Source organism: Stomoxys calcitrans, chromosome 3, assembly GCF_963082655.1.
Source record: "Stomoxys calcitrans chromosome 3, idStoCalc2.1, whole genome shotgun sequence".
NCBI lineage: Eukaryota > Metazoa > Arthropoda > Insecta > Diptera > Muscidae > Stomoxys > Stomoxys calcitrans.
In genome coordinates, this window is record NC_081554.1 from 173,802,472 (window position 1) to 173,874,560 (window position 72,089).

The following is a 72,089-nucleotide window of genomic DNA, read 5'->3' on the forward strand; positions in this document are numbered from 1 at the left end:
TGAGCCAAATTAACGAAGGATGTCGATGGGCCTTACACAATTCACTGCCCCGAATTTCATTCAAATCGGATAATAAATGTGGCTTTTATGGGCCTAAGACCCTAAACCGGAGAATCGGTCTATATGGCAGCTATATCCAAATCTGAACCAATCTGGACCAAATTAAAGAAACATGTCAAAGGGCCTAAGACAACTCACTATCCCAAATTTCAGCGAAATCGGACCATAAATGTGGCTTTTATGGGCTTTAGACCCTAAATCGGAGGATCGGTCTATATGGCAGGTATATCCAAATCTAGACCAATCTGAGCCAAATTGACAAAGGATGTCGAAGGGCCTAACACAACTCACTGTCCCAAATTTCAACAAAATCGGATAATAAATGTGGCTTTTATGGGCCTAAGACCCTAAATCGGCGGATCGGTCTATATGGGAGCTATATGAAGATATAGTCCGATATAGCCCATCTTCGAACTTAACCTGCTTATGGACAAAAAAAGAATCTGTGCAAAATTTCAGCTCAATATCTCTATTTTTAAAGACTGTAGCGTGATTTCAACAGACAGACGGACAGACGGACGGACATGTCTAGATCGTCTTAGATTTTTACGCTGATCAAGATTATATATACTTTATAGGGTCGGAAATGGATATTTCGATGTGTTGCAAACGGAATGACAAAATGAATATACCCCCATCCTTCGGTGGTGGGTATAAAAATACTGGTATTTTTAGTAGTTATATCTAAATATAAACCGATCTGAACCATATACGATGCAGATGTCGAAAAGCCTAACATAAATCATAAAGAAGTCAAACCGGGAGATCGGTTTATATGGGAGCTTTATCAGGTTATTGATCGATTTATACGGTACTAAACACAGTTGTTGGACGACATTACGCTTAAGAAGTCAAACCGGGAGATCAGCTTATATGGGAGCTATATACAAATGTGCAAAATTTCAAGCAGCTAGCTTTACCCGTTCGACCGGTATCGTGATTTCGACAGACGGGCGGACGGACATGGCAAGATCGACTATGTTGAGACGATCGAGGATGTTGAGACGATCAAGAAAATATAAGTACTTTATGGGGTCCTAGAACAATATTTGGAGGTGTTACAAACGGAACGGGACGGAACGACTAAATTAGTATACCCCCGTCCTATGGTAGTGGGTATAAAAAGATTCTCGCTTTTTAGTACCCTGGGAAGATCAGTAAGCCCTTTCTCAATGGAGACTCCTCCTATGGAGGGAGCGAGTCAAATTCGGAACTGGTACGAAAGAATCGTGAGTCGGAGAGCGGCTTCCAAAAGGCATCTTGCAGCTCACAAAGGTGACGATCTTCATCAAAGGATGGTTCAGGAAATTGGAGACAGAAAACATGCTGAAAGTCTTAAGTAAGCATAACAAAGGTTTGGTCGGGGAGACATGGGTGATCTTCCACAGTAGGGAGAAGGAGGAAGGACACTCCTTGTGGTGGGGCTTTACCAAGTCTCCATGACCAGTTTGGTTAAGACTAAAGGGAAGAATAGGATATGCAATGATCTTAATATTATGAGATCAGGCAGTGCAGTGACAGGAGTTTCAATACAGCCTAACAAACAGGGGACCGAGAACGAGACCGTCACCGACTTTCTCAATATTGGCAAGATTAGGATAGGTAAAGATCCTTATATTAAAACATTAGGCAATGCAGGGACCGGAGACTCAATACAGCCTTACGAACAGAGAGCTGACCATGAAACCATGACCGACTTTCTCAAGATTCGAAAGGTCTATCTGGTCCGATTCTCATTGGTCCACCTTTGTTGCCATCTCTCGAATCATCATCATTAGTCTCCTCTCGTACGGCCCGCGTATGATCCCTTTGAATCTCACCCTGTCCTCTCTGGGTTTCGCACTTCGTGGCGCAGATCCTGGCACGCGCCCTGGCCTGTAGGTCTATCAGAACAATCTCAAAGGCTGTGGGCTACGCCACTATCCTGTAGTATGGTATGACCCGCCGCCGTCTCTGTACCGATAGCCCTTCTATCGGTGCGCTCGTCATTCTGTCTGTATTGATTGGCTCCATCTTTCGCTCCCATAGAGGAAGATGGTACTATATGACTTCATTAAAAATCTGCATCTGCTCGGGTGGTAATCCCCTCCTGATGGATGGTATGACCCTAAGAGCCGCCGTCCTCTGTACCGATAGCAGGGATTGCGCTCGTCATGCTGTCTGTAGTGTTTGGCCCCATCTTTCGCTCCCATAGGGGAAGATGGTACTGTATGACTTCATTAAAAATCTGCATCTACTCGGGTGGTAATCCCCTCCTAATGCTGGCGACATTTGTGAGGTACTGTACCATTAGACAGCCATGTAAAAACTTTTCCACAAAGAGGTGTGGCACTGTATCACACTCGGACTCGGTTTTAAAAAAGAGGTCCCTTATCATTGAGCTTAAACTTGAATCGGACAGCACTCCTTGATATGTGAGAAGTTTGCCCCGGTTCCTAAATGGAATGTTCATGGGCAAATTTGCATTTTGCCCGATCGGAAGAGGCCCAGCTATTTTTGCCATCAGTCAACTGAGTTGCACAGTTATGCTCGCGGCCTTTGTTGTCGAGTGCCGGATTTGCTCTGCATAGGTCAGCTTGTTATCCAGTCGTATCCCGCGGCCTTTGCTCCCGAGTTCTGGATTTCCTCTGCATAGGTCAGCTTGGAATCTAGTAGTATCCCGGGGCCTTTACTCTCGAGTGCCGGATTTGCTTTGCATAGGTCAACTTGATACCCAGTCGTATCCCTAGATATTTGACCATACTCTTGGTCTGCACCAATATGCCGTTTCCGCGCATATCCACTTCCACTGGAATATAATTTCTTGTTAGGAGTAGCCACTCCGTCTTCTGCATCGCAAGTTGCAAGCTGTGGGGGTTCAGCCAGTACTTCGCCCTAAGCATCACCTGCGGTAGTATGCGCTCTGCACGTTTCGTGTTTCTTGTCGTGATGATTGCAGTAATGTCGTCAACATATCCTACTAGAAAAGTTCCGTCTGGCATTTCTGTGAGCAGTATTCCACATAACTGGCATTCCAAAGATCCGGTGCAAGTATGGAGCCCCGCTACTGATATGGCCTCATATTCACTCGTTCCATCCTGAGAGTTATATTTTTCCCATAGATTGGCCTTCTACTGTTGTCAGCATATCCTACTGGATAGGTTCCGTCTGGCATTTCCGTGAGCAGTATTCCACATAACTGGCATTCCCAAGATCCGGTCCAAGTATGAAGCATTGCGCCGCTACCCATGGCAGCCGGTTGTACGTACCGGATTGACCCGATGGAGTTATCCATCGGCAAGGGCTGCCGCCTCAGTGTACAACACACTGCTACAACAACAACTGATATGACCTCATATTCACTCGTTCCATCCCGAGAGTTATAGATCTCCCATTGGTCTTCTACAGCGCCTAGAAGCTTAAATTTTCGGCTGACTTGGCCGAAATTTGGTATGTGGGTAAAATAATGCCTTTGAACTAAATTTATTTTGTGTGCATTTTTAACAGAATCCATGGTGGTGGGTTCTCAAGATTCGGTCTGGCCGAACCTAGCACGTTTTTACTTTTTTTTAGTTTCTCCCTTTAAAGTGAAGCTGTGAAAAGAACTTCATAAACGTGGTCCATGGTGAAGGGTATATAAGTTTCGACCAGGTCGGACTTAGCAAGATTTTACTTATTCCATTTCATTTTTCGAGTTTCTATTTATTTTTTTTTCTGTATTCATAAGCGATTATTTTATTAATCCGGTGTCCCTCTCAATCACAAAATTCCTTCTCTTTTATATATCACCACTAACGCCCTATCTTTCATTTTCTCTCTTTCAGATAAAATTGTGGTAGAACTTAAAATCCGTTTCATCAGACGTCAAGAAAAAGACAATCTATTCTTGGATGTGGAACGTCTGCGTCTGGATATACATGAACTATCTGGTCTTAATTTAAAATTCGATAATCTCTTCAATGGCAATTCAGCTCAATCGACTGCTGCGCATAAAGTTTTAAATGAAAATTCCTCCACCATCTTTAAGGTCTTTAGACCCAGTCTCAATGGTGCCATGGGAAGACTGATGAAAGAGTATTGGTCCAAAATATTTGCCTACATTCCGGCTACATATGCCTTTTCAGATTTGCCAAGTGTTAATGCGAGAAGAGGGTAATCAAATACCGATTAGAAGATTGTGATTTTATATTAGAAATTTAGAATATATATATGTATATGGTATTATTTATGTATTTTTTTAGAATTTATATGTTGTTATATGATTTTTATTGAAATAAAAAAAAACAAATAATGTATATAAAATAAAGATTTTTGTATAAATTTGTTGGATGATTTACTGACAAAACAATTAACTTTTTGCCACTTGACTCACTGGTAAATTCTTCAAAATCAGCTGTTTTCCTTTATAACATCAGCTGATTTCGATGCATTGTCAACCGAATCAATGACAGACTTAACATCCAATTGTCTGAAGTTGGAAATGATTTTTATACCCACCACCGAAGGATGGAGGCATATTCATTTTGTCATTCCGTTTGCAGCACATCGAAATATCCATTTCCGACCCTATAAAGTATATATATTTTTAATCAGCATAAAAATCTACCGATCTAGACATGTCCGTCCGTCTGTCTGTTGAAATCACGCTACATTCTTTAAAAATAGAGATATTGAGCTGAAACTTTGCACAGATTCTTTTCTTTGTCCACAAGCAGGTTAAGTTCGAAGATGGGCTATACCGGACTAAATCTTCATATAGCCCCCATATATTGGGTTACCCAAAAAGTAATTGCGGATTTTTCATATAGTCGGCGTTGCCAAATTTTTTCACAGCTTGTGACTCTGTAATTGCATTCTTTCTTCTGTCAGTTATCAGCTGTTACTTTTAGCTTGCTTTAGAAAAAAAGTGTAAAAAAACTATATTTGATTAAAGTTCATTCAAGCTTTATTAAAAATACATTTACTTTTTCAAAAATCCGCAATTACTTTTTGGGCAACCCAATAGACCGATCCTCCGATTTAGGGTCTTAGGCCAATAAAAGCCACATTTTTTATCCGATTTTGCTGAAATTTGGGACAGTGAGTTGTGTTAGGCCCTTCGACAGCCTCCGCGAATTCGGCTCAGATCGGTTCAGATTTGGACATAGCTGCCATATAGACCGATCCTACGATTTAGGGTCTTAGGCCCATAAAAGCCACATTTATTATCCGATTTTGCTGAAATTTGAGACGGTGAGTTGTGTTAGGCCCTTCAACATCCTTCGTCAATTTTGCCCAGATCGGTTCAGATTTGGTTATAGCTGCCATATAGACCGATCCTCCGATTTAGGGTCTTAGGCCAATAAAAGCCACATTTATTATCCGATTTTGCTGAAATTTGGAACAGTGAGTTGTCTTAGGCCCTTCGCCATCTCTCTTAATTTGGCCCAGATCGGTTCAGATTTGGATATAGCTGCCATATAGACCGATCCTCCGATTTGGGGTGTTAGACCCATAAAAGCCACATTTATTATCCAATTTTGCTGAAATTTGGGACAGTGAGTTGTCTTAGGCCCTTCGCCATCTCTCTTCAAGTTGGCCATGATCGGTTCAGATTTGGATATAGCTGCCATTTAGACCGATTCTCCGTTTTAGGGTCTTAGGCCCATAAAAGCCACATTTATTATCCGATTTTGATGAAATTTGAAACAGCGAGTTGTGTTAGACCCTTCGCCATCTCTCTTCAAGTTGGCCATGATCGGTTCAGATTTGGATATAGCTGCCATATAGACCGATTTCGCGATTTAAGGTTTTGGGTCCATAAAAGGCTCATTTATTATCCGATGTCGCCGAAATTTGGGACAGTGGGTTAAGTTAAGCTCCTTGACATACTTGTGCAACATGGCACAGATCGGTCCAGATTTGGATATAGCTGCCATATAGACCGATCCTCCGTTTTGGGGTCTTAGACCCATAAAAGCCACATTTATTATCCAATTTTGCTGATATTTGGGACAGTGAGTTGTCTTATGCCCTTCGCCATCTCTCTTCAAGTTGGCCATGATCGGTTTAGATTTGGATATAGCTGTCATATAGACCGATTTCGCGATTTAAAGTTTTGGGTCCATAAAAGGCGCATTTATTATCCGATGTCGCCGAAATTTGGGAGAGTGAGTTAAGTTAAGCCCCTTGAGATACTTCTGCTACATAGCACAGATCGGTACAGATTTGGATATAGCTGCCATATAGACTGATCTCTCGGTTTAAGGTTTTGGAGCCATAAAATGCGCATTCATTGTCCGATGTCGCTAAAATTTGAGACAGTGAGTTAGGTTAGGCTTTTCGATGTCCTTCTTTAATCTGGCCCAGATCGGTTCAGATTTGAATAGCTGTCATATAGACCGATCTCTCGATTTAAGGTTTTGGGCCCATAAAAAGCGCATTTATTGTGCGATTTCGCCGAAATTTGGACCAGTGCTTTGTATTAGGCTCTTCGACATTTTCCTGCAACTTGACCTAAATCGGTCCAGATTTGGATATAGCTGCCATGTAGACCGATATCTCGATTTAAAGTCTTGGCCCAATAAAATGCGCATTTATAATCCGATTTCACTGAAATTTGACACAATGGCTTATGTTAGGCTTTTCGACATCCATGTCGTATATGGTTCAGATCGGTTTATTTTTAGATATAGCTGATATACTTATTAGTAGCTGGTCCAAATAGGAACATATTTCGATAAAACTGCTATGGGACATAAGGTATGCAATTTTCAACGGATTTTTTTTTAGCTCAATGGTAAGGGACCTACTTTTGGCAGCCTAGCTCTAACATGGTGCCTCACAAATCTTACCAGTTATGGAAAAATTTTCGATGAAATTCCCTAAATGAGCCAGCCTACGCGATTTTATTTCATTAACCTGCTAAAATTCAATTTAAAATAAATGCGATTCAGCCTGATCATTCGAATGCTGCAAATGGTTTACATTGAATGGCTTATGTAAGCATTCCAAAGGCCTATGGTTTTGGGTCAAACTTTTTTTCTCTCCAAATACAATATACTACATATGTAACTGCATTCATAGGTTAAATAATTTATGCATTGTATTTTCTGCATAATGAAATATTGTGCGAATTTCATTATTTTAAAATGGTGCCTGCGTTTTGCTTGCATTGAGCCGGATGCCATCGAGTATTTGTTTCATTTAATATGTATTGCGGTAGCTTGCAACATTCATATTCATGAAATTATGCTATAAACTTATTATAATTACATTTACATAGCAATTGGTGGGAGGGTTGGACTGATGCACTTTGCAGGTGAAGGTATAGTTGTAATCTGCCATCAGTCTCACTTGGGCATTTAAGATACCACAGGAGCGAGAACCGACTCCTACATGTACTAATTTTTTTTTAAATTAACTTAAAATGCTTGGACCTCCTTTGTAAGGTTTCTACTCACCAGTTTCATGGAAAGATTACAAAATATCTTTGAAATCTAAAAGATGTAGGTCCACACGTTGCAACGTTATCCAAAGCTTTAACTATCACTGAGGTATTGATGTGTATGAAGGCAATGCGACTGGGGTGTATTGCTTATGTTCCATGGATCTATCGATAGCCCTCACAACTTCGTGTCTTTAGAGTGTGCCTTTTGTTTGGAATGTTCGTTAGTATAAGTGTCCATGTCCTGTCGAGGATAGTTAGACATGTTACATGTTCATCATTACGGTATCTATTTCAAAATTAACTTAAAACGCTTGCTTTATTCTGTTGAATAACCAGATCTAGGAACTCCGTGATCAAGGTGGAATGTGTCCAGAGGGATCTGGGTTTGAGTCGAGTGGGTCTGGCTAAACAGTTAAACAGGTGACATGTGTCGTATGGTCCCAGGTCACAATCGGGACACATATCCTGCACGTTGGTATCAATTCTAGCTCTGTAGGAGTTGAGGCGACTGAATTCCCCGGATCGTAATTGAGCAAGAGCAACAGTGGTTTACCGGAGGAGGTCAAGTTGCAATGGGAGGAGGTTGTTCTCCAAGGATCACATATACCCTATTGCTATTCACGGCATCTGTTCTGTGTCTGCATGAATGTTGTCTAGATCCTTTGGATATGCCGCTTGATTTAGTGATTCCACAGGATAATGATTTGGATGGTTCCTGCGTTAACAGCCCAGAAGATATTGCTTAATTAGCATGTAGTTATGTCCACATGAACACTGAGGAGACAGCCCGTCGCAATTGAACGAGCGGCATTCTGACAGATCTGAATATTATTCCACTGCGTGTCACATAGCTTATGAGATCACACTGGCGCTGCGTAACTTACCACAGAACGGCCAATTGCTTTGTACGTGTTCAACAAGGTATCTTTGTCAGCATCTCAAAGGCTGCCAGCAAGTGACATGACGACCTTGTTTCTACTTTTGACTTTATCCCAAACTGCTGTTGCATGTGGGGGGAGCGTGTAAGAGCTGTTAAATGTGGCAGCAAGTATTTTGGGACACTTGATGGTCGGCATCGTTGCTCCATCGACTATCACATTCAGCGCATTATTCACCTCACGCATATTTGTAGTGAAGAATGTGGCTAAAGATTTGGTGGCAGATATCCTTAAATCTCTTGTCCCGAAATAAGCGGCAATTTCGTTGTGGTAGACGTTTAACCTGCCGCAGATGTCATCAATGGGTGGGGGGCCTAATGCCACAATCGTACAATCGTCCGCATATGATACTATCTCTATGCCGTCTGGGGGCGGTGGAAAGGTGGATAGGTAGAGGTTAAATAGTGACGGAGATATCAACCCGCCTTGGAGAACTGTTTCACTCTATGGTGTTTCGATTTCTTGTCCATAAATTCCACAAATGACTGGCGCCCACATAGATAATTCGCGACCCAACGTTTCAGGCCTGGCTGGAGGGACGTGTTGGCGATGTCCTCAAATACTTTGGCATGGCTGACTGTGTCGATTGGTCCAATGCCACGAGGACCGTCCTATCACATGGCATGTGTTGATTGAAGATGTTGTTGTGCTCTGCAGTCATCGGTGAATAAAAATTTTCCAACAATGTTCGGGAGGGGTAGTCCCTCAAGCGTCTTGACTACTGGTGAGAGAAAGGAAATCGGTCTGTACGACTCCCCCTTACCAGGATATTTTGCAGGCTTCAGGAGCGGGATCACTCTGCCCATTCTCCAGTTATTGGGTACTATAAGAGTGTTCGAAGATAGGTGGAGAACAGTTGTAAGGTACTCGACTCCAGATAGATCCTGCACGGAAAGGTGTATCACGAAGGCCAAGCCCCTACCTTCATTCCATAAGCAATCTTTACATAGCACAGTGTATTCGTGGCAACTGAGAATGCTGCAAGTGTTGATCAGCTTTGTCACCTGGATTGGTGCAACCAATATTTTCTTTCGACTCATTAAATTAACTATCTCGTTCATCTGGCCTCGGAGTCCTTTGCATATCAAATGCAAGAATGATACACTTCCCGGAACTGGCTCGTCAATTTTGGGGCTGGGGTGTAGCTGTCGCATATATTGCCGCACGACGAGGACGCCGAATTTTAGTGGATTTTTATGGCCGAATCTCTTTTAAAATTAACTTAAAATACTTGCACCTCCTTGGCGAGGTTTCTGTCTATTTATCAAGCATGGATTTCCAGAGATTTCAAATTATCTTCAAATCTCCAACCGCAAAGTTAACTAAAACATTAACTATCTCCGAGGTATTGTGACCAGTAGCGGTCATCCCTCGAGTGACCGTTTGCCTCTTGGCTTTAGATGTTGCTTCAATAACTTTCTTGCTCTGTGGACCTAAAAAGATGTGTTAGCATAGGAACACCTCATGGAGGTGTCCTATCTCCTCTAATTTGGAATGTAGCTATGAACAATATATTAATGTCTCTGGATGAAAAAGGTGTAAAAGTGGTCACGTATGCTGATGAGGTGGCTGTTACGGTTAGGGGAAAGTTTCCCAGCTCTCTTAGAGATGTACTTCAGGATGCTCTAAGTGCGACGTCTAAGTGGGCTACCGAAAGTGGCCGAAAGTGTAAATCCGTATAATTTATCCACAGTGACGTCTGTCTCTGTGGGAGGGGAGAATGTTCCATTTACAGAAAACGCAAAATACCTGGGTATTTTGCTAGACAGAAAATTGAACTTCAAATCCAACATTTCGGAGAGGACACGAAAGGCAACTCTTGCCCTATACACCGGCAAGAGAGCCATTGACAAAAGTTAGGGGTTTAGATCGCCCATCACCAGTGCATGACGCATATATACTGCAGTTGTCAGACCTATAATGCTATATGGTGTTATGGTCTGGTGGACTGCGCTTCAAAAGACCACCTACTGTTCAATAGTCAGCCGGATCCAAAGGATGGCTTGTTTGTGTATCACAGCCACACCGAGGACGACACCGTTTGATGCACTCAATTTAATGCTACATCTAATGCCCCTGGACTTTATGGCTACGGACACTGTGTTATCTTTGATACAATGTCCCATGGTCCAGGCAGTGGGGAACATGCCTGAGCCGCTTTTGATAAAAAGTACTGAAAAACAAGTAAGAGCGTGCTAAGTTCGGTCGGGCCGAATCTTATATACCCTCCACCATGGTCGCATCTGCAGAGTTCTTTGCGCGGTATCTATTTTTAGGCAAACAAAGTATAATGAATAAGGACGGAGGAGCTGCTATATCAAGTTATAGTCCGAATCGGGGCTCAAGAAGCGAAATTGGGAGATCGGATTATATGGGAGCTGTATCAAGCTATATATCGATTCTGATCATATTGCACACGTATGTTGAAGGCCATGGGAGGAGCCGTTGTGCAAAATTTGTGCCAAATCGGTCGAGAATTGGGCCTTCTAGAGGCTCAAGAAGTCAAGACCCAAGATCGGTTTATATGGCAGCTATATCAGGTTATGGACCGATTTAAACCATTCTTAATACAGTTGTTAGAAGTCTAACAAAACACTATGTGCGATATTTCATTCAAATTGGATGAGAATTGCGTCCTCTAGAGGCTCTAGAAGTCAAGACCCCAGATCGGTTTGTATGGCATCAAAACATGGACCGATTTGGCCCATTTAAATCCCAACCGACCTATACTAATAAGAAGTATTTGTGCAAAATTTCAAGCGGCTAGCTTAACTCCTTCGACAGACAGACAGACGGACGGACGGACATGGCTAGTTCGACTTAAAATGCCACGACTATCAAGAATATATATATTGGGCTGCCCAAAAAGTAATTGCGGATTTTTTAAAAGAAAGTAAATGCATTTTTAATAAAACTTAGAATGAACTTTAATCAAATATATTTTTGTTACACTTTTTTTCTAAAGCAAGCTAAAAGTAACAGCTGATAACTGACAGAAGAAAGAAAGCAATTACAGAGTCACAAGCCGTTGAAAAAATTTGTCAACGCCGACTATATAAAAATCCGCAATTACTTTTTTGGCAACCCAATACTTTATGGGGTCTTAGACGCATATTTCGAGGTGTTACAAACAGAATGACGAAATTAGTATACCCCCCTGCTATGGTGGAGGGTATAATAATTTGATGACTGATCGGCATCTGGCTTTTTCATCCAGTGACTTCTTGGGATATTTTCGATGCGCATAAAACCCTTAGTGTTGATCAGCAGTTCTATGCTTGTCCAAGCCTTGATTCGTAATTAAGGAAATACAACCATTTTAAGTTCTGAAAATTTGATTTGATTTGATGACTTATATGCAACTGGGCTTTTCGTCCAGTAACTCCGTGACTCCTTGTTTTCGATGAGCATAAAACCCTTAGTGTGGACCAGCAGTTCTATGCCTGGCCAAGCCTTGACTCTTAATTAAGGAGTTACAACCATTTTAAGTTAAAAAAAATTTCGTCCAGTAACTTCTTAACATCTTGGGATGTTCTTGGGCTTGGAAATTTCTAGCATGAGTCTCACTCATTAATGTGGATTCTATTTAGTATTCGGTTTCCCAATGCTGAGATTCAGGATCACCTTGTAATTCTAGCTAGTAACAAGGGGTTAACTTTTACCTAAGGCATTGAATATTCCCTTTAAGTTCATAAAGTATTGACCCATTGCAGATTTCCTCAAATTGCCTACTTATAGTCACTTCCCTGGTTTTTGCGAATAAAAATTTCAAATCCCTGACTTAACATAAAATACCGATTTCAATTTTAGTAGCTTGATTTTCAATTATCATCACTTTTGTTATGCCTGCTCTTTTGTTTGTTTCTATTGACTGGCCAAAATCAAATCACCATCGAAATGCATTCGAAATGATAAACGGCGACACCCTCAATGACAATGACCCACGGATAGCTTGCTCAATGAAGTCGATGATGTTCCTATAAATAAATTCAAGCAAAGCAAATCAAGCTGAATCAAACTAGACTAGAGAATTGAACTTATTAGCTTAATTAGTGTGATATATTAAAAATGCAAAACAAAAAAAAAACATATAAAAATAAAAAAATTAACACGCCATAACTTAATAGCCAAATTATGATCTCTATTTGACAACAATGGCTTAAGATGAGGCAGCTATGGCCGCAGGCTTATTGGCAAGTCATCAGGCTACTGCGGTGCCTCATAAATCAATTTTTTAATGAGTCTAATGTCTAAGGCTGAGAAAAAATGTATCATTTCCTTATGTATGATTGTTTTTTTATTATTCTTATTTAAAAACAAAAGTAATAAACAAATATAAAAAATTGTTTGGGGAATTTGTGTTTACTTCCTATTGACAATAGAAGGTATGGAATTTGTTCAATTGGGTGAGACTGATTATATGATAGGTGGTAGTTAACATATTGACAGATAGTCAGTTGGGTAGGGGCAAGCAGGATTATGTATAAAACAATGATTGTTGTTCTAACAGTGTGTTGTACACTGAGGCGGCAGCATTTGTCGATGAAGCACTCCATTGGGTCACTCCTGTACGTACAACCGGCTGCCATGGGATTGATAAAGCAATGATCCAGTCAAGTTATAGGGAGATCTTTTTAAAATAGAACATTCATTAGCTCTTTTTAAAATAGAACATTCATTCACCCTTTTTTAAAACAGAACATTCACTGGCATTGGTCAAGTCAAGTTATAGTGAATGCCCCTTTTTGGAAAGAGCATATATGTCACCATATATCATATCCTATCCATACATTAATCCCCAAATAAGCTGAAAAATTTTTTGGTACCCCACGATGTAGAAAAATTTCAACTTGAACGAATGGTACTTATAAATAGAGATCTCTTGCTCCAATATTCACTGATGGCAATGATTTGATTATTATTTTTAATTTTTGCTCTCTAGATTAAATGCCTTAATTGCTTTATAACAACATGGCATACTATTAGGAGTCTAGCAAAATTAAATATCAAATTGGTTAATGGATTTAAAAATTCACTACCATTCACAGCCAAAACTATGGCTTGTTTGATTTCAGTTAGGTGTCCCATTTTACCTTAAAGTTTTCTAGTGAGACTTATCTCATTCTAAAGTAGTTCTCATAAGACGAAAATAACAGCCTTGCCAACGAAAATATTAGGAGCCAACGAAATGATCAAATATAACCAAACTACGCCCGTAAAAATGAGATACTAAGCCTCACCAAAACTTAACATCGAGAATAGTTAAAAATATTTAAAGAAAAACAAGTAAAAAGGCGTTAAATTCGGCCGGGCCGAACCTTGGATACCCACCACCTCGGGTATATATATTAACCACCTTTCGTCTAAATCCTGTGATAAATGCATACCTTATGCCCCATAGCAGCTATATTGAAATATGGTCCGATTTGGACCAAATTTTGCCGAAATCGAACAATAAATGCGCCTTGTATGGGCTCAAAACCTTAAATCGAGAGATCGGTCTATATGGCAGCTATATCCAAATCTGAACCGATCTGAGGTAAAGAAGGATGTCGTAGGGTCAAACACAACTCACTGTCCCAAATTTCGGCGAAATCGGACAATAAGTGCGCCTTAAATGGGCCCAAAACCTCATATCGAGAGATCGGTTTATATGGCAGCTATATTCAAATCTGGACCGATCTGGGCCAAACTGAAGAAGGATGTCGTAGGGCCTAACACAACGCACTGTCGCAAATTTCGGCGATATCGGACAATAAATGCCCTTTTTATGGACCCAAAACCTAAAACCGAGAGATCGGTCTATATGACAGCTATATCCAAATCTGGACCGATCTAAGCCACATTGACGAAGGATGTCGAAGGACCAAACATAACTCACTGTGCCAAATTTCGGCGAAATCGGACAATAAATGTGCCTTTTATGGGCCCAAAACCTTAAATCGATAGATTGGTCTATATGGCAGCTATATCCAAATCTTGACCGATCTGTGCCATAATGCAGAACTATGTCAAGGGGTTTAACCTAACTCAATGTCTCAAATTTCGGCGACATCGGACATTAAATGCGCCCTTTATGGGCCTAAGACTCTAAATTGGAGGATCGGTCTATATGACAGCTATATCCAAATCTGGACCGATCTGAGCCAAATTGACGAAGGGTGTCAAAGGACCCAATTTCAGCAAAATCGGATAATAAATGTGGCTTTTATGGGCCTAAAAGCCTAAATCGGAGGATCGGTCTATATGACAGCTATATCCAAATCTGGACCGATCTAAGCCACATTGACGAAGGATGTCGAAGGACCAAACATAACTCACTGTGCCAAATTTCGGCGAAATCGGACAATAAATGAGCCTTTTATGGGCCCAAAACCTTAAATCGATAGATCGGTCTATATGGCAGCTATATCCAAATCTTGACCGATCTGAGCCAAATTGCCAAAGGATGTCGAAGGACCAAACATAACTCACTGTCCCAAATTTCAGCAAAATCGGATAATAAATGTGGTTTTTATGGGGCAAAAAGTCTAAATTGGAGGATCGGTCTATATGGCAGCTATATCCAAATCTGGACCGATCTTGACAAAGGATGTCGATGGGCCTAATGCAACTCACTCTTCCAAATTTAAGCAAAATCGGATAATAAATGTGGCTTTTATGGGCCAAAGACCACAAATCGGCGAACCGGTCTATATGGGGGCTATATCAAGATATAGTCCGATATAGCCCATCTTCGAACTTGACTTGCTTAGGGACAAGAAAAGAATCTGTGCGAAGTTTCAGCTGAATATGTCTATTTTTGAAGACTGTAGCGTGATTTTAAGAGACAGACGGACAGATGGACGGACATGTCTAGATCGTCTTAGATTTTTACGCTGATCAAGAATATATATACATTATAGGGTCGGAAATGGATATTTCGATGTGTTGCAAACGGAATGACGAAATGAATGTATCCCCATCCTTCGGTGGTGGGTATAAAAACAAGTTTCATATAGTCATGATGGGATGGGAGTATATGGGCATATCATATAAGGCGTTTTTGGGGGCGGGGTAGGGTGACCCCCTGTACTTCGATCTGAATTTGTATACCAACAAGTAAAAGCGTGCTAAGTTCGGCCGGGCCGAATCTTATATACCCTCCACCATGGATCGCATTTGTCAAGTTCTTTTCCCGGCATCTCTTCTTAGGCAAAAAAAGGATAAACAAAAAGACTAGCTCTGCTATTAGAGCAATATCAAGATATGGTCCTGTGTAAAATGTCAGCCAATTCGAATAAGAATTGCGCCCTTTGGGGGCTCAAGAGTAAAACAGAGAGAGATCGATTTATATGAACTGTATCGGGCAAGAGACCGATTAAGACCATAATAAAAACGTATGTTGATATTCATGAGAGGATCCGTTGTACAAAATTTCAGGCAAATCGTATAATAATTGCGACCTCTAGAGGCTCAAGAAGTCAAGATCCCAGATCGGTTTATATGGCAGCTATATCTGGTTATGAACCGATTTGAACCATACTTGGCACAGTTATTGGATATTATAACAAAACACGTCGTGCAAAATTTCATTCCAACCGGATAAGAATTGCGCACTCTAGAGGCTCAAGAAGTCAAGACCCATGATCGGTTTATATGGCAGCTATACCAGGTTATCAACCGATTTGAACCATACTTACCACAGTTGTTGGATATCATAGCAAAACACGTCGTGCAAAATTTCATTCCAATCGGATAAGAATTGCGCACTCTAGAGGCTCAAGAAGTCAAGACCCAAGATCGGTTTATATGGCAGCTATATCAGGTTATGAACCGATTTGAACCATACTTGGCGCAGTTGTTGGATATCGTAACAAAACACGTCGTGCAAAATTTCATTCCAATCGGATAAGAATTGCGCACTCTAGAGGCTCAAGAAGTCAAGACCCATGATCGGTTTATATGGCAGCTATACCAGGTTATCAACCGATTTGAACCATACTTGGCACAGTTATTGGATATCATAGCAAAACGCGTCTTGCAAAATTTCATTCCAATCGGATAAGAATTGCGCACTCTAGAGGCTCAAGAAGTCAAGACCCAAGATCGGTTTATATGGCAGCTATATCAAAACATGGACCGATATGGCCCATTTACAATACCAGCCGACCTACACTAATAAGAAGTATTTGTGCAAAATTTCAAGCGGCTAGCTTTACTCCTTCGGAAGTTAGCGTGCTTTCGACAGACAGACGGACGGACGGACGGACGGACGGACGGACAGACGGACGGACATGGCTAGATCGACATAAAATGTCGCGACGATCAAGAATATATATACTTTATGGGGTCTCAGACGAATATTTCGAGTAGTTACAAACAGAATGACGAAATTAGTATACCCCCCATCTTATGGTGGAGGGTATAAAAACGTAATCTACTCCCGAATATCTTTCATTTGAGGCTCATATTGACATGAACGCCCAATAGGTCTGTTTGCGGGAATTTAAGGGTTAGGGCGGCCCGATGGGTACATAGACCCAAATTTTCAACACCATATTCATATTCTATTTTGCAATACCTTTCATTTGATACCCATATTGTCCCGATGGGCCCACTATTGATTTTGGGTGGTGTTTTTTGGGTAAAGGGGGAGGGTCTGCCCCACTCCGAAATCAACAAATTATAAAGCCTATTTCTTCTTCTTGCCCATATTCGCAATCTACTCCCGAATACTTTTCATTTGAGTCCCATATTTTCATGATCGTCCAAAGAACCTATTTTAGGGCGTTTTGATGTTGGGGCGGCCCCCCAGTTACTTGAACCCAATTTTTTAATTTCAAATTCGTGCTCTACTCCTGAATATCTTTCACTTGAGTCCCATATTGTCCCAATCGGTCCACTTTTATTTTTGGGTTGTACTTTTGGGGTAAGGGGGAGGGTCCGCCCCCCTTCCTATATCGACAAATTATATAGCCTATGTTCAGCCGTTTTTGAGTCTGTACGGAACTAACAAACACAAATTCAATTTTGTATATAAAAAGGTGGACTTTTGGTCCATGCATTTCATCCAATATGGAATTTTGTACCACTGTGCTGTCAGACTCGATACTTATCCACTTGGTTTTCTTAATTTTGACTCAAATATTTTATTTTCAATATAGATTTGTATTTTAATGTGGTTTTTATTTAAATTTTACTTTTGCTTTATCACTTTTTCCATTTATCAATTCCGGTTTGTCTCCTTTATTCAACCTCTCAAAGCTTTCTTTCACAAATTTCCTGTCCATGCAGCGGTGTAGCGCATAGGTATTACAACCATACCCCACTTCATTATTGTTATGGCATTTGTGTATTTTGTTCATCACATTAATGCGGTTTTTATTTTTGTACTTTGGTTTTGATTTTTGATGCTCCTCTCACAACAAACAATGAACGGAGACCATGACAGGTAAACCAGTTTTTGACTTTGGTTTCATAGGCATGCAATGGGAGGCATGAGCGCAACGCATTTATGCTGTTCAACAGCCCATTTAGTATTAAAATAATTTCCATTCGAACAGGTTGTGAGAGACGGTGTCATTCATTCATTATCATTAGCAAAACGCGAAAAGTGCCACAAAATAAATTGCCAACAAATGGCGAGATTATGCAGTTTAATGGTGATCCTAACAGGAATGGTCACCATGGGGGCCGGAAGGAAAATTCTTATGGAGAAACGTATGTAAAGTGTCAAAGAGAAATGAAATCGAAATAGAATTTTAAATTTAAAACAAGTTTTGGTTAATATTTTGAAGGTGACCGAAGTGCTGGAGATGACATATGAGGGACAGTTTAGGGGACATTTTCCCCTTAACGATTTAGTATTCATAAGGTGAATAGAATGGTGTTGGAAAGAAAAAACCATTGAGGAGAAAATTGAGTTGCAGTCTTTATCTGAGGAAAAAATCTGGTTTTTTTACTCAACTTTTAAAATATAAGGGACAGTTTAAGGGACAATTTCCCTTATAAAATCCCTTAAAAATTTTATATTTTTGTGGTAAACTAGCTGTCCCGGGCCCGCTCCGCTGCGCATTCTTTTACTTGATATGTAACATTAGTTTCCTTGGAATATTTATTTTCGACAATTAAAGAGCTTTTATTGAAATACGAAATTGGTACGAAAATAGCATATCGCTTTATTGGTACGAAAATAGCATATCGCTTGACTAATTGTTTAACAATATAAGTGCCTTTGTCCGAATCCCATATGATCTTTATTGGTCTACGAATTTAAGTTTGGATGTAAGGTGTACTCCATTCTTAAAATACTTTATTACAGCCCGCTACTCTCATGATATCTGATTTAGGGGTGTTTTCGGGGGTGAGGTGGTCCCCCAGGCACTTGGCCCTGAAAAAATATCAGCATCGTGCTCTTCTTTCAAAAACCATTTATTTAAACCCCACATTGCCATTGGTTTAGGGGTGTTTACACGATGAGGCGTCTCCCAAACACATGACCCAAAATAGGTTATCAAATTCGTTTTCTAATCGTAAATACCACATATTGGCATGGTCGAAAAATTTTTACCCTTTGCGGGGTGTTTTGGGGAAGGGGTGATTCCCTAAATACATGGTTATCAAATTCGTATTCTACTCCCAAATTCCCATTATTTGAGCACCATTTTGCGATGGTCACTAAAAAATTGCTGTTTATGGGGTATTTTGCGAAAGGGGTTGACCCCCAGAAAATTGGTCCCGAAAGTGGGTATCCATTCTTGCTCTACCCACCAATACTTTTCATTTAATCTCCACATTGATCTTGGTCGGTAAATATGGCCAATTTAGGGGTGTTTTGGGGATTGGGGTGGTCGCCCAAACACTAAGCCCGGAAAATATATCAGCAGCGTGCTCTATTCTCATATATCTATATATGATTCATTTGAACCCCATATTGCCATTGCCCTCAAAATTGAATATCAAATTAGTTTTCAAATCTCATTTAAACTCCTTATTGCAAAACAATAAGGAGTTTAAACCCCCCTATTTGTTATGGTGGTGGTGGACGTCCCCTAGACAGTTGGTTCCTAATGTTGATATCAGATACGTGGTCTATTCCCAAATACTATTAATTTGAGCCCCATATTTCCATAGCCGGCAAACATGACCAGCTTGGGGGGTGTTTTGGGGGATGGGCGGCCACTCAGTGAGTTGGTCTTGAAAATATATATTGGATTTGTGTTCCACTCTAAAAAGCCTCTTATTTGTGCCTCATATTGCAAAAGTCAGCAAATACTTACTATTTGGGTGGTGTTGTGGGGGTGGGGTGGCCCCATAGACACTTTTCCCAAATATTGATATCAGATTCGTGCTTTACTCCTAAAGACCTTTCATTTGAGCCCCGTATGGCTATGGTCGTAAATTTGTCCCCTTTGGGGGATGTTTTTGGTGAGTGGCGGCCCCCCAAACACTTGGTCCCATATTTGGATATCAGATTCTAATTCTACACTCAAATACCTTTTATTTAAGCCCCATGTTCCCATAGTCAGTAAATAAGTCCTGTTTGGGGGATGATTTGGGGAAGGGGTCCACCCCACCCCCCCCACCAGAGGCGTGGTCCCACATTTGGATATCAGATTCGTATTCTACTCGCAAACATCTATCATTTGAGTCCCATATTGCTATGGTCGGTAAATATGTCCGATTTAGGGGTGTTTTGGGGGTTGGGGTGGTCCCCCTAGCACTTCGTTCGACAAATGGATATCAGATATGTTTTCCTATCCTAAATACCTTTCATTTGAGTTCCATATTGTCGTGATTGGTCCAAATATATGTTTGGTAGGTTTTAGGGTGGGGCGACCCCCCTAGGTACCCCATCCGAAATTTGGATACCACAATTTTATTTTTAGGGTACTAAATGAGAGTACATAAAATTTCGCTTAAATCGCACCACCCATCTCCGAGATCTGGCGTTTCTGAAATTTAGGGTAGGGGGAAGGGTCCGCCCCCCCTTCAGATATCAAACAAGTAAAAAGGGCGTTAAGTTCGGCCGGGCCGAACGTTGGATACCCACCACCTCAGTTATATATGTGAACCACCTTTCCTCAAAATCCGGTCGAAAATTCATAATCGGTTTTTATGGCAGCTATATATAAATCTTGATCGATCTAGACCAAATTGCAGAAATATATTTATGTGGAGGGGCTTAACTTAACTCTTTGTCCCAAATTTCGACAACATCGGACAATAAATGCGCTTTTTATGGCCCCAAAACCTAAAACCGAGAGATCGGTCTATATGGCAGCTATATCCAAATCTGGACCGATCTGAGCCAAATTGACGTGGGATGTTGAAGGGCCTAATACAACTTACTGTCCCAAATTTTCGCAAAATCGGGTAATAAATGTGTCTATTATGGGCCTAAGACCCTGAATTGGAGAATCGGTCTATATGGCAGCTATATCTAAATCTGAACCGATCTAAGCCATATTGGCGGAGAATGTCGAAGGGCCTAACACAACTCACTGTCCCAAATTTCAGCGAAATCGGATAATAAATGTGGCTTTTATGGGCCCAAGACCCTAAATCGGAGGATCGCTCTATATGGCAGCTATATCCAAATTTGAACCGATCTGGGCCATATTGACGGAAGATGTCGAAGGGCCTAGGACAACTCACTTTCACGAATTTCAGCAAAATCGGGTAGTAAATGTAGCTTTTATGGGCCTATGACCCTAAATCGGAGGATCGGTGTATATGGCAGCTATATCCAAATCTGAAACGATCTGAGCCAAATTGACGGAGGAAGTCGAAGGGCCTAAGAAAACTCACTGTCCCGAATTTCAGCAAAATCGGATAATAAATGTGGTTTTTATGGGCCTACGACCCTAAATCGGAGGATCGGTCTATATGGCAGCTATATCCAAATCTGGACCGATCTGAGCCAAATTGACGGAGAATGTCGAAGGGCCTAACACAACTCACTGTCCCGAATTTCAGCAAAATCGGATAATAAATGTGTCTTTTATGGGTCTAAGACCCTAAATCGGAGGATCGGTCTATATGGCAGCTATATCCAAATCTGAAACGATCTGAGCCATATTGACGGAAGACGTCGAAGGGCCTAAGACAACTCAATGTCCCGAATTTCAGCAATATTGGATAATAAATGTTGCTTTTATGGGCCTAAGACCCTAAATCGGAGGATCGGTCTATATGGCAGCTATATCAAAATCTAAACCGATCTGGGCCAAATTGCCGAAGAATGTCGAAGGGTGTAACACAACTCACTGTCCCGAATTTCCGCAAAATCGGATAATAAATGTGACTTTTATGGGTCTAAGACCCTAAATCGGAAGATCGGTCTATATGGGGGCTATATCAAGATATAGTCCGATATAGCCCATCTTCGAACTTAACCTGCTTATGGACAATAAAAGAATCTGTGCAAAGTTTCAGCTCAATATCTCTATTTTTGAAGACTGTAGCGTGATTTCAACAGACAGACGGACGGACATGTCTAGATCGTCTTAGATATTTCGAAATGGATATTTCGATGTGTTGCAAACGGAATGACAAAATGAATATACCCCCATCCGTCGGTGGTGGGTATAAAAATGTAGTACCCTATTTTCACCACGGGATCATTATGCACCATCTGTGACAATTTCAAGAAAATCGGTTTAGCCGTTTCGAGATGTTACAAACGGAATGACTAGGTTTTGGGTATAAAAAAAAAAACAAGATCACTTTAGGAACTTAGTTACATAAACTTACCTTGCCCCTACGTACATTCAAATATTTCTATCTGGTCCAACATCTGGGCTATCATTAGGGACTTTGTCTTCCAATATTACATTAAAACTTATTTTTTTTTTAATTTTTTTCTAAAACTCCCTTTAGTTTTTATTTTTTAACCACTTGAAAGTGAAATTTCTCAATTTTTTTCCCCATTTTCATTGACACTGATTGTGCCGTTGGCTTGTGTAACCGGCTAAATATTACCAATTTAGCAATGGCTTGACTACTTTGCAGTACATCATACAAATGTGTGTATTACACACTGCCCAACAAATAGCCGCTTTGAATACTGACGAACCAAGCCTTCCTTAGTTTGAGTTTAGGTAAACAATTGCCGTAGTTTTTTTTTTTTTTTTTGCCAAGTCCGCTAATGAATTTCGTTGTCGTTTTCATTATTTTCGTTATGGTTGAGTAAGACTTTGTGGTCGAACATTAAACAGGGGATACGGTTAATGATTTTTTTTGTATTTTATTATGCTAACCCAAAGGTGGTTCAATGGAAAAAATGACGTTAGCAAATATATGGAGAAAACTGAAAGTCAAAACTAAACGCTACGTGCAAAATTTCAGCCAAATCGGATAAGAAATGGGACTTCTAGAAGCTCAAGAAGTCAAATCCGGGGATCGGTTAGATGACAGTTATATCAGGTTATGAACCGATTTAGACCATACTTGGCAGAGTTATTGGAAGTGATAACGAAATAATATGTAGAGGGTGATTTTTTTGAGGTTAGGATTTTCATGCATTAGTATTTGACAGATCACGTGGGATTTCAGACATGGTGTCAAAGAGAAAGATGCTCAGTATGCTTTGACATTTCATCATGAATAGACTTACTAACGAGCAACGCTTTGCAAATCATTGAATTTTATTACTAAAATCAGTGTTCGGTTCGAAATGTGTTCATTCACCGTTCAGCGATGAGGCTCATTTCTGGTTGAATGGCTACGTAAATAAGCAAAATTGCCGCATTTGGAGTGAAGAGCAACCAGAAGCCGTTCAAGAACTGCCCATGCATCCCGAAAAATGCACTGTTTGGTGTGGTTTGTACGCTGGTGGAATCATTGGACCGTATTTTTTCAAAGATACTGTTGGACGCAACGTTACGGTGAATGAACACATTTCGAACCGAACACTGATTTTGGTAATAAAATTCAATGATTTGCAAGCGTTGCTCGTTAGTAAGTCTATTCATGATGAAATGTCAAAGCATACTGAGCATCTTTCTCTTTGACACCATGTCTGAAATCCCACGTGATCTGTCAAATACTAATGCATGAAAATCCTAACCTCAAAAAAATCACCCTTTACAAAATCTCAGTCAAATGGGATAAGAAATGTGCTCTCTGGAAGCTCAAGAAGTCAAATCCGGAGATGGGTTTATATGGCAGCTTTAACAGGTTATGAACCGATTTTAACCATACTTGCCACAGTTGTTGTAAGTCATAACAAAGCGCATCGTGCAATATTTCAAGCAAATCGGGTAAGAATTGCGCCCTATTGAAACTCAAGAAGCCAAATCGGGAGTTCCCCTTTCTTATGAAGGAGAGTATAGAATGCCGCGATTGAGTAGAACCCGCGATTCAGGTTCTATTCCGATTGCCAGAAGCGCTTCCATCATTCGTCGGTGTCGGTTAGGTGTAACCGGTGCATGCCCCCACAAGGAATACGAAGATGCAGCAGCTCGTAAGACATGTCCATTGCATCCCCTGATCTCCTGAGTGACATAATCTAGCAAGACGTCATTTCTTTGATATCAGGCCACCTCTCCATAGTTCTCACGATCGACCGGCAATTCGACTTCATAACCTTTGAGAGCCGGACGTTTTTCAAGACTTTAATGCGCCTCACGTTTCATGGCATTCTCCCCTAGGTAACGAACTGCGGGGCATAACTTTGGCAGAGCAGATTGAAAGCTCCACGTTTTGCACGGTGTATGATGATGCCCCCACCAGGAATACGAAGATGCAGCAGCTCGTAAGACATGTTCATTGCATCCCCTGATCTCCTGAGTGACGTAACTTGGCAAGCCGTAATTTCTTTGGGAATAGACCACTTCCCCAAAGTTCCCACGATCGACCGGCCATTCGACTTCATAACCTTTGAGAGCCGGACGTTTATCAAGAATGGGTCGGCTTCAGAGAGTACACCGATCGTCGCTTCAGTGCATTGAGGAGTGGAAATTCCTAGTCAGCATTAATGCAGCAGCCGCTCGCTGGATACCTGCCGGTCGAATACTCCAAGTGCGGCCCAATTTCCCGGCGCAGGCAGTGGTACTCTCAGACGAGCGTGATGGGATTCGTTGTACGGACCCCACTTACCCCAGAATCAACGAGCTGCATCTGAAAATAAACTGGATAATCAACGAACATACGCGGAATAAATGGCTGCAACACCTACAACAATGTAACTTTGGTACCGGCTTATGCAAGTTGTGGTCTACTTTTAAGTCACTCTCGAACCCCGGAAAAGGGATGACAGGAACTCAGTTACATTTGGCGGCTGTAACTCACCAGATTCTCCAGGTTGTTCAACCGTCAATTTATTGATTATCCCTAGAGTAACAAGGTTAGGAGGAGAGCCATTCGTCGCATCCCTCCGATTAGAGTTGGCAAAGAATCGATAATCGCAACATTCGATATTTTCGATATTTCTAATTATCGATCGTTTTATTCGCATCAACTGTTTTTCAAACGAAAATGAGAAGCAAAAAGCAGGAGGTAGGCAGTCATGAGAAAAATCATTGTACAAAATTTTAGCCAAGTCGGATGAAAATTGCGCCCCATAGAGGGTCGATATCGACCGATAGTATCGATAGGAAAAATATCAATCGATATTCAGACAAAAAATAAAATAAGGATAGTGCCAAAAATAAAATATGGAGTCCACCGTAGCGCAGAGGTTAGCATGTCCGCCTATGACGCTGAACGCCTGGGTTCGAATCCTGGCGAGATCATCAGAAGAAATTTTCAGCGGTGGTTTCCCCTCCTAATGCTTGCAACATTTGTGAGGTACTATGCCATGTAAAACTTCTCTTCAAAGAGGTGTCGCACTGCGGCACGCCGTTCGAACTCGACTATAAAAAGGAGGCCCCTTATCATTGAGCTTAAAACTTGAATTGGACTGCACTCATTTATTTATATGTGAGAAGTTTGCCCCTGTTCCTTAGTGGAATGCTCGTGGGCAAAATTTGCATTTGCATTTGGATAGTGCCATCGAAATTTTGCCCGCTCTATTTCCGAGCCCTTGGACAGCCATCACAATTTACTGTGGGCGAAGTTACGAATGTCATCCATGGCACCAAGTCATTCAAGGCGTTGGGAATCTTTTCACCGATGCTGAAGAATCTGAATCTATCTGGAGTCTACCTGAAATCGAGTACCTTATAACTGTCCTCAACCTGTCTTTGAGCACTCTTACAGTACACGATGTCTGGACGATGGACACAGTGATCCCTGTACAGAAACCTGTACGCGACCAAGGGGGTGTCGTATACAGACCGATCTCCCTTCTCTCCAGTAGCCAAGACGCTTAAGTGTCTATTACCCCCAAGCCTCGTTGGAGAATTTTTTTTCGCCGAACATCAGCATGGATTTTGAAGAGTGCATAGCACACCAACTGCTTTGCAGGCCATCACCGCACACATTTGCCGTGGCTTCAATCAGACCATGCCATGTGATGGACGGTCGTCGTGGCACTGAACCCATTGAAGGTATTTGACATGGTCGGCCATGCCAAACTATTTTGAGGACATCGCTAACACGTTATTCCAGCCAGGCCTGAAACGCTGGGTCGCGCATTATCTGTGTGGTCGCCAGCCATTTGTAGAATTTAGGGAAAAGAAGTCGAAGCACAGTAGAGTGAAATAGGAAGTTCCTCAAGATGGGGTGATATCTCCGGCACTGTTTAACCTCTAGAAAAATACACCAAACTGATGTGAAAATCGTAATCTATTACAAATTTTAAGAAATTTTGTTCAAGAATCCATGAGTCTAAAATCAAAATCCGGCATCTAGTCAAATATGCAGTTTATGGTCCCAACAAGAATTCGATTCGGATTTCGGATTCGGATTTCAATAAAACTTTGATTACCTTTGACCTTAAAAAAAATAATTTTTTGTATACATTTTTAAAGTTTTTTTCTTAATTTTCAGCCGATTTTTTAAACCCCTGCAGTGTAACGGTTCCAAATTTTAGTAGCTGTTTTTCCAAGATCGTTGAAAGCATACACACCGAGTGGAAAAATGGTAGTTCCCTTGAAAGTGTCCATATTATTCATAATACTCATTATTGATATTTTACTTGTTTTTAGGAGTTCCTGGATTAAAGTCGGTCAGTTCCTTTGATCCGCTACATGTGAGACGCATTGCCATCAGTCAGGATGTAAGCAATCCAATATCAATTAATTTGAGCTTGCATAATGTTACGCTAACAGGAATAAGTGCAGCTAAGGTAACAGAGTCAAAGTAAGTTGGTAGACCAATCATACAAAGCTCGAATATTTCATTATATGGGGAGTAGTTGGGACAAAAGTTTATATACCCATTACAATGGGTTTGCTAAAATGTCTAGGGCGACTTAATTTTCAAGGGGAACTTATAATACATTGTAGGTCCATCCACCACCAGTGTTGTTCGTATCCTCCCGTGGGATCATTGCTACCCTTCCAACGGAATATTCTTTCCGTTAGTGTGATTACCTGAGATTTTGTTATTACGAAAGGCTTCGAGTTCTTAGTTGTGGCTAGAAATTCCACGGTCCTTGCTGCCAGGGCCTGGAAAGAATAAACAACCTTAGGGTGATGAGGGGATTGACACTAGAAAACTTTCATAGGGCACAACACGCTTACCTTACCTCAAGATTAGTAGGAAAGAGGAACACAGAGAAAGTGGGGATTCCACTGTGAGACCATATCGGGCACTCATATCGAAGGACTTGAGCTTCAAAAAGTCCCAAGTCCGACCTGCGTCGGAAATGCGGGAACATAGAAACTTACATCATAGGCAGATTTGTTGGCCATGCGGAACATGCAGTCTATTGAGGGTTGAAATCGGAACTGTGTTGTGCTTAACTGGAGAAACCTGGGATGCTGAAGGAGGACTACCTGACACTTAATCCGTTTAGAGATAGGATCTTCGACACATACCAGTATCCATATGTCGTTCATGCTACCGAACCAGTGCCAGTATTTCAGGCAGATATCCGCAGTTGAAATCAAGTGAACCAAATAACTCAAGATTTATATGGGCAGTGTGTGTGGCAGTACTCAAGGCCTTGTTTTCGATAACGGTTACCTACAAGCTCATCACATAGCGCTGACTTGGTTCCCCGCGAGCAATATATTAGCCGCTTCAGTTGATTGCCCCCAGCATTCAACATACATAGTGACATCATTTGATAATGTGACACATAATGACGTATATGACAAAGGAAGATTTTGGAATCAAGCTGGGCGAAGTAGCCCTTGCTGATCAAAACTAACTTCTACTGTTTCCATGAATCTGGGAATAATACCTCTGACAGATGGGCTATACATGTTCACAAGCATTTCTGGTCACCTTTCCGTAATTATTTTATTGACTTAAACGGGTTCTCCGGCGGGACTACTTCCCAAGGCTGCTGGTAGAGAGTTTTTTGTCATCCATCTCCATATTTGACCGGCTGACATGGGATAACGGTGAGCAGCATGCGGGCTGGAACATCGAGCTACGACTTGAGTGGTGTTCATCGTTATTATGCCGTGTCTGCAGGTTGCGGATAGTGGAAAGCTTCGTATTATGCGGAGCTGGAAATGCTGCCGCGGGCAGTCAGCGATTTCGAGAAGAGAGTGTCAGTGAGTGGTTAAATGTGGAGTTCCAATGATATTCGAAATGATAAGGCGAGATATTGGCGCTTTCAAATAAGCAATGGCCAACGTTAGCGTCTGTTTCCAGGATAGAGGCGGCTTGAAGCGAGCGTCGGATGTTGGTGCAAGTGGCTCGTGACATCGAGGGTTGGGGCGCAGAGTGAGTTATTGATTCCCCGAGACTCTGCCCAAAAGGTACTACTCATAATTCGTTGCACCGCGGCAGTAGATGTCTTCCGCGGAGCCCGCAGCTCATTAATGGGCGCACTACTGTTTATAAATGCTTTGAACGCTTCCTAATACTTACTTTCCGCTAATGTAATATCTTAGGCATTGGTATTATTCGAAGTTTGTCAATGCGTAAGACATTTATTTATCAAACATTTCCTTGAGCCTACTCCACATTTTTCCCTAACCTCAACAGTTTGAGCCTCAAGGGAATAAATGTCCAAATTTTCATATCGGAGAAAAAAAATCGCCAAACAAATTTAATAAGAGCATATATTGCTCCAAAGGAGTAAGCGAGATTAAGAAAGAAAAAAAGCTTCAATCCCCCGGCAGAAAACTTTAAATCCTCGAAAGATTTTAACGTTCTCTGCTAGATATCAATCTGTTATAAATGTTCACAAGCACTTTGGTCACCTTTCCGTAAATAAGTTAATGAATAAGACAGGATCTTCTGCGGGATCACTTCCAAGGCTTGTGATAGAGGGTTTTTTTGTTATCCATCTTCATATTTACGCTTTTCATTCCAAGTTTTCGTATGACGATTTTAAAGCCGAACCCCAAGGGTCTTCTTATAGTAACTTTTTTGTCTCCTTGTGTTGGGTATGTGCAGTTTATACTTTGGCCTTTCTTTTAATTCTCATTTTATTCGCTTTCGTATACAATCACTTCTGTGTTCTTCATTTGAGTCATCTTACCAATAAACTGTGAAGTTTTGTATTGCTGCTGTTATAATTTTTTGTTTAATTTCTTTCAGGTTTGTAAGGTCTCCCTTGGGTCTTATGATTAAATTGGCCATGCCAAAACTAATCGTCGAAGGCGGCTATGATATCAATGGCCATATATTGACTTTACCTGTGGGTGGACAAGGAAAAGCTTCCATATCTGTGGGTAAGAGTATGCTAAACCTTATTTAAGGAAAATATCCATCAATACTGAATTCTTCTTCAACTTTTCTTTCTTTTGTCCACAGACAAATCTGTAGCCAATGTGGCCATGCTTCTGCAAAAACGTGAAGATCGTGGCTTCACTTTTACCACCGTCGATGATTTACGCCTGGATCTGCAACAAGTCTCTGGAGTACATTTGAATCTGGAGGACAGTGATGCCTCTCAAGAAAATGCTATTCTGAATACCTATGGCGATGCCATTTTTGAAATCCTAAGACCTAGCTTGAATGCGGCGCTAAGTAAACTCTTCAAAGATCGTTGGGCGAAAATTTTTGCCTATGTACCGGCAGAATATGTTTTTGCTGATTTACCAAATACAACTAAATAGCATATTAGAAAGACAGATCATTTTGAAATGAAAAGGTTCACCAAAAAGAATTTGTAAACAAATTAATGTAGTCTTTAAGTCTTTTTTTACTTTACCTCTGTATACCGGATAATATTTTAAAACTAGATGGAGGTGTGATTTTTGATTTTCAAAATTTGTGTGATTTCTTTAGTTGTACAATAATAAAAATTTTGGTAATATTTTAAAGAAAACTTGAAAGTAATTAGACATTTCCAATTAGTCATATCTGACCCAACTACTTGAAGAAAATATTCCAAAAATATTACACAAGCATACATAGCGCTGCAAGTTCATTCTTAGGTAGGCAAGGTTAGTTTGGATGAGGACGAAACCAGACATAAACGTCCAGGTATCCGCCGGGACCATATTGTGGTGCGGCCCATTGTGATTCCTCAATAGTCTAAGATTCAAGTTGTTCATCGGGCATCGCCAACGATTCCAGCACATTACATCAATGTACTCTCTCGTACCATTTTGATGATAGGATGAAAGATTTTAGTCTATCACGATTCATTCCTCTTAACTCCTCCAATGCCTGGAAGAAAATGATCCCATCATCTTATTCCTACTATAACTTCATGCCGGATATAGGCACTAAATTATTGTAGAATTGTTAACCCCGTGTTGCTTAAGTCTTGGGTCGACGAATTCACCTTAGAAATCATACTGCCCTAGGGCGCCTTGGTTTCCTAGGTGAATGTAATGACTACGGATTCAACCTGATCTGAAAGTTATCCCAAGTTATACAAACTTGAGTGAAAATATTATAAAGAGTAACTCTGCAGGTATGTAACTCTAACCTAACTCTGTAGGTGGCCAACGGTTTAGTAACGGGAATTCACCGAACCAGCAGGTTCGGCAGGGACACAATATCTCCAGGCACCAACCTTATATAACAAACTCACATCAGACACTCAATTTGAACTCTACACCAAACTTGAACAATACATTGGTTCGACAAGACAACATTGACCTATGGCCCTGCGATGATTCCTGCGATGTACTCTCAGGAGTTGGAGCGATCCAGCTTTACGAAACGTATGAAGAGGACGTCCAGATGATCTCCGCAGATCCTACAGCAGCTGGAACCTCAACTACTGGTGGAGAGGCGGATACCTCGCATGGGGTTAAGCGGAAAGTGCAGAAAACGGACGAGCAAAACGGGAAGAAGGAAACAAACGCTCATTACGGTATCTGAGAAAGATGAAGGGTCTTGAGCCATACACCCTGACGATTCGTGACAAACGTTAGATGCGCAAACATAGGTTCAACGTCAGGAATTACGAGTCTAAGATGAATTCTATTGTCGTGGAATATATGCTGCCACCTGCTACATCAAACAATACCAGAACATGCACCAACAACAACACAACACAACAACAAAATTGGTACATATGCTACAGACGAAACCGAGACCATATTGGAAGCACCTCGCGCATAACACTAGGCCCGGAAAAGGCCTTAACCATTGGGTTGCCCAAAAAGTAATTGCGGATTTTTCATATAGTCGGCGTTGACAAATTTTTTCACAGCTTGTGACTCTGTAATTGCATTCTTTCTTCTGTCAGTTATCAGCTGTTACTTTTAGCTTGCTTTAGAAAAAAAGTGTAAAAAAAGTGTAAAAAAAAGTATATTTGATTAAAGTTCATTCCAAGCTTTATTAAAATGCATTTACTTTCTTTTAAAAAATCCGCAATTACTTTTTGGGCAACCCAATATTAATACTGGGCCTTTCATTGATCCTGCCGCCACAGCCAGAAAGAGGAGTGTCATCAATCAACTGACAGACCCAATTCAAGGAAGCGATCTGGCGATGCGCAGGCGCCTGATGGCAAACGGGCCAATAAATCGGCAAGTATGCCATCACTACCTGAACTACAAGTGGCTATCCTGGACCGAAGCAAGACTGAAGGCCGGCTTTCTTCGGAAATTATGGCTGATGATCGAAGAGAAGATTCTCCGAGCAGTATCGGAAGGTATTGGAAAAGGCAAGAAGGAATCATTTGCGGCTTGCTATGGCACCACAATGGAAGTCAAGATCATTAAATGCGGAAATGGGAAAGCATTCGATTTTCTTTCGACATGCATCGGTGGTCTTGATCCTCTTTGGTGTGGCATGAAGATAGAACTGATCCCCCGCTGATCAAATCCCCCGGTGGACAAAGTTGGGAGTGGGGATTCCACCTCCCTCTTTGGAGCTATACGAGTGGATGACTGGACAATTGTAAGGAAGCGAGTGAGGGATAAAGGTAATGGCAAAGATCTCTGGATCAGGGTAGGTTCAGAATCCTTATCGCTCTTGAAGTCCTAACTGTGAAAGACACATTTCGGCTTAAACCACGTAAGAATAGTCCTGCCCTCCGATGATGTCAATGCCACATAGGTAGTCTGGGGGATGTGTTTGCCTGTATATGTGCAGATTTTCCTACTCCTGTGGTTATGAGGTATCAAGGTTCGTGGACTCTGATCACGAATCTCTGAATCTCATCTCCCTTCAGCGGAAGGTAACATTAGAAACTGTATCGTAAACAGTAGGGATTTGAACCTAACTTTTATCTCTTGTTTCAGCGATGAGATTTAATGGTAGTGGGCTTGGAGAGACCGCACAAACTACTACTATAGGTTGCCCAAAAAGTAATTGCGGATTTTTTAAAAGAAAGTAAATGTATTTTTAATAAAACTTAGAATGAACTTTAATCAAATATACTTTTTTTACACTTTTTTTCTAAAGCAAGCTAAAAGTAACAGCTGATAACTGATAGAAGAAAGAATTCAATGACAGAGTCACAAGCTGTGAAAAAATTTGTCAACGCCGACTATATGAAAAATCCGCCATTACTTTTTGGGCAACCCAATAGTATTGGTCTCCATTTACCTACCATACGTATAAATAACCCCCTACAGACACAAGCCGGACCTTGGTCAGCTGGTGCGAGGACAAGTGGCATGCTAGGGGTTGACGCCAATGTGAACCACAGTCTTTGGGTAAGCACGGATACCAACAAGAGGGATGAGTTGTATGTGTTAATGCCAAACCTTGTTCCTACCTGGTCCCCCTAATCTACTTTCTAAGTTTCGCAGCTATTTGCATTTGCATACACCCACATACCTCATACTTTATATGTGTGTGTGTGTGTGTCTCTCTTTGTACTAAAGATGTCTCGCTTTCAGCAGCCTTGTGTACTCCGTCGGCCTTTTCCTTTTCTTTTTCCTATTTCAAACTTACTTATTATCTGGGCTTCAACCACTGCTGTTCTTCCTGGTAAGAGTTTCGTTCAATCTCCAATTCAGAGCTTTCTTTTCCATCCAATAAAGAGATAATTGTAAATTCCCAATTTCTAACCCACCTGTGTTTTCATTTTTTCCTATTCTCCCCAAACTCACCTTGCGAGGAAAATATTTCTACTCCGAGAAATATTTTCCACGACTCCAGTGATTAAACCATCCACTTTCCTCCAGAGCTAACCCCCAACATTTTCATTGTGGTCCTTCGAACCGGATTTATTACTGGAAATCATCCCTTCATCACCATTTCATCCAACACACATATCATCATCGTCATCATAGAAAAAAAGGTGAGTTTGTGCTTTGTTCTATTCCATAAAAAGTGAAAACAATAGTGCTTTTTTCCAAATATTCATTCATTGTGATAAAATTTTTCAAAAACCGTACTGAAAAAATTTTTTTTTTTTTTTCCAACTATTCGGTTATTAATTTTCTTAAAATTTGGTGGAAGTGAATTTCATTAAATTCCATAGAGAAATTTAAGTAACAGTGTGCTTTGCCTCTATAAGAATTGCCATTAATTTGCAAAAAAATAACATAAGATTTTATATTTCAATCGGTGTCGCGGCAGTGTGTTCCTTTGGTTTCTTTTCTTTTTCAATCGTGGTGCATTGAAAGTGATCTTTGCCCTCTTTCATATGCTGCAGTCGCGCTGCCCATAGCATTATTTCGTCGTTGTTAATAGTTCTCGCACTTCCACAGCCTTTCCTACAAGCACAGTGATTGTTGTTATTGTTTTTTTTTTTTTTAGAACTAACCAACGTTGATCTCCATAACTAACATCCAATATACATACATCCATATATACACACAACTGAACGTACATACAAACATTTCTTGTTATTCGCTTCTATTGAGTTTCGTTGCGGGTGACATTGCTACTGCGAAGAGAATAAGAGACTTCTGTGTTGCTTTGAATTTGTTCATTCGCTCTTATATACTCTTTGTTTGCCGTGCACCCTACAGTCATTCCGTTTGTGTGGTCGCGACTCGGGGCGTTTGAGACATACCTTATATTTTGGTTCCATTGGCATATATATGCATTTGTGTGATACCCTGATCGGTCAGAGATATATATAGTGCACCCTACAGCCGGTCATAGTCGACTTTTGGTACAAAACTTTGATTTTTTCGAAAAGTAAATTTTTTTCTGATTTTCTTCACGAGACTGTTTTCGTTTGGTGTTCGTGTAAAGCAAAAATCGTATTTGCACCCTACAGTGAGCCAAGGTCGACTTTTGGATCCAAAAAGTTCGAATTTTCATAATTTTCAAGAGAATTTTTTTTTCCTCTGCTGATTTTAAGAGTTTCAATACTATAGAGGCATTTCGAACTTATTTCAACCGGCGCAACTGTTCATTCTTCTGTTCTCCGGAAATATTACGCATACGCCTACGTCATTTTCAACGTTTTTTTTCGATACCAGTTCCATTTTTTCGGATTTACTGTTCATTTAGATAGGTTTTTTCCCTAACCTATTTAAGAGAGTTAAGTGCGTCTGGTTCAGAGCTAATTCTACTTTTTTCTTTCAAGTTCGAATATGTCTTTAGAGTCGTTCATTCGCTTAGCTGATCGCCTTGTCGCATTCAATGCTGATATAGGTGATAATACGCTTCCGCTCTCATCGATTCACTTAATTAATATACACATGACAGAGCTGAAGTCATTATGGAGCGACATTAAGTCCACTTTCGATACATTCATGGCTGATCGTGATAGTGAGCAAGACGAAGACGAGGGCGGTGCAGACGATTCCGTAAATGCATCCGAGCTGGAGACCTTCCGAGCCAAGTTTAAGAGTTCTTATGTGACTTACTGCAACTGCTTGGCGACATTGTCACAGCTCGCGGAGGAGTTTCAGTTGCCGGCAACTAAGATTTCTCCAAGCCAACGTCTTGTCGCAAATCCACCTGTTTCCGAAGGTCATCCAGAATTTCAAGACACTCCGTCTTCTACGGGAAGGACTGATTATTCCTTTCATCTCCCGCCATGTGATACAGAGGTTTTCCACGGTGATTACATGTCCTGGCCTACTTTCAGAGACATGTTTACGGCAGTGTACATAAAGAATTCCAGACTTAGTTTTGTCGAGCGTCTGTTTCACTTGACGCAAAAAACGCGAGGCGAGGCTCGTGACATTGTTCAGAGGAGCCCTTTGACGAATGATGGTTTCCATTTGGCATGGAAAAATCTATGCGCTCGTTATGAGAATAGACGAATCCTTGTTAACGGGCAGCTAAAGGTTTTGTTCAATCTTCCTTCCATTTCCAAAGAGTCCGCCAGTGCACTTAAACAGTTGCAGCGCGACCTTACTTCTTGTATCTCGGCCCTAGAGTTGTGTGACATTGATGTCAGAGGTTGGGACCCTCTATTCGTATTTCTCTGTTCGAATCGTCTTCCAGAGTCCACACTTACCTTATGGGAGCAGGGTCTCGCAGATAAGACTGCAATTCCTAAGTGGTCTGACCTTGACTCCTTTCTTACGAATAGATACCGGACACTGGAGTCCGTTTCTGAAATGCGTGCCAATCCCAATGCAAGGGATCAAGATTCAAAATCCAATAGCACGAATACTAAGAGTTCGAGAAATATTAATTCATTCCAAGTGAGAGTTTCGGGTCCACAATGTCCTTTATGTCCAAGAGAGTTCCATGTGATTAGGAAGTGTCCTAAGTTCATAGCAATGGACATTAATCAGAGAAAGTCCGAGATAAGGAAGCAAGGTCTGTGTTTGAACTGTTTTTCTAAAACTCATCACGTTCGAAATTGTACAAGCAAGAACACTTGTTTCCAGTGCCAGAGGAAGCATAATACTTTGCTTCATGAGAGTTCCGCTAATCCAGAGGCCAGTAACTCAAGAGTGCAGACTCCGGCAAATACAAATTCAGGTTTGAATGCAAACTCCTCACCTTTCGCTCCTAGTCCTATACAGTCCACTAGTTCTGGTACGGGAGTCGTTCAAACTTATTTCTCTTCCAGTTCTCGTGGCGTTTTGCTGGGGACTGCTTTGGTTGATGTGTTGCACTTGGGTGTTACGTACCAGGCACGAGTGCTTTTGGATTCTGGGTCGCAGGGTACATTCATTTCAGAGAGACTTTTCAATAGATTGCAGCTCCCATATAGAAAAGTCAATGCTCAGATTTCTGGTCTGAATGATTCCATGGCTGCTTCCGTTCGAAAGGAATGTACTCTGCTTCTATGTTCGAGATATGCAGATGCTCAAATTTCGGTTAAGGCCTTCGTTATTACTAATTTATCTGGTGCCCTTCCATCTCATTCAATACCCCCCTCCATCTTCTCTCAGCTGCCCCAATTCGAGCTGGCAGATCCACTATTTCACAGGAGTTCCAGTATTGATATTCTGATTGGTGGTGACTTCCTTCCTTCCATCATGCGGTCCGGCGTGAAGCATGATATTTGTGGTTCCTTGATGGGCCAAAATACCATCTTTGGATGGATTTTGACTGGCCCCATTCCGATCCAATCTCCATCTCCATATTCCAGAATTATTTCCAACTTTTGTGAAATCTCTTTGGACAAAGAGATTTCGAGATTTTGGGAGGTGGAGAATCTTCCAAGGAAGAACTTTGTGTCAGCAGCTGATAGATTTTGTGAGGAATTGTTCGTTTCAACTACTAAGAGGGATGAAGATGGAAGGTACGTTGTTCATCTTCCGTTCAAAAGAGATTTTCCCAAGAGTATATCTCTAGGTAATTCACGGACAAGTGCTATGGCCCAATTTTTGAGAAATGAAGTCCGCCTCCTTCGCAATCTTGCGTTCAAGGATGAGTATGATTCCGTTATCCAAGAGTACGCGAATTTAAGCCACATGTGTCAAGTTGAGACTTCTAGTTCTATGGGAAGTGCGTCTCATTACTACCTGCCGCACCATGCGGTTATAAAACCAGAGAGCACTACCACCAAAGTTCGGGTGGTTTTCAATGCTTCTTCACCTTCCTCTAATGGCGTGAGTCTTAATGACACTTTGCATACAGGTCCTGTGTTGCAGAGTGATCTGACTGTGTTGATTCTCAAGTGGCGATTCTTTCGGTATGTGTTCAATGCCGACATTCAAAAGATGTACCGGCAGATTAGAGTTCATCCCAATCACACACCGTTCCAAAGAGTTCTATTTCGAAGAGATCCAAGTGACGACGTTCAAGATTTCGAGTTGAAGACTGTCACTTTCGGTGTGAATTGTGCTCCATACTTAGCTATTCGCACTCTTTTCCAACTTGCTGATGACGTTCAATCCAGTCATCCTATTGCCAGTGAAATACTTCGCAGTTCTATGTACGTGGATGATGCCCTAGTGGGTGCACATTCGCTGCAGAAGGCAATGCAGTCTAAGGAGCAGTTGATATCCGCTTTGGCTTCGGCCGGCTTCCTCCTGAGAAAATGGACAGCAAATTCAAAGGATATTCTAGCAGGTCTTCCTTCCGATCATTTGCTGTGTGAAGATTTTTTGGACTTCGACGACAGTAGCACAGCAAAAATGCTAGGAATTCGTTGGAATGCTCGATCCGATTCGTTCTATTTCACTACCAAGCCATTCCCAGATTCATCCAGAGATACTAAAAGAGAACTCCTTTCCCAGATTTCAAAGCTTTTCGATCCTGCTGGTTGGCTATCGCCATGTATTGTGGTAGCAAAGATTCTTATGCAGAGGATATGGTCAGAGGGTACGGGCTGGGACGAGGTCGTTACCCCTGGCACACTTGCAAAGTGGAAAGAGTTTCAGACGTGTTATTCGGCTATAAATGAAGTTCGAATTCCGAGGTGGCTTCATTATGTTCCTTCCGCCGATATTCAATTCCATGGCTTCTGTGATGCTTCAGAAAGGGCATACGCAGCAGCTTTGTATGTGCGAATAGCTACAACTACTTCGGTCTCCACACATTTGGTCTATTCAAAGACAAGAGTGGCTCCTGTTAAGACATTGTCCATTCCGAGGTTAGAGCTTTGTGGGGCTGTTCTATTGGCAGAGATGTTAGATACATTACTTCCGACACTTAACATTCCCAAGTATTCTCTTTTCTGTTGGACAGACTCCACTATTGTCCTTTCCTGGCTTTCGAAACCTCCGTGTTGTTGGGCAACATTTGTTGCAAACCGAATTTCAAGTATAGTTCAAGTGGTTGACCCCTCCAAGTTCGGTCATGTTCCTTCAGAGACGAATCCTGCCGACCTCGCTAGCCGAGGTCTCCTGCCTCAGGATATCGTCGCAAATGAGTTGTGGTGGTCGGGACCTGAGTGGCTCCGCGACTCCCCTGAGTGTTGGCCTAATTCTGTTCAATCCACTATTCCCGAGATAGATTTGGAGCGTAAAGCCATAAAGGTTCATCATACTTACTTTCAGAACTACCAGGACGTTCTTGAACGTTTTTCTTCCTATCCACGAGCGCTACGTGTACTGGCTTATGTGTATCGATTCTTCTATCGTACTCATCCAAGATTTCGTTCCAGCTTTTCAAAGCAGTCCACTTTGATCACAAGTTCTGAGCTTGTACTGGTTAGAGATGGATTGATTCGAGTGTGTCAAAAAGCGTGTTTTCCAAATGAGTACAAGTGTTTGTCGTCACAAGAGCAAATTTCGAAATCAAGTTCTATTCTGAACTTAAACCCGTTCCTGGACGCTGAGGGGCTAATTCGTTCATGTGGCCGGCTGGAATCGTCAGTCGGCCTTCCGTACAATGAGAGACACCCGATAATAATGCCCTACGGTTGTCAATATTCCAGGCTGCTCGTGAAGTTCATCCACCAACTTACTATCCACGGTGGGAATCAGCTTGTACTTCGTATGGTCAGATCACAGTACTGGATCCCGAAGGTCAAGAATTTAATCAAAACGACCATCAATAAGTGCAAGCCTTGCATTCTCTACAAGAGGCGTTGTCAGCAGCAGCTCATGGCGGCTTTGCCGCCAGAGCGCACCGAGTTCACTCGTCCATTCACTCGAACGGGTTTGGATTTCGCGGGTCCTTTCGACATAAAGAGTTACAGTGGGCGGGCCTGTCGTATTACGAAAGGCTACGTCTGCGTTTTCGTGTGCTTCTCCACAAAGGCGATACACTTAGAGGCGACGTCCGATTTGTCCACTCCCACGTTCTTAGCGGCTTTCCATCGTTTTGTTTCTCGGCGGGGTTGTCCGTTGCATCTATATTCCGATAACGGTACAACTTTCGTCGGAGCTTCCAGGATCTTAGAGAGAGAATTTATTCATGCTGCTCGTGCTGGAACTGAGTCGAACTATGCGCACCAGTCTTTGAGTTGGCATTTCATCCCGCCTGGAGCTCCTCATATGGGAGGACTCTGGGAAGCGGGAGTAAAGAGTTTTAAGTCCCATTTTCGAAAATTTGCTGGTTCCTTCAAATTTACATTTGAAGAGTTCTCGACAATCCTGTCGAGAATTGAAGCATGCCTCAATTCGCGCCCGTTGTCTCCTATATCCAGTGATCCTAACGATTTCGCTGCCTTAACTCCAGGTCATTTCTTGATTGGTACTCCCATTCTTGCTCCGATCGATCCACGCATTGAGGAGAGTCCTGTATCGATTTTGAACCGATGGCAGAGACTTAAGGCTATTCATCAGAGTTTTTGCGTTCGATGGAAGAACGAATATTTACGAGAACTACAAAAGCGAGTTAAATGGCAAAGTTCAGAAAAGAATATAGAAGAGAACACACTAGTCGTTATTCAAGATGACAACCTTCCACCAAATGTTTGGCGTCTAGGCAGAGTTTGCAAGACGTATTTCGGCACTGATCGCAGAGTTCGGGTTGCTGACGTGGTGACTCAGAAGGGCACCATTACGCGACCCATTACCAAGCTTGTCGTCATTTCCTCTCCGAATTAAACACAGATTTTCCATTCTTTCCCATCACTTCCCTATTGTTTGTTTTGCCACCATAGATCATCATACCCTCCTCCACGTCGATCCGAAACTACGGGATGCCCTTCTTAAGAGCGATCGGAAGCAATCGCGTCCCAACACTCCTGAGCGGAAGTCAAAGGATTCGTGCCCACCGAGGGATTTTTCGCCATCACCGTCTTCTAAGCAGAGGACATCTCTTTCGGCTATTCTTCGACAGAACAGCATTGTGTTGCTTCCTACGGTGCTCGTTAAGGTAAAAGGCAAGTCTGAACGATCCACAGCCCGGTGCCTTCTCGACTCGGGGTCTCCGGTGAGCAGGATCTCCAAGAGATTGGTAGATTCGTTGGCGCTCACGACATTGAGCCTGAAAGAGGAGACCATATGCCCACTTCGCCTGACCTCCAGATTCGACGAAACGGTAACCATTGAAGGCACATTTCGTGTGAGTACCCGCATTTCAACGGTGACGCCAGCTGAATCGCTTCCGGAATCATTTAAAAGACATTTCCCCCACTTATTCTTTGCGGATTCGAAATTTTTCAAATCGGCCCCGGTGGATATTGTAATTGGTGTCGATCTTTATCCCAGGGTCATCGCAGAGGGTGTATACGCCCAGAATGGTTTGCCTACGGCACAAAGTACTATTTTTGGTTGGGTGATCTATGGTGTCTGTTCGCACTGAGCGCACTACAGCGTTCTCATTATTCTTCGGTATCAATGAATTTAATCCAAACTGAATAAAAGAGTTATGAAATGCACTGTTGATTTTTACTTTACTAGCGAAGCACAAGCTCTATCTTTTAAACAGGTCCATTGAGCGGTTTGATTCATAGAAGGATGTCCACTACTGACAAGCTTGCCTTTTCCATGTACCAGCTGGATCCTGATGAGGGAGTGATCCTTTGGCTATTCTACGGAGCTATACAACTATTATGTCAACATTTCCTTTCCTTACTAGAGTAATTAAATTCATAACTAGAGTAATTAGATTCATAACGTCCGTTTTCATAGAGTTTTCAATTATATTCCGTGCGAGTAATTGTAAGCTGGTGCGAGTACACACAGTTGCATTTTTCCTTTTTTTTTTATTGCAGGTGTACTGCAAGGGGGCCGGTAATGTTAATGCCAAACCTTGTTCCTACCTGGTCCCCCTAATCTACTTTCTAAGTTTCGCAGCTATTTGCATTTGCATACACCCACATACCTCATACTTTATATGTGTGTGTGTGTGTGTCTCTCTTTGTACTAAAGATGTCTCGCTTTCAGCAGCCTTGTGTACTCCGTCGGCCTTTTCCTTTTCTTTTTCCTATTTCAAACTTACTTATTATCTGGGCTTCAACCACTGCTGTTCTTCCTGGTAAGAGTTTCGTTCAATCTCCAATTCAGAGCTTTCTTTTCCATCCAATAAAGAGATAATTGTAAATTCCCAATTTCTAACCCACCTGTGTTTTCATTTTTTCCTATTCTCCCCAAACTCACCTTGCGAGGAAAATATTTCTACTCCGAGAAATATTTTCCACGACTCCAGTGATTAAACCATCCACTTTCCTCCAGAGCTAACCCCCAACATTTTCAGTATGGAATAGAGGGAACAACCCTACTTTCTACAACCGGATCAGAGAACAGTGACTCTACAACGCTTGTGACAAACAATGACTCGGTGGGGGTCTTGGACTGGAACGTCTCCAGCCAGTGCCCCTTTTTCGATCTCTTGCTGTATGGTCTCCTCCTCCCCATCTCGTGCTCGACATGAAAGAATTTCCTATTTCATGTCGAGCACGAGATGGGGAGGAGCAAACCATACAGAAACCCGACAAGGACCGATTTGGTGAAATTTAGGGAACAGATGAAGCTGGGGTTCTCTTGGGGACCTCTGGAATACACAAAGTAGCTGGAGGACGCAGTGGATTTTGTCACGGGATGACTGAACGAGGCCATTATGAAACGAGTACTACATCGTAAAACCAGCCAGTCATAGTGGTCACCGTAGCTGAAGGTACTCAGGATTGAGAGTAGAAGGCTTTTCAATAAGGCCGAGAGAGAGAGAGAACACGGCAAAGGGCTGGGACGAATATCGAAAGGCCCTTGAAAAGTTCAAAATGGTGACAAGGAGGGCGAAGAGAATTTCCTGGGCAAAATTCTGCGGATAATCTGAAAGCACTAGTGAGGCATCTCGGTTGCATAAAGTGCTCTCGAAGGATCCCAGCATCCCCAGCTCTCTGAGGAGGGAGGATGGCACTAACACCGAGAGTGGTCAGGAGATGGTGGAGTTTATGATGGAGACGCCTTTCCCGGGAGGGCAGGATGAGGTCGGCGATCAAGATATGGCAATACCTACACATGCGACCTTGGCGGATGACCTCATCAGGGACACCGTTGACAAGGAGAAGATAGTGTGGGCAGTCCGCATTTTCCGGTCTGCCGGACCTAAGGGTATTAACCCAGCACTGCTGCAGGAGTCCTATGAGATCACCTTGACCAGCCTAACACGGATTTTCGGGGCGAGCCTGGCTTTGTCCTAGATACCAAGGGCAAGGAGGTAGGTGAAGGTGGTCTTTATTCTCAAGGGGGGGAAAATAAACCACAGCACAGACTAACTAAAATCCTTATTCGTGCTGTGGTATATTTTTCCGCCTTGGTGATAAAGACCACCTTGACCTTCCTCCACGGGGAGGAAGAGGTCTCCAAACCTAATACATCACTGCTGCCACTGTAGGTATTAGCACAAGAAAGCCAGTGTGGGTATTAGCACACGCAGCTTACAGTCCAAAAATTCCCAAGATTCGGCCCGGCTTTTTTACTTTTACTTGCTTTGACTCGATTAGCCTCTGGTGTCTGGGCAATGTTCGAAAACTGCCGGTAGGACACTTTTCTGAGCACTCTTTCTTTCTTTGGTGGCCAGGTTCTATGTAGGGCTTCGGATTTGCGGTTGCGCTCGTTTCTAGGCCTAGTGCTAAGTGGACCCTGTTTTCATTTGCTGCCATGTCCTTGCCTGCAGCGTCTCTAACAGTTTTTGTACTCTCGTTTGCGTTAGTATTTGTGTTTCCGCTATCCAGGGACCAACTCTCCTATTATGACAGTTAGAAGGCCAGATTAAGGCCACTGATGCAGGTCGGGAGAATGATTAGTGCTTTCTCATTACCACAGCCAATTACATTGAAGGCCTTCTGCCACATAGCGCAGAGGTTAGCATGTCCGCCTATGACTCTGAACGCCTGGGCTCGAATCCTGGCGAGACCATCAGAAAAAATTTAGAGCGGTGGTTTTCCCCTCCTAATGCTGGCAACATTTGTGAGGTACTATGCCATGTAGAACTTCTCTCCAAAGAGGCACTGCGGCACGCTGTTCGGGCTCGGCTATAAAAGGGACGCCCCTTGTCATTGAGCTTAAACTTGAATCGGACTACACTCATAGATATGTGAGAAGTTTGCCCCTGTTCCTTAGTGGAATGTTCATGGCCAAAATTTGCATTTGCCTTCTGCCACATGTTGTCACCGAAATCTACAAATTTCCAATGGCTTTCGATCGAGCTCTCAGCATCCTCTCTTCGATGATCTACATATTTTCGGGAGTATCCGCCTTTGGGATTACTTCGGTCCAGGATAGCCACTTAAACTTCAGACGCCGATAACTACTTGGTAAACTTCTGACCCGTTTGCCCACCCGGACCTTACACATCGCTGATTTCCAGGTCTGGTCTTGAAATTAGAGTGAGGTACCCTTTCCGTGAGGAGACACTTCCGACAATTCTAGAAGACACTCTTCTGATTACCCTTCCAGGCTTTGGCTGCAGGATCTACAAAATGCATCAGCTTGGCTGTTGTGACTTTTTATACCCACCTCCATAGGATGGGGGTATACTTATCTAGCCATTCCATGTGTAACACCTCGACATATTCTTCGAAGACCCCATAAAGCATCGTCACGACATTGTGACTCGATCTAGCCATGTGGGTCCATCTGTTTGTCGAAATCGCGATAGCGGTTGAAAGCGTAAAGCTAGACGCTTGCAATTTTGCATAGATACTTAATATTGATGTAGGTCGTCGATGATTGGAAATGGGCCATATCGGTTCAGATTTGGATATAGCTCCCATATAAACCGATCTCTCGATTTGACTTCTTGAGCCCCTGGAAGCCGCAATTTTTGTTCGATTTGACTGAAATTTTGCATGCTGTGTTCTGTTATAATTTCCAACAACTGTGCTAAGAGCGGTCGGAATCGGCATATATCAAAATATAGATCCTATATAAACCGATGTCCCGATTTGACTTCTTGAGCCCTTACAAGCCGCAGTTTTTGTTCGATTTGGCTGAAATTTTGCATGTAGTATTCTGTTAAGACTTTCAACACTTGAGCCTAGTACGGTCCAAATCAGTCTAAAACTCGATATAGCTCCCATGTAAACAGATATCAAGGTTTGACTTTTTGAGCCCCTACAAGCCGCAAATTAAGTCTGGTATAGCTACAATTTTGAACATAGTGCTCTGTTATGGGAAGAACTAAGAACTATGTCAAGTACGGTCCAAATCAGTCAAGAACCTGATATAGCTCCCATATAAACTGATTTACCGATTTGACTTCCTGAGAACCTGGAAGCCGCATTTTTTGTCCTATTTGACTGAAATTTCTCGTATAAACCAATCTCCCGATTTGACTTCTTGAGCCCTTATAAGCCGCAATTTTTATTCGATTTGGCTGAAATTTTCCATGCAGTGTTCTGTTAAGACTTTCAACGACGGTGCTAAGTACAGTCCGAATCGGTCAAGAACCTGATATAGCTCCCATATAAACCGATCGCCCGATTTGACTTCTTGAGCCCTTATAAGCCGCAATTTTTATTTCATTTGGCTGAAAATTTCCATGCAGTGTTCTGTTAAGACTTTCAACAACTGTGTCAAGCACCGTCCAAATCGGTCAAGAACCTGATATAGCTCCCATATAAACCGATCTCCCGATTTGACTTCTTGAGCCCCTGGAAGCCGCAATTTTTATTCGATTTGGCTGAAAATTTCCATGCAGAGTTCTGTTAAGACTTTCAACATCTGTGTCAAGTACCGTCCAAATCGGTTAAGAACCTGACATAGCTCCCCTATAAACCGATCTTCTGATTTGACTTCTTGAGCCCTTACAAGCCTCATTTTTTGTCGGATGTGGCTGAAATTTTGCATGTGGTGCTCTGTTATGACTTCCAACAGCTGCGCCAAGTACGGTCAAAATCAGTCTTTAATCTGATATAGGCCCCATATAAGCCGTCCTCCCGATTTGACATCTTGAGGCCCTGAAAGCCGTAATTTTTGTCCGATTTTGCAACAACTGTGTCAAGTACCGTCCAAATCAGTCAAGAATCTGATATAGCTTCCATATAAACCGATCTCGGTTTGATTTCTTGAGCTCCTAGAAGCCACAATTTTCACCCGATTTGGCTGAAATTTTGCACATAGTGTTCCGATATGACTTCCAACAACTGTGCTAAGTACGGTCCGAATCGATCTACAACCAGATTAGCTCCCATATTTTAGCAGAATCCATGGTAGTGGGTTCCCAAGATTCGGCCCGGCCGAACAAAGCACCCTTTTGCTTGTTTATAGAAAAATGCCTCAACGTTATATAATTTTCCAAATTTGAATATTTGGCAAAGCATTTGGTATGAATTCAACTTTTTTAAATTTTTTCTTATATGTACTTGAAAAACTCCAAATCAAGTTTTACATCTCAAATTTGTTCCATTTTCATAACTAAACCTTTCGAACAGTAGCGGAGGTGTAAACAACGCAGATGGTCAGCAGCGATAGGCAATTCATAAGTGTGCCATACAACTACCACCACATTAACTTAATGCGGGGGCAATGAGCATAAAGGAAGGGGCTCTCTCTCTCTCGCTATTGCGCGCATGCGTGGGTATGAAAGAACAGTCTTCAAGTAAACATTAGAATTCATTTGAATTCTAAATCACTTTCGCGCCCATGTCCAAATGAAAACTGAAAAAAATGGTGTTGAGAACAAAAACTAAACCGTCAACATCAGCAGCAATGGAAAATAAAACACAAAGGCCAACGTTGAAGCGGTACTGAAGGCGATGACAGTGAAAAACTCTTAAAATCCAAGGCTGTGTCTGTATGTTGTAGTCTATGTCGCATATAAACAAAAGGGGACTGCTCATAAATCGCCTTACATACACAAACATATGCAAATGTTTGTTTGTTTGTTTTATGAATCCAAGTCACAGCAGACTGCCTCTGAGGTTCTTGGACTCTCATGACTTTGGCTCAATTTCAGTTTGACTCATTTAAAAGGTATTGTTGTCTGTCTCTCCCATCATAGTCTGTCTGCCCAGGAGATGTGAATGTTGACGATGATGAATTTGTATGCATTTACACATGGCCGTAGTGTATTTACATAAACAATTGTCATCAGAAGTGGTGAAGCTTTCACACTACAATACAAAATCCCCTTTGAATGCACTCATAAGCACTTGAAGATCAGAGAGGTGAACTGGCATAGACACTAGAGCCACAGAGGTTGGCTACATATAGGAGGGCATTTGTTCTTACGTTGGCACGTACTCTTCATTTGTCTTTTCAGAGGGTTCTTCTCATCATTTTGATGTTTATGATATTTATGGACAATGTGCCCAGACGGTCGTAAATACTGAAATTTATGAAATATTTGTAACTAAAGGAAGAAGCTCCACAATAAATAGTCGCTGATGTCAAAAAAGTTGGTGATAAAAGTTTTAGCGAAAACCCAACCCACCGCCAGCATACAAAGTATGCCCATACACAAGGACCACATACAAAACACTAAATAGGACACGGCACACAAATCAGCACCAACAGCAACTCAACAATTAACACTACCACCCTCAAGGATGACCCACACCACCACTGGACACCGAAAGAAGTAAAAAGGTTTTTGGATACCCACCACGTCGGGTATATATGTGAACCATCTTTCATCAAAATCCGGTGAAAAATGCATACCTTATGTCCCATAGCAGTTATATCGTAATATGTTCCGATTTGGTCCAAATACTAATAAGTACAGTAGCTTATCAAAAAATAAACCGATCTGAACCATATACGACACAAATATCGAAAAGCCTAACATAAGTCACTGTGTCAAATTTCAGTGAAGTCGGATTATATATGCTTTTTTATGGGGCCAAGATTTTAATTCGAGATATTGATCTACATGGCACCTAATCTGGACCTATTTGGGCCAAATTGCAGAAAAGTGTCGAAGGGACCAACACAACTCACCGTCCCAAATTTCGGCGAAATCGGACCATCAATGCGCCTTTTATGGGCCCAAAACCTTAAATCGAGATATCGGTCAATATGACAGCTATATTCAAATCTGGACCGATCTGGGCCAAATTGAAGAAAGATGTCGAAGAGCCCAACTAAACTCACTGTCTAAAATTTCAGCGACATCCGATAATGAATGTGGCTTTTATGGGCCTAAGGACCTAAATTGGAATATCGGTCTATATGGCAGCTATATCCAAATCTGAACCAATCTGGGCCAAATTGACGAAGGGCCTGGGACAGCTCACTTTTCCAAATTTCAGCAAAATCCGATAATAAATGTGGCTTTTATGGGCCTAAGACCCTAAATCGGACGATTGGTCTATATGACAGCTATATCCAAATCTGAACCGATCTAGGTTAAATTGACAAAGGATGTCAAAGGGCCTAACATAACTCACTGTCGCAATTTCAGCAAAATCGGATAATAAATGAGGCTTTTATGGGCCTTTGACCCTAAATCGGATGATTGGTCTATATGACAGCTATATCCAAATCTGAACCGATCTGGGCCAATTTGACGAAGAATGTCGAAGGGCCTAACACAACTCACTGTCTCAACTTTCAGCAAAATCGGATACTAAATGTGGCTTTCATGGGCCTAAGACCCTTAATCGGAGTATCGGTCTATATGGCAGCTACATCCAAATCTGGACCGATCTGAGCCAAATTGACGAAGGATATCGAAGGGCCTAACACAACTCACTTTCCCAAATTTCAGTAAAATCGAATAGTAAATGTGGCTTTTATGGGACTAAGACCCTAAATCGGAGGATCGGTCTATATGGCAGCTATATCCAAATCTGGACCGATCTGAGCCAAATTGACAAAGAATGTCGGAGGCGCTAACACAACTCACTGTCCCAAATTTCAGCAAAATCGGATAATAAATGTGGCTTTTATGGGCCTAAGACCCTAAATTGGAGTATCGGTCTATATGGCAGCTATATCCAAATCTGAACCGATCTGGGCCAAATTGACGAAGGATGTGGAAGGGCCTAACACAACTCCCAGTCCTACATTTCAGCAAAATCCGATAATAAATGTGGCTTTTATGGGCCTAAGACCCTAAATCGGACGGTTGGTCTATATGGCAGCTATATCCAAATATGAACCGATCTAGGTTAAATTGACAAAGGATGTCAAAGGGCCTAACATAACTCACTGTCGCAATTTCAGCAAAATCGGATAGTAAATGAGGCTTTTATGGGCCTAAGACCCTAAATCGGAGTATCGGTCTATATGGCAGCTATATCCAAATCTGGATCGATCTATCGAAGGGCGAAGTATATCGAAGGGCCTAACACAACTCACTGTCCCAAATTTCAGCAAAATAGGATAATAAATGTGGCTTTTGTGGCCCTAAGACCCTAAATCGGAGTACCGGTCTATATGGCAGCTATATCCAAATCCGGACCGATCTAGGCCAAATTGACAAAGGATGTCGAAGGGCCTAACATAACTCACTGTCCCAAATTTCAGCAAAATCGGATAATAAATATGGCTTTTATGGGCCTAAGACCCTAAATCGGAGGATCGGTCTATATGGCAGCTATATCCAAATCTGAACCGATCTAGGCCAAATTGACGAAGAATGTCGGATGGCCTAACACAACTCACTGTCCCAAATTTCAGCAAAATCGGATAATAAATGTGGCTTTTATGGGACTAAGACCCTAAATCGGAGGATCGGTCTATATGGCAGCTATATCCAAATCTGGACCGATCTGAGCCAAATTGACAAAGAATGTCGGAGGAGCTAACACAACTCACTGTCCCAAATTTCAGCAAAATCGGATAATAAATGTGGCTTTTATGGGCCTATGACCCTAAATCGGAGGATCGGTTTATATGGTAGCTATATCCAAATCTGGACTGATCCGGGCCAAATTGACGAAGAATGTCGGAGGGCCTAACACAACTCACTGTCCCAAATTTCATTAAAATCGGATAATAAGTGTGGCTTTTATGGGCCCTAGACCCTAAAACGGAGGATCGGTCTATATGGGGGCTATATCAAGATATAGTCCGATATAGCCCATCTTCGAACTTAACCTGCTTATAGACAAAAAAAGAATCTGTGCAAAGTTTCAGCTCAATATCTCTATTTTTGAAGACTGTAGCGTGATTTCAACAGACAGACGGACAGACGTACGGACATGTCTAGATCGTCTTAGATTTTTACGCTGATCAATAATATATATACTTTAAAGGGTCGAAAATGGATATTTCGATGTGTTGCAAACGGAATGACAAAATGAATATACCCCATCCTTCGGTGGTGGCATTTATACCCGACGACGTCTTTGCGACATGGTGAACGGATGCCGCCAGATGCCTAGGTATGCGTACACAGGGGTGCTCTACTGATAGATGCAGTCTGGGGAGTGATATCTCCGTGGATTCCCCAATCAAGGGAACCTTAACCCTGGCATGCACAATGAAACATGATTTGGAGAACGAATTTGGATTTTGAACTACGAGCTGACTCTGTGATATTCTGTTACCTGACTTGTCGAGAGTGACGTTCTTCGGAAATGGCTTTCAGGCTAATGCCTCCGTCCTGTTAAACCCTGGCAAGGCTTGGAGAACCCACAACTACACTAGTGGAGTCTTTCAAGGATAGTTGTCCTCTTCGAGAAAGGAAATCAGTCCAAGAAAAGCCCTTGACGACCGGAGAGATTCGCAATATTGGGATAGAGGTCCGCAGACTTACTAACAGAGCACGTCGTAAAAAAGCGGAAGTATATTGGGATGTGTATACACACGGCTCAAGGCATACAATAAAATTACCAGAGCGGCAAAACGTGCCTCCTCAAAGCTTTTCTGGGTACATGTCGATTGTGTTAATGACGGCGTCAAGATGAAAAAGTTTCTCTCAAAAACCCATGTCCAAACTGAAATGTTAGTAGAAGACTTGAGGTGAGAGCAGAGACAACGGAAGACATGTTGAGGCTTTTGATGAAAATACATTTTCGACAGGATACTACGGGGCTCATGGAGATAACGGGATCTAGGTATAAGGATGTTGATAGATGGCTTATCATTATAGAATTTATGGTTAAGGAATCCTTGAGGAACTTTAAAGCATTTAAGTTACCCGGACCTGATGGAATATTTCCGGCATTACAGCAAAAGGAGGCCGACTATCTGGTGCACCATTTGGCCAATATTTTTTACAGTGTGCCTAGGACTTGCATATACTCCGAAATCATGCAGGAGGCAAGGGTGGTATCCTTATACCAAGCCCGACAAGGCAAGTTATGCGACACCAAAGGCCTACAGACCTATAAGCCATACGTTGTTGTGAACATCATGATAAGGAGTAGGACATCCAGTGAACTGCTCAAATTCAGACAGCATGCCTATGTCAAGGAAAGGTCGATGGAGACTGCCCTGCACGAGGTTGTGCATAAAGTAGAAGAATCCTTCGATGCCAAGAGGGAGGTACATATTGGCGGTATGCATTGACATCGAGGGGAGCATAAAACAATGTGCGGACCGACACATTGATCCAACCCTTAGACCAGTACCGGGTGAACCAGGTCCTTAGAGACTGGATAAATGCTAAGGAACAGGTGGATAAATTGCGGGTCCCATGGCATAAATATAACAGAGAAAGTGGCACAGGGCACGCCACAGGGGGCATTTCGTCGGCACTCCTTTAGGTGACGACCATAAATATCCTATTACGAATGCTGACTGAGGAGGGATTTGAACCCGCACTTCTAATGGGTAAGGCTCCGAACCAGTTATGCAAAAAGGTCGAAAGGGTCTTGCAGGTGGTACACGACTGGGCTGAACCTAGGTGTCTTAGTGTTCATGAGGAAGACGAAGGTGGGCGAATTTTACGCACCACATTTCCTCAACAGAACGATTTCAATATATGGCAAGGTCAAATACTTAGATGGGATCTTGAACAGGAAACTGAATTGGAAGTGTCACATTTTGGAGCGTACTGAGAAGGCTCACAGGCTCGAGCCTATGGCACGAAATGGGGTCTAAATCCAAGAATAGTTCACTGGCTGTACAGAAGCGTTATTAGAGCCATACTTACCGACGCCTTAGTAGTTTGGCGGAATGCGATGGAGAAAAAGTGCAACGCAAGGATAATACAACAGGTTTAGAGAACATGTTGTCTTGGCATAGGCGGAGCGATGAGAACCATGCCCACTAGGATACTGGAGACTATTCTAGACATCCAACCCATAGACATACAGATTAAGTGCGAGGCAGCTACTGCGGCTATGAGAATTAAGGCAATGGGAAAATCAGAGGCACAGTCTTGGATTGACGGGACCCTAGTATTGCCATCTGGAAGATCATGTTACACGGATGGATCAAAGCTAGAGAACAAAGTGGGCCTGGGGTTCTACATAGAGATCCCAGGGAGTGACATCTGTTTTAAATTGGTTGACCATGATCCGGGCGATCAAGGAATGCGTGAGGTGGTGTGGTGCTAACGCGAGGACGTCGAGAGCGAATATCTTTACGGAAAGTAAACAGGCCATAAGGGCAATAACAACCAGGACAGTAAGATCACTAACAGTCATGGAATGTAAGAAGGAGATTAACGCCTTCTCTGAGGATGGCTCAATCCGCATCGCTGGGGTGCCGAGCCATAACGGAGTAAGGGGGAATGAAAGAGCAGACGGTTTGGCGGTAAAGGCCAGAGGACTGCCGTCAACAAACTTGGTTAACCCGAAGCCTTTCGGATCGGCGCAGTCCGAATTAAGGGCGAGTTCGACGAATGCGTATGTAACCCTGTGGAATAGTGAAACGATCGGTAGGGCGGCGAAAATCCTATGTCATTACCCGGCTTTCGCGGCTAAAAGACACTTAGGACGAGACACAATACCAGACATGAACCATCTTAGGGGCATGGCATTTAAACAATTAAGGATTTTGTAAGTAGCATGGAATTCCTTCCTTAGATTTTCTTTTTTGAGGTTTGAGGGTATAAAAAGCCTCCACCATAGGATGGGGGTATACCAATTTCGTCATTGTGTTTGTAAAATGCAAATTTTGGCCATGAATATTCCACTAAGGAACAGGGGCAAGCTTCTCACATATCATTGAGTGCAGTCCGATTCAAGTTTAAGCTCAATGATAAGGGGCTTCCTCTTTATAGCCGAGTCCGAACGGCGTGCCGCAGAGCAACACCTCTTTGAAGAGAAGTTTAACATGGCATAGTACCTCTCAAATGTTGCCAGCATTAGGAGGGGAAAACCACCGCTGATATATATTCTGGTCTCGCCAGGATTCGAACCGATTCTGTTTGTAGCACCTCGAAATATGCGTCTAAGACCCCATAAAGTACACATATCGTCATGACATTTTAAGTCGATCTAGCCATGTCCGTCCGTCCGTCTATCTGTCGAAAGCACTTTCGAAGGAATAAAGCTAGCCCCTTGAAATTTTGCACAAATACTTCTTATTAGTGAAGGTGGGTTAGGATTGTCAATGGGCCAAATCGGTCCATGTTTTGATATAGCTGCCATATAAACCGATCTTGGGTCTTGATTTCTTGAGCCACTAGAGGGCGCAATTCTTATCCGATTGGAATGAAATTTTGGACGTGGTGTTTTGGCTTCACTTCCAACAACTGTTCTAAGTATGATTCAAATCGGTTGATAACCTGATATAGCTGCGGTATAAACCGACTTTGGGTTTTGACTTCTTCAGCTTTTAGAGGGCGCAATTCTTATCCGATTTGGCTGAAATTTTGCATGTGGTGTTTTTTATGACTACCAACAACTGTGCTTAGTATGGCTCAAATCGGTACATAACCTGATATAGCTGCCATATAAACCGATCTGAGATCTTGATTTCTTGAGCATCTAGAGGGCGTAATTATTATCCGATTTGGTAGAAATTCTGTACAATGTTTCCTTCCATGACCTTCAACATACGTGCCCGTGGTGTTTTGGTATCACTTCCAACAACTTGTTCTACGTATGATTCAAATCGGTCCGTAACCTGGTATAGCTGCCACATAAACCGATCTTGGATCTTGAGCCGCTAGAGGGCGCAACTCTCATCTGATTTGGCTGAAATTTTGCATGAGGTGTTCAGTTATGACTTTCGACAGCTGTGCTTAGTTTGGCGCAAATCAGTATATAACCGGATACAGCTGCCATATAAACCCATCTGGGATCTTGACTTCTTCGGCTTTTTGAGGGCAAAACTCTTATTCGATTTGGCTGAAAGTTTGCACGTGGTTTTTTGGTGTTACTTCCAACCACTGTGCTAAGTACGGTTAAATTCGGTTAATAACCTGGTATAGCTGCCATATAACCCGATCTTGGATCTTGACTTATTGAACCTCTAAGGCCGCAATTATCGTCCGATTTGACTGAAATATTGCATGTAGTGTTTGGGTATCACTTCCAACAACTGTGCTAAATTAGGTTCAAATCGGTACATAACCGGATACAGCAGCCATATAAACCGATCATGGGTCTTGATTTCTTCGGCTTTGAGGGCACAAATCTTATCGGATTTGGCTGTTGTTTTGCACGTGGTGTTTTGGTGTTACTTCCAACAACTGTGCTAAGTATGGTTCAAATCGGTTCATAACCTGATATAGCTCCCATGTAAACGGATCATGGGTCTTGACTTCTTCATCTTTTGGAGGGTGCAATTCTTATTTGATTTGGCTGAAATTTGCACGTGGTGTTTTTTATGATTTACAACAACTGTGCTTAGTATGGCGCAAATCAGTATATAACCTGATATAGCTGCCATGTAAACCGATCTGGGATCTTGAGCCTCATGAGCCACTAGAGGGCGCAATCCTCATCCAATTTGGCTGTAATTTTGCACATGGTGTTTTGCTGTCACTTCCAAAAACTGTGCTAAGTATGGCGCAAATCAGTACATAACCTGATATAGCTGCCATATAAACCGATCTTGGATCTTGACTTCTTGAGCCGCTAGAGGACGCAATTCTTATCCGACTTGGCTGAAATTTTGTTTGAGATGTTTTGTGATGACTTTCAACAACTGTGCTTAGTATGGTACAAATCGATACGTAACCTGATATAGCTGCCATATAAACCCATCTGGGATCTTGACTCCTTCAGCCCCTAGAGGGCACAATTCTCATTCGACTTGGCAGAAATTTTGTACAATGCTTTCCCCCATGACCTGCAACATACGTATCCAATATGGTCTAAATCGATCTATGGCTTGATACAGCTGTCATATAAGATCTCCCGATTATGCTTCTTGAGCCCCAACACAATGACTTCTACAATGTTCAACATTGAATTCATTTATCAATACCATAACAATTCTTATTCTTTGTTTGCCTATAAAGAGATACCGCGCAAAGAACTCGACAAATGCTATCCCTGGTGGAAGGTATATAAGATTCGGCCCGGCCGAACTTAGCACGCTCTCTTTAATTAGCATCTTTTGCCAGCCATCCTGTACTTCTTCAGCCTAAAGTTTAAGATATTCCCCATGTTTTCTTTTCTATTAAAAACAATAAAATTCCTTTCGTACATCCCATACCATAGGCAATTCTATGATTGTTGTCTCTTTGGGTGCAGAAAAGTAGCAGCACGTGTTGCAGCAACATTTGTTGTGGTTTTCCTTTTTTGGTATAGTTTTTTTTTCATTCTTTTCCCAAAACCCTGATACGCTCTACAGCTCATGTGTTTTTCACAAAAAATAAATAAACAAAATTCCCCAAGCACTAAGAACTATAATTTTACCCTCTGGACCACAGACAAGCTCAAAATGGCAGTGGAAATGAATCATTGCCACATAAAAAAGGAAAAGTTAATTTTAGTCTTAAGGATTTGTAACTTTTTGAGGTTAATAAAACGTTTGGGGTTCAATAAACTATTGTAGTAATGGGGAATTTGAACTCTTTTCAAAGGAAAACAAAAAGTTTAACACAAGCATATGTTACCTGATTTCATGCTGAGGTTTTCGGTTTAAAATAGAGGCTCTTTTTAACTTAGAATAGCCAAGGATGTTAAGATTATGAACTTTGGAATGGTAACGCTAATGCGATTGAATGACAGTTTACTAAAATTAAGCCTTTGTTCGAGACTGTTTATCTTTTTGTCCAAGTCCAAGAACAAAAAACTAGATTTAATTACTAATATATGATCCCTTGTCAAAAAGCATAGTAAAAAATAAAATCCTATGCGAATTCCTGGAAGTTATTCAAAGTCTTTATGAAACATCTCTTCCCTCGCCTTTGGTGTTATTTTTCCAATCATGCCTGCCTTCTCTGGATATGTCTTTGCCATCTGTGTTTATATTAGTCCTCTTCTAATATGACCCTGAAAAAAAAAATTCCAACATCATCATCATCGTCATCTGCATCAGCGCCATATATAAAAGTTGTGGAAATAGCTCATCCCCTGCAATCAACATGACATGTAAATATACATCAAACTAGATTTCCAAATGGTCTTCACATATAACAAAAAATATAAACAAATTAAAGGCATTTGTGGTGCCAACACAACATTTGTTATTATTTATGTTCTTTTAGTTGGGCATTTATGGCTGAACTTCAAACAAACCCATGATGTGATGTATCATCTGAAAGTTGTGAAAGAGACATTTTAGAGGCGCATATTTCATGTTTATTTAGAAATGTGGAAGAATTTTTCTGTTTTGATTTAATATTCAAGGACATAAATACTGTGAATATAAATTATTGCCAGCTATGAATCACTGTTAAGGGTCAACGAGAATGACTTGTTATCAATCAATTGAATATAAGGCAATATGTTTATTTTTATTGACTTTCAGGAGGTAATTTTAATAAATAAAATCTCTTGGGTTGAACTTTTCTGTCTACTACTTTTTATATGAGAAACTTGTATATGCCACAAACATTTATGGGAAGTATAATCAGGTAATAGTTTCATTTAGCCACAAATTGAAGGAATTTATGGTTAGTTATTTCGACATTATCAGAGTTGCATATATCATTGGATAAATAACATCCATTGAGAATCAAACGGAGTCAAACTTTCTTACTTACTTAGTTGGCTATCACAGAATGTTTGTTTCATTTGCCGAACTCAGAGCAGATTTCCAAGCGTCTCTTACTACGCTCTCCTACAATTTCTGACAACTAGTTTCGAGTTCTCTTTTTTAATGGAAAAGACATCGGAGTTTCATCTTTCACCTTCTGCCTTAACGAGTAACTCAGGTTCATTTGCCAAAAACTTCTTTACAGGAGTTTCTTCATGCATTTTGACAACATGCCCTATCCAAAGAAATCATTGTATCTTAATGCTCTAAAATATGCCAATGTCGTTAGCAGGGCGGCGGAGTCTAGTCCTCGACTCCGAGTCGGAGTATTGAGCTGGAGTCGGAGAACGAGTCGGGGCTAACGTGCTCAACTCCGGCTCAGTAGTCCGACTCTGGCCTCAAAAATTCGACTCCGGTCGACTCCGCAGCCCTGGACTTCACACATCTCTTACAAATCTAAGGATGGCTATGTCGGATGACCTTAGCTGGCACTAGATTGCAGCAAATCACCTTTTTGAACCATTCAACAAGGGGACAGTATAATACTCGAATATGATTTTTTCTCATCATTATATTCACCAAAGTAAGTAGTAAGTTTTCTACTTGCTTATTATAGATATATTGGAGTGAATTCTATCTCGAAAACATACATTTTAAGAAGTTACAAGAAATTTTAAGTTACGACAGTAATAATACCCTATGCCATTTCATTTCATTTCATATCATTTCATTTCATATCATTTCATTTTTTAATTTAATTTAATTTAATTTAATTTAATTTAATTTAATTTAATTTAATTTAATTTAATTTAATTTAATTCAATTTAATTTAATTTAATTTAATTTAATTTAATTTAATTTAATTTAATTTAATTTAATTTAATTTAATTTAATTTAATTTAATTTAATTTAATTTAATTTAATTTAATTTAATTTAATTTAATTTAATTTAATTTAATTTAATTTAATTTAATTTAATTTAATTTAATTTAATTTAATTTAATTTAATTTAATTTAATTTAATTTAATTTAATTTAATTTAATTTAATTTAATTTAATTTAATTTAATTTAATTTAATTTAATTTAATTTAATTTAATTTAATTTAATTTAATTTAATTTAATTTAATTTAATTTAATTTAATTTAATTTAATTTAATTTAATTTAATTTAATTTAATTTAATTTAATTTAATTTAATTTAATTTAATTTAATTTAATTTAATTTAATTTAATTTAATTTAATTTAATTTAATTTAATTTAATTTAATTTAATTTACTTCAATTTAATTTAATTTAATTTAATTTAATTTAATTTAATTTAATTTAATTTAATTTAATTTAATTTAATTTAATTTAATTTAATTTAATTTAATTTAATTTAATTTAATTTAATTTAATTTAATTTAATTTAATTTAATTTAATTTAATTTAATTTAATTTAATTTAATTTAATTTAATTTAATTTAATTTAATTTAATTTAATTTAATTTAATTTAATTTAATTTAATTTAATTTAATTTAATTTAATTTAATTTAATTTAATTTAATTTAATTTAATTTAATTTAATTTAATTTAATTTAATTTAATTTAATTTAATTTAATTTAATTTAATTTAATTTAATTTAATTTAATTTAATTTAATTTAATTTAATTTAATTTAATTTAATTTAATTTAATTTAATTTAATTTAATTTAATTTAATTTAATTTAATTTAATTTAATTTAATTTAATTTAATTTAATTTAATTTAATTTAATTTAATTTAATTTAATTTAATTTAATTTAATTTAATTTAATTTAATTTAATTTAATTTAATTTAATTTAATTTAATTTAATTTAATTTAATTTAATTTAATTTAATTTAATTTAATTTAATTTAATTTAATTTAATTTAATTTAATTTAATTTAATTTAATTTAATTTAATTTAATTTAATTTAATTTAATTTAATTTAATTTAATTTAATTTAATTTAATTTAATTTAATTTAATTTAATTTAATTTAATTTAATTTAATTTAATTTAATTTAATTTAATTTAATTTAATTTAATTTAATTTAATTTAATTTAATTTAATTTAATTTAATTTAATTTAATTTAATTTAATTTAATTTAATTTAATTTAATTTAATTTAATTTAATTTAATTTAATTTAATTTAATTTAATTTAATTTAATTTAATTTAATTTAATTTAATTTAATTTAATTTAATTTAATTTAATTTAATTTAATTTAATTTAATTTAATTTAATTTAATTTAATTTAATTTAATTTAATTTAATTTAATTTAATTTAATTTAATTTAATTTAATTTAATTTAATTTAATTTAATTTAATTTAATTTAATTTAATTTAATTTAATTTAATTTAATTTAATTTAATTTAATTTAATTTAATTTAATTTAATTTAATTTAATTTAATTTAATTTAATTTAATTTAATTTAAGTTAATTTAATTTAATTTAATTTAATTTAATTTAATTTAATTTAATTTAATTTAATTTAATTTAATTTAATTTAATTTAATTTAATTTAATTTAATTTAATTTAATTTAATTTAATTTAATTTAATTTAATTTAATTTAATTTAATTTAATTTAATTTAATTTAATTTAATTTAATTTAATTTAATTTAATTTAATTTAATTTAATTTAATTTAATTTAATTTAATTTAATTTAATTTAATTTAATTTAATTTAATTTAATTTAATTTAATTTAATTTAATTTAATTTAATTTAATTTAATTTAGTTTAATTTAATTTAATTTAATTTAATTTAATTTAATTTAATTTAATTTAATTTAATTTAATTTAATTTAATTTAATTTAATTTAATTTAATTTAATTTAATTTAATTTAATTTAATTTAATTTAATTTAATTTAATTTAATTTAATTCATTCGATTTTTTCAGCATATTCCGAATTTAATATTGCTTAATCAACTTATTTATTTCACATGTTATGGCCACTGGGGGTTTTGCTGATACTCTACTTCATGTTAACAGTTGGTTGCAAACAGTCCAAAGCGCAGTCAACCATTTCCAGCCAGTACCATGTTTACTTTATCATTCCACACAATCTTTGCACTACAGGTCCTTGTCTCGTTCAGCGTAAAGAAATGTTAAATCCACATCGCTACATTTGTTTGAACTCTGATAATGGTTGGGTTTGAATGGCATTCTAAATAGTCAGTCGCAAAAGTTTAAAAATTTCTCAACTTTTGCCATGGTGACTTGCCTTGAGTTAACTTACATTACTTTTTCACTGTAAGTTCTTTCGAATATTAACAGAACACCCAAGAAGTGGATGCCATTATGACCATCTAACCCGAATGAAGTCTTGTGTAATGCACGAGTGTAGATACGTTTGAGTTTTCTCCTCATGTGGAGGAGTTAAAGTCTACATTTGTTGCAGTGTCATTTGTCTCGTCATGCTTTGCTTCGTTGCAAAAGTAGTTGGCGTTTGCAACGTTTTGGGCCAACTATGATAACCTCTTGTAGGTTATAAGAAAAGCAATTGTGACTACTGGGAACATGGGGTTGTGCTGATATCTTTTTTCAATGTGATTGAAAATTTTTTCTATAGTTTTAATGAAAGGAAACCAGAAATCCTGTTTTAAATCCATAACAGATGTCATAAATATAGGTGAAAATTATAGGTGGTGTTTTGTTATGACCTCCAACAAACGTGAGAAATTTGGTCCATATCGGTACATCGATATGTGTCCTTGATATACCCACCCACAGTGGGATAGAATCGAAAAAAATCTAGTAAAATATATGCCATAAGAGAACGCATAGAGATAGCTCTTTGAAATTTTAAATAGTTGGAGCTAGGTATATGGAGATCATTTCGTGCACCTCTTGGTCACCTCGGAATTTTGAAAAATTAAAATCTTCATTTGTTATCCGATTTTCACAACTCTTTTTTTGGTGTATAGTGCTCATAAATCCCTACAAAAAAGTCAGCTTGAGGTATAAAATATCTCCCATGGCTTCAGGAATTGTCGACTTTCAATATTTTTTGTTGAAATTTTGGATTTCGATTTTGGTAATCGGACACAAATGAAGATTTGGCAGCCCGAACAATTTTTCGAAATGCCGAGGCGACAGATTTAAGGGCCCTGGTGGGAGCCGCCCGACCTCTTGGGGCCTTGGAATTTTGCACATGATCTCGATAACACCTCCGCTCTAACCATTTACAATTTCAAAAAGTTGTCTCTATCCGTTCTCAAAAGGCATGTTTTTTACCAGTTTTATTTGATTCTATTCCACTGTGGAACTTCTTACTTCTAACATCATTCTTTCTTTTAGTTTGGTTTGTGAGTATTTTTCGTGTTACTCTATTACATATTATATTGTAAGGGATCACGAAATGCTTTACTTGTTCACGGTCATAGTCAGATACCCCACATTTAACATGGTAAATTGGAGGTTTTGTTGGCTTTTCTTTCTTGTGAGCTGAAGACAATTTGATAAATTATATAAGAACTCTATGGATAGGTGGCTGACAGGGCAAACAAAGAACTGATGCAGAGCAATGACCCTTAATCAACAAGTAACATGTAAAAGCGTGCTAAGTTCGGCCGGGCCAAATCTTATATACCCTCCACCATGGATCGCATTTGTCATGTTTCTTGGCCGATATCTCTTTAAAGACAATCAAAGGATAATGGATAAGTATTGCTGTGCTATTTCAGCTATATTAAGATATGCGTCGGTTGGGTTCACACTTGGTTGATGGAGACCAAAGTGGAATACATTGTGCAAAATTTCAGCCAAATTGGATGACAATTGCTCCCTATAGTGGCTCATGAAATAAAATCGGAGATCTGTTTATATGGGAGCTATATTAGGTCATGCAAGAAGTCGATATGCAAGATTTCAGCCTCTAGAGGCTCAAGAAGTATAATCGGGAGATCGGTTTATATTGGAGCTAAATCAGGTTGTGAACCGATTTGGGCCATACTTTCTTGAAACAAAACACTTCGTGCAAAATTTAAGCCAGATCCGATAATTATTGCGCCCTCTAGTTGCTCAAGAAGTCAAGATCCGAGATCGGTTTATATGGGAGCTATATCAGGTTATGGACCGATTTGAACCATACTTGGCAGAGGTGTTGGAAGTCAAAATAACACACTTGGTTCAGAATTTCAGTCAAATCGGATAATAATTGCAACTTCTAGAACTCAAGAAGTCAAGATCCGATGTCGGTTAATATGGCAGCTATATCAAAACATAGGCCGACTTGGCCCATTTACAATCGCTACCGATCTGCTTTAATAAGAAGTAAATATGCAAAATTTCAAGTACCTAGCTCTACTCTTTCGAAAGTTAGCGTGGTTTCGACAGACAGACTGATGGACGGACATGGCTAGATCGACTTAAAATGTCATGACGATCAGGAATATATATACTTTATGGGATTTTAGACGTATATTTTTTTCCAAATTGTTCTCCATTTTTCCCCTGAAAATTTCATAACTGTTTTGAAATCCAAATGTCAGAATCATCTCCCCACATTTCGAAGCCAAAAGATATCACTTCAATATTTGAATAGCCACTTTCGTTATGGCTATGGTGGCCACCTTGTTGACCATCAAGTTCATCGTTAAAATGAATGACTTTATAAAATTTCATTCAGTGGCAGGCCGAATGCATGAGACATTAACCTTGGCAAAAAGAAATATCATCTACATATGACACATTTTTTAAGGCATTTTTGTGTGAAATGTTTAAAAGAATACAGAAAGGAAAATGTCAAGAGAAACGACTGATATAAGACTTGGTTAGACAATTTGGTATGTTGTAACACTGTTGGGAGAAGAGATGGATTTATGGTTTTTAGATTTCCCCAATTAACCATCCAAATGAACGGTGCTTAACACATGCTTATGTGGAGCTGTTGTTAGGGCTTCAATATCCCTGTGGGTGGTTAATTGGGCGGAACTGAAAACGAATGAGGGATTTTCTTGGAGCATGTAAGGTGGATCAGTGTGCCGGGTACTCAAATTCTTTTTAAAAGTTTCATAAGAAGATTGGAGATTGTCCAGAGCCCTCCAGAAATCATACGAAGGCACCAAATATCCTAGGAGTTGGCTTACAATTTTCTCTCCTACCCAACTAGGTACCATTTTTATACCCACCACCGAAGGATGGGTGTATATTCATTTTGTCACTCCGTTTGCAACACATCGAAATATCCATTTCCGACCCTACAAAGTTTATATATTCTTGATCAGTGTAAAAATCTAAGACTATCTAGACATGTCCGTCCGTTTGTCCGTCTGTCAGTTGAAATCATGCTACAGTCTTTAAAAATAGAGATATTGAGCTGAAACTTTGCACAGAACTTTGCACAGAAACTTTTTTGACCATAAGCAGGTTAAGTTCGAAGATGGGCTATATCGGACTATATCTTGATATAGCCCCCATATAGACCGATCGGCCGATTTTGGGTCTTAGGCCTATAAAAAGCCATATTTATTATCTGATTTTGCTGAAATTTTGTACAGTGAGTTGTGTTAGGCCCTTCGAAATCTTTCATCAATTTGGCTGAGATCGGTCCAAATTTGGATATAGCTGCCATATAGATCGATCTGCCGATTTAGGGTCTTAGGCCCATAAAAGCCACATTTAGTATTCGATTTCGCTGAAATTTGGTAAAGTGAGTTGTGTTAGGCCCCTCAACATTCTTCTGTAATATGGCACAGATCGGTCCAGATTTGGATATAGCTGCCATATAGACTGATCTCTCGTTTTAAGGTTTTGGGCCCATAAAAGGAGTACTTATTGTCCGATGTCTCCGAAATTTGGGACAGTGCATTGTGTTAGGCCCTTCGACATCCTTCATCAATTTGGCTGAGATCGGTTAAAATTTGAAGAATATAGACCGATCCGTCGATTAAGGTTTTGGGGCCGTAAAAGGCGCATTTATTGTCCGATGTCGCCGAAATTTGGGACAGTGAGTCAAGTTAAGCCTCTCGACGTACTCCTGTAATATGGCACAGATCGGATATAGCTGCCATATAGACTGATCTCTCGATTTAAGGTTTTGGGCCCATAAAAAGCGCATTTATTATCCGATGTCGTCGAAATTCGGGACAGTGAGTTGTCTTATGCTCTTCGAAAATTTTTGCGAAACTTTACCTAAATCGGTCCAGATTTGGAAAGGTGCTTTACATATACATCCGAGGTGGTGGATATCCAAAGTTCGGCCCGGCCGAATTTAACGCCTTTTTGCTTGTTTCCCATGAACATTGCACTAAGGAACAGGGGATACTTCTCTCATATCAATGGGTGCAGTCCTATTCAAATCTTGGCTCAATGATATGGGGCCTGCTTTTTTATGCCGAGACAGAGCGGCGCACCGGTTAGCGACACCACTTGTTAGAGAAGTTTTAGCATGGCTGGATACCTTACAAATGTCGCAAGCATTTGTTGGGGGATAAGCGCCGTGGAAAATTAAATTATACCCTACACCACTACTGTGGTACAGAGTGTTTTAACCTAGTGCATTTGTTTAGAACATCCAAAAGGAAGAGAGATCGACCCATTGATAAGTAAACCGATCGACTCAGAATCACTTTCTGATTCGATTAGCTATGTCCGTCTGTCTGTCTGTCCGAATTCCGAATTTTTTGATGGAGTCACGAATTAAGGCCCATTTCCCTCTAGGACGCATAGTTTAGGAGATTTAAGTTTTGCATGTGAAATTTCGATTTTTTATGAAATTTGGGATTTTTGGATGGAGTCACAAATTAAGGCCCATTTCCCTCTAGGACGCATAGTTTAGGAGATACAGCCATTTTAAGTTTTGCATGTGAAATTTCAATTTTTAATGGATTTTCGATGAAATTCCGAATTTTTTGATGGAGTCATAAATTAAGGCCCATTTCCCTCTAGGACGCATAGTTTAGGAGATACTGTCATTTTAAGTTTTGCATGTGAAATTTCGATTTTTAATGGATTTCAATAAAATTCCGAATTTTGTCATTTGTTGACCGATTCTCTTGAAATTTGGTGGGAAGGATTTTCTTATGACTCCCAATACGACTGGTGAATTTCATAGAAATCGGTTCAGATTTGGATATAGCTTCCATATATATGTTCGTCCGATTTGCAGTATTAATGCAATAAAATAGTCATTTGTTGACCGATTCTTTTGAAATTTGGTGGGAGGGATTTTCTTATGACTCCCAATACGACTGGTGAATTTCATAGAAATCGGTTCAGATTTGGATATAGCTCCCATATATTTGTTCGTCCGATTTGCAGTAATACAGCAATAAAATTGTCATTTGTCAACCGATTATCTCGAAATTTGGCATGCAGGATTTTCTTGTGACTCTCGATACGACTGGTGAATTTCATAGAAATCGATTCAGATTTGGATATAGCTCCCATATATATGTTCTTCCGTTTTTCAGTAATACAGCAATTAATGGTCATTTGTTGGCCGATCTCTTGAAATTTGGTGGGAAGGATTTTCTTATGACTTTCAATATTACTGGTGAATTTCATAGAAATCGGTTCAGATTTGGATATAGCTCAAATATATGTATATATCGCCCGATTTTCACTCCTAGACCCACTACAAGCGCATTTATTGACCAATTTTCCCAAAATTTTGTACAACGCCTTCCTCAACGACTTCCACAATATCCATAAAGTTTGGTCGAAATCGGTTCAGTTTTAGATATAGCTCCCATGTATTTGTTCGTCAGATTTTGGATAATTTGTTGTCATTTGTCAACCGTAGCTATTACATTTTGAACATATTTGCTTTTCTCGAAATTTGATACAGGAATTTTAATAATCTATCTGGATACATCCGCCGAGGTCCATCAAATTTGTTTCTGAATTAGATGTAGCCCCCCCTTTTGTGTTTATGGGGTAGGTGTAGGGCATTATAAAGTCGGCACCGCCCAATGTTTGCCTTTCCTTCCCCAGTCGGGATTTGAACGCAGGCGTTTGGCATCATAGGCGGACCTGCTTACTTCTATGTTGGGTGTAGGCCTCTACACTCAATACTTTAAAATCATTAATTCCATAAATATTTCATCACAATAGGTAAGACTAGCTGAAATACTACGGTCGGCTTTACTTCAATTAATTCCAGTAGGCTGAAAATACGCCTTATCATACTACCAAAGAAAATGTTTCAATTTGGTGACACTTGAGTAGTGTCATGACATTTTCAAGATCTTCTCATTGGGTGACTAAAATGCATGACGGTCATGCCTTGCGCTGACATGTTAACACCATTACCGTGTGAGATCTTGTGCTCAAACACACGTTAACGACTTCATTTGTAATTCAGTTCAAATGGTTCGGCATCTTGGAGTGTTTCGTGCATGATTGCTTGGGTAATTGATTCGAATTGAAGAAACTTTTTTTTTGTTTTGATTGTGGCAACTGCCTATAGACGAAATTATTTTCATATATGTGGGAGAGCAATCAGCCGAGATGATGAGATCACTATGGGTCAATTGAAGTTGGTTTCACAAACCTAAGCAGCATAAGAGTATGAGCTAAGATCATGCCTCAAGTTTTGCCATCTGCGCATGATTAACGGCTGCTGTTTGCTATTTTCTTTTGTCGCCAACTAAACTTTTTAATGGGCCATTTGACTTGGCTCTGTTTTTTTGTATTTTGTATTTCAACTCAACAACCAAACCAACCACATGAAAAAGGGCAATTGCTCCACATATTTTTATTGTGTTTTAGTGAATGCCATTTTTATGTCATGATCCATTTAATTTTGTAACTTTTTTCCCCTTCATTTTCAAAAACCTAAGGCATTTTTGTCTGCCTTAAGTTTCTCTGAAGCCAGTTTTGCGACATTTTTGTTTTTGATAAAAAGAAATTAATTTTTTTTTTGGACAATTTTATATGTTGCCCCATGAAGTTGGGCATTTATACGAGTACACATGTTTTCAAAATATCATGAAGTCAATGGAAGTCAATGTGAAAACATGCCAATAATAAATCAAACAAATGAAAGCCACATTAAACTTGATTAATGAATTAAGAGCCAATTTTGCCTGAGCAAAAAACTGTTAAACATTTCAAATTGACAACAAGAACTTGTGGGGTTCAAAATAATTATCTCCAAGTAGCCCGATAACATTCTGAACCACAAAAGAGTTATACAGAAATTTTGTTGGTCAAAAAGAACAAAGTTGCGCCATAAGAACGTTGGTTGTTTAACAGTGTCCCAGAAAAAATGAGATCAGCTTAATATTTGAGTCAGCTTCACATTTTTTTAAGACCACATTCTAATAAATAACAAGAAAAAAAGGCATTAAGTTCGGCCGGGCAGAACTTTGGATACCCACCACCTCAGGTACAATCCGGTGAAAATTGGATAACTTAAGCACACAAATTCGACACGGTAGAACAAAATATTGATCTTTTTGGCAGATATATCCAAATTTAAACCGATCTGAACCATATTAAAGTCGGATATCGTGAGGGTCAGAAAAACTCACTGTTTCAAATTTCAGCGATATCGGGTAATAAATAAAGCTTTTATGGGCTTCAGTCCCCTTATCGGCAGATCGGTCTATATGGCAGCTATATCTTAATATAGTCCGATCTGAACCATACTTCGGTCGGATGCTGGCAGGTCTTATCCTACTCACTGTTTCAAATTTTAGCGAAATCGGGTAGTAAATAAAGCTTGTATTGCCTTTAGACCGCTTATCGGCAGATCGGTGTATATGGCAGCTATATCTAAATATAGTCCGATCTGAACCATATTTAGAGCGGTTGTCAGAAGGTTAAAAATAACTCGCTGTTTCAAATTTAAGCGAAATCGGTTAAAAAATAAAGCTTTTATGGGCTTCAGACCCTTTATCGGCAGATCGGTCTATATGGCAGCTATATCGAAATAAAGTCCGATCTGAACCATATTTGGGCAAGATGTTGGGAGGCTTTAAACTGCGCACTATTTAAAATTTCAGCGAAATCGGATAAAAAATAAAGCTTTTATGGGCTTTAGAGCCTTTATCGGTCTATATGGCAGCTATATCTAAATATAGTCCGATCTCAACCATATTTAGGGTAGGTGTCAGGAGGCTAAAAATAACTCGCTGTTTCAAATTTCAACGAAATCGGATAAAAAAATAAAGCATTTATGGGCTTCAGACCCTTTATCGCGAGATCGGTTTATATGGCAGCTATACTTAATATAGTCCGATCTGAACCATATTTGGGTGGGATGTTGGGAGGCTTTAAACTGCGCACTATTCCAAATTTCAGCGAAATCGGGTAAAAAATAAAGCTTTTATGGGCTTCAGACCCTTTATCAGCAGATCGGTCTATATGGCAGCTATATCTTAATATAGTCCGATCTGAACCATACTTTGGTAAGATGTCGGCAGGCTTAAAATAACCCACCGTTTAAAATTTCAGCGAAATCGGATGAAAAATAAAGCTTTTATGGGCTTCAGAGCCTTTATCGGCAGATCGGTTTATATGACAGCTATATCGAAATAAAGTCTGATCTGGACTATATTTGGGTCAGATGTCGGCAGGCTTTTAACTACTCACTGATTAAAATTTCAGCGAAATCGGTTAAAAAAAAAGCTTTTATGGGTTTCAGACCCTTTATCAGGAGATCGGTCTATATGGCAGCTATATCTTAATATAGTCCGATCTGAACCATACTTAGGTAAGATGTTGGCAAGCTTAAAATAACCCACCGTTTCAAATTTCAGCAAAATTGAGCAATAAGTAAAGCTTTAATGGATTCAGACCATTTATCGGCAGATCGGTCTATATGGCAGCTATATCCGAATATAGTCCGATCTGGACTATATTTAAGTCAGATGTTGGCAGGCCTTTAACAACTCACTGATTTAAATTTCCGCGAAATTGGATACAAAATAAAGCATTTAGGGTCATTAGACCCTTTTTCGTCAGATCGGTCTATATAGCAGCTATATCCAAATATGGTCCGATTTGGCCCGTTCAAGAACTTAATCGGCGTTCATCAAAAAGACGTATCTGTGCCAAAAGTCAACTCTATATCTCAATTTTTGAAGGCCGTAGAGTGATTACAACAGACGGACAGACGCATAGACGAACAGACATACGGACATCGCTAAATCGTTTTAGAATTTTACGACGATCCGAAATATATATACTTTGTAGGGTCGAAATTGATATTTCGATGTGTTGCAAAGGGAATGAATAAACGAATATACCCCCTACCCTATGGTGGTGGGTTTAAAATATATAAAACAAGTAAGATCGTGCTAAGTGCGGCCGGGCCGAATCTTATATAGCCTCCACTATTGATCGCATTTGTCGAGTTCTATGCGCGGTATCTCTTTTTAGACAAACATAGAATATTGAATAAGAACTGTTATGCTATTGGAACTATATCAAGTTATAGTCCAATTCGGACCATAATTGAATGCTGAACATTGTAGAAGTCATTGTGTAATATTTCAGTTCATTCGGATAAGTATTTCGCCTTGTTGAGGCTCAGAAAGCAAAATCGGGAGATCGCTTTATTTGGAAGCTGTATCAAGCTATTGATCGATTTAGACCATATTAGACACGTATATGGAAGGTCATGAGAGAAGCCGTTGTACAAAATTTCTTCCAAATTGGATGAGAATTGCGCACTCTAGAGGCTCAAGAAGTCAAGATCCTAGATCGGTTTATATGGCAGCTATATCAGGTTCTATACCGATTTGCTCCGTACTTGGCATAGTTGTTGGAAGTCTTAACAGAACATATCATGCAGTCTTAACAGAACACAAGAATTGCGCCCTCTAAAGGCTCACGCAGTCAAGACCCCAGATCGGTTTATATGGGATCTATATTAGGTTATAGACCGATTCTGATCGCACTTGACACAGTTGTTGGCAGTCATACGGACACCGCATGCAAAATTTCAGCCAAATTGTAGAAAAATTGTGGCTTGTAAGAGCTCAAGAAGTCAAATCAGGAGATCTGTTTATAAGGGAGCTGTATCTAAATCCGAACCGATATGGCCCATTTGCAATCCCCAACGACCTACATGAGTATGAAGAATCTATACAACATTTCAAGCGGCTATCGTTATTTCGACAGACGGACGAACTTGACTAGATAAACTTAGAGCGTCGAGACGATCAGGAATATATGCTTTATGGGGTCTTACAAGCGGATTGACAGATTACTATACCCCCCCCCCCTCCCCTCCTATGGTAGAGGTTTAAAAAAAAAATAAAAATAAACAAGTAAAAGCGTGCTAAGTTCGGCCGGGCCGAATCTTATATACCCTCCACCATGGATCGCATTTGTCGAGTTCTTTTCCCGGCATCTCTTCTTAGGCAAAAAAGGATATAAGAAAGGAGTTGCTCTGCTATTAAAACGATATCAAGATATGGTCCGGTTGGGACCACAATTAAATTATATGTTGGAGACCTGTGTAAAATTTCAGGCAATTCGTATAAGAATTGCGCCCATTGGGGCTTACGAAGTAAAATAGAGAGAACGATTAATATGGGATCTGTATCGGGCTATAGACCGATTCAGACCATAATAAACACGTTTGTTGATGGTCATGAGAGGATCCGTCGTACAAAATTTCAGACATATCGGATAATAATTGCGACCTCTAGGGGTCAAGAAGTCAAGATCCAAGATCGGTTTATATGGCAGCTATATCAGGTTATGAACCGATTTGAACCTTATTTGACACACTTGTTGAAAGTAAAAATAAAATACGTCGTGCAAAATTTCAGCCAAATCGGATAGGAATTGCGCCATCTAGAAGCTCAAGAAGTCAAATCCCCAGATCTGTTTATATGACAGCTATATCAGGTTATGGACCGATTTCAACCATACTTGGCACAGCAGTTGAATATCATAACGAAATACCTCGTGCAAAAATTCATTCAAATCGGATAAGAATTGTGCCCTCTAGAGGCTCAACAAGTCAAGACCCAAGATCCGTTTATATGACAGCTATATAAGGTTATGGACCGATTTGAACCATACTTGGCACAGTTGTTGGATATCGTAACAAAACACGTCGTGCAAAATTTCATTCCAATCGGATAAGAATTGCGCACTCTAGAGGCTCAAGAAGTCAAGACCCAAGATCCGTTTATATGACAGCTATATAAGGTTATGAACCGATTTGAACCATACTTGGCACAGTTGTTGGATATCGTAACAAAACACGTCGTGCAAAATTTCATTCCAATCGGACAAAAATTGCGCACTCTAGAGGCTCAAGAAGTCAAGACCCCAGATCGGTTTATATGGCAGCTATATCAGGTTATAAACCGATTTCAACCATACTTGGCACAGTTGTTGGATATCATAACAAAACACGTCGTGCAAAATTTCATCCCAATCGGATAAGAATTGTGCACTCTAGAGGCTCAAGAAGTCAAGACCCAAGATCGGTTTATATGGCAGCTATATCAAAACATGGACCGATATGGCCCATTCACAATACCAACCGACCTACACTAATAAGAAGTATTTGTGCAAAATTTCAAGCGGCTAGCTTTACTCCTTCGGGAGTTAGCGTGCTTTTGACAGACAGACAGACGGACGGACGGATATGGCTAGATCGACATAAAATTTCACGACGATCAAGAATATATATACTTTATGGGGTCTCAGACGAATATTTCGAGTAGTTACAATCAGAATGACGAAATTATTATACCCCCCATCTTATGGTGGAGGGTATAATAAAATAATCTTTTACCACTTGGCTCTCGATATTACTTCGCCAACATCTTCAGCTCCGAATATCTATTGCTCAGTTTTGTCTGGTAGCTACCTTGCCTACCTGACAATTTTCTATTCCGTCTTGTCACTCTTTATGTGCTCCACAAAATTTCTGGCAAAACGGGCTGTACACCATTTCGAGTCTAGTTTTGGTCTCTAAATCTTTGTGAGGGTTCAACACCAGAGAGGTACGCTAGTTTTTTCTTTTTATACCCTCCACCATAGGATGGGGGTATACTAAATTCGTCATTCTGTTTGTAACACCTCGAAATATAAAGTATATATATTATTGAACGTCATGACATTTTAAGTCGATCTAGCCATGTCCGTCCTTCCGTCTGTCTATGGAAATCACGCTAACTTTCGAAGGTATAAAACTAGGGGCTTGAAATTTTTCACAAATACTTTTTATAAGTGTAGGTGGGTTGTGATTGTAAATGGGCCAAATCGGTCCATGTTCTGATATAGCTGCCATATAAACCGATCTTGGGTCTTGACTTCTTCAGCTTTTAGAGTACGCAATGCTATTTGTATATGAGCAGTTCGCTGGATGTCCTACACCTAATCATGGTATCCGCAATAGGTTGCATGGTTTTTAGTAGGAATGACGTAAGGCTTATAGGTCTGTAGGCCTTTGGTGTCGCATAACTTACCTTACCGTATTATATTTAAGTATTACTTACCATAGAGCTTTTCCATAAAAAATTATTAATGGATTTTTTTTGCCAAATCATTTGTTATATCTCTCCATTTATGCCCAATAACGACTTTAATCTATTACAGAAATAAATTTACAACCATCAACAAAAATCAATCAACACCAATAGAATTAACCAAAAAAGGGCTATCCAAACTACCCATTTACGAGTCAGTGTTCAAATCAACTCCATCAAAAAGGTTGCCAGAAGAGCCCCATATGGAATGAGCATAATTGTTTAATATGCCTGGTAATAACAATCATAATAAAATTTAAACTACTGCGACACATTCTAATCCATTAAGAATTTTGTTTTCCAATAATTCTCTTGTAGACGTGTGACCTCTGTCTGTTTCCCCACTCACATAGGCTTCTGTGGCTGACAATGAACAAGAAGTTGAAACAACTGAAAAACAGTGACTTAATCAATTTTCACACCTACTCTTCAGATGTGGGTTATAAGAGTGATGGCTTTAGGCAAATTAACTTTAATAAGATCATGTGGAAATATTCAAAGACGAGGGCAGTATGAAAAGTTTGTTTAACACCTACACCTGACATTTGATAACCATGACAAATTGCAAAACGCAAAATTTACCCATGAACATTCCATTAAGGAACAGGGGCAA

The 72,089-nt window shown here is 39.8% G+C and overlaps 2 protein-coding genes across 2 annotated transcripts in view; both read left to right on the plus strand.

Annotated features, from left to right (window-relative positions):
* LOC106083037 (protein takeout) overlaps window positions 1-4,244 on the plus strand; it is a 14,039-nt gene extending 9,795 nt beyond the window's left edge. Inside the window, exon 6 of the mRNA XM_013245853.2 lies at window positions 3,864-4,244. Within this exon, the coding sequence (XP_013101307.2) occupies window positions 3,864-4,195 (332 nt within the window). The 3' untranslated portion in view covers window positions 4,196-4,244. The remainder of the gene's footprint in view (window positions 1-3,863) is intronic.
* A 26,586-nt stretch (window positions 4,245-30,830) lies between these two features.
* LOC131996219 (uncharacterized) lies at window positions 30,831-39,677 on the plus strand. The gene is made up of 3 exons (XM_059365699.1): window positions 30,831-30,925; window positions 34,355-37,774; window positions 39,275-39,677. The coding sequence occupies exons 1-3, from the start codon at window positions 30,831-30,833 to the stop codon at window positions 39,675-39,677; spliced, it is 3,918 nt and encodes a 1,305-aa protein (XP_059221682.1).
* The last annotated feature ends 32,412 nt before the right edge of the window (window positions 39,678-72,089 follow it).

Coding starts and splice junctions, on each gene's coding strand:
- LOC131996219 (XM_059365699.1), top strand. CDS start 30,831: ATGAATTCTATTGTCGTGGAATATATGCTGCCACCTGCTACATCAAAC. Junction 30,926..34,354: donor ACAACACAACAACAAAATTG/GTACATATGCTA, acceptor TTTTCTTTCAAG/TTCGAATATGTCTTTAGAGT. Junction 37,775..39,274: donor AAGACATTGTCCATTCCGAG/GTTAGAGCTTTG, acceptor TCCTATATCCAG/TGATCCTAACGATTTCGCTG.